The sequence below is a fragment of the Quercus lobata genome, chromosome 3 (genome assembly GCF_001633185.2).
Source record: "Quercus lobata isolate SW786 chromosome 3, ValleyOak3.0 Primary Assembly, whole genome shotgun sequence".
In the NCBI taxonomy this organism is placed as follows: Eukaryota; Viridiplantae; Streptophyta; class Magnoliopsida; order Fagales; family Fagaceae; genus Quercus; species Quercus lobata.
Window position 1 is genome coordinate 53,309,221 of NC_044906.1, and position 72,089 is coordinate 53,381,309.

General features: G+C 36.7%; 5 protein-coding genes, 1 non-coding gene and 1 pseudogene across 6 annotated transcripts in view; 6 read left to right on the plus strand and 1 right to left on the minus strand.

Annotated features, from left to right (window-relative positions):
• The first annotated feature begins 21 nt into the window (after nucleotides 1-21).
• On the plus strand, nucleotides 22-941 carry LOC115982428 (germin-like protein subfamily 1 member 7). The gene is made up of 2 exons (XM_031105025.1): nucleotides 22-136; nucleotides 406-941. Exons 1-2 carry the CDS (start codon nucleotides 22-24, stop codon nucleotides 939-941), a joined length of 651 nt encoding a protein of 216 aa, XP_030960885.1.
• Nucleotides 942-11,938: 10,997 nt separating this feature from the next.
• On the plus strand, nucleotides 11,939-13,973 carry LOC115979572 (germin-like protein subfamily 1 member 7). Its single transcript, XM_031101626.1, has 2 exons — nucleotides 11,939-12,062; nucleotides 13,438-13,973. Exons 1-2 carry the CDS (start codon nucleotides 11,939-11,941, stop codon nucleotides 13,971-13,973), a joined length of 660 nt encoding a protein of 219 aa, XP_030957486.1.
• A 5,549-nt stretch (nucleotides 13,974-19,522) lies between these two features.
• Nucleotides 19,523-20,335, minus strand: LOC115981058. Its single transcript, XM_031103247.1, has 3 exons — nucleotides 20,268-20,335; nucleotides 19,930-20,168; nucleotides 19,523-19,866 (listed from the first exon to the last, which is right to left on the minus strand). Exons 1-3 carry the CDS (start codon nucleotides 20,333-20,335, stop codon nucleotides 19,523-19,525), a joined length of 651 nt encoding a protein of 216 aa, XP_030959107.1.
• Nucleotides 20,336-23,942: 3,607 nt separating this feature from the next.
• LOC115981059 lies at nucleotides 23,943-30,265 on the plus strand (annotated as a pseudogene).
• Nucleotides 30,266-59,130: 28,865 nt separating this feature from the next.
• The window catches only part of LOC115979128 (TMV resistance protein N-like), a 17,332-nt gene continuing 4,373 nt past the window's right edge, over nucleotides 59,131-72,089 (plus strand). Inside the window, exons 1-3 of the mRNA XM_031101092.1 lie at nucleotides 59,131-59,305; nucleotides 59,673-59,766; nucleotides 62,183-62,687. Of these exons, the coding sequence (XP_030956952.1) occupies nucleotides 62,185-62,687 (503 nt within the window). The 5' untranslated portion in view covers nucleotides 59,131-59,305; nucleotides 59,673-59,766; nucleotides 62,183-62,184. The remainder of the gene's footprint in view (nucleotides 59,306-59,672; nucleotides 59,767-62,182; nucleotides 62,688-72,089) is intronic.
• LOC115983088 lies at nucleotides 59,133-59,235 on the plus strand. The gene has a single exon (XR_004089889.1). It is a non-coding gene; the product is annotated as a U6 spliceosomal RNA (small nuclear RNA).
• The window catches only part of LOC115979126 (disease resistance protein RPP2B-like), a 1,395-nt gene continuing 1,176 nt past the window's right edge, over nucleotides 71,871-72,089 (plus strand). Inside the window, exon 1 of the mRNA XM_031101091.1 lies at nucleotides 71,871-72,089. This exon is cut by the window's right edge and continues 516 nt beyond it. The gene's annotated coding sequence lies outside the window, so the exon portion shown is untranslated.

Below are 72,089 nucleotides of genomic sequence, written 5' to 3' on the forward strand. Positions count from 1 at the left end.
TAAGAAAGAACATCAAAAAATATGATGAAAGTTGTAATTGTGGCCATTTTGGCTTTGGCAACCACCCTTGTTTCAGCTTATGACCCTAGTCCATTGCAAGACTTCTGTGTTGCAATTAACAACACCGATTCCGCTGGTATGCACATGCTCTCTCCTTTTTTAATTATTATTGTGATGAACTGCAAATCTACATGCTCTCTCATTTTTAGTAGTACATAGTAATGTTATCGTCACCTACGTTCTTTCGAGATCATTATAGTGAAGTTCTACACATTAATGAAATTATTATCATCACCTACGTTATATCATCTACATTAGATTTTTTTTTTCTCCTACATGACATGCTATTGTCCATTGTTACAAAACTGTCTACTTTGTGACAATAACAAACTTTTCTTTGTGTAGTATTTGTGAATGGAAAATTTTGCAAGGACCCAGCAACTGTCACAGCCAACGATTTTTTCTTTCCTGGACTCAATATTCCTGGAAACACAGCTGCAAGTAAACTTGGATCGAGTGTCAATCTTGTGAACGTCGATAAATTACCAGGTCTCAACACTCTAGGCATATCTTTGGCTCGTCTCGACTTTGCACCATATGGCCTCAATCCTCCTCACACTCACCCTCGCAGCACTGAGCTTTTGGTAGTCATGGAGGGTACTCTCTTGGTTGGATTTGTCACATCCAACCCAAACAAACTCTTCACCAAAGTTCTAAACAAGGGAGACGTCTTTGTATTCCCAATTGGTCTTATTCACTTCCAATTCAACATAGGGCAAACCAATGCTGTTGCCTTTGCTGGTCTCAGCAGTCAAAATCCTGGGTTGATCACCATAGCAAACGCAGTTTTTGGGTCTAATCCTCCAATCAATCCTGATGTTCTTGCCAAGGCCTTCCAGTTGGACAAGAATGTAGTTGATTATCTTCAGAAACAATTCTAAGTCAACTACAATTTAAGAAAATATTTGTAATAGGAATAATTAACCACTATATAGTTTGAATAAAGTTTACATTGTTTCCCTTGATGTAATGCCATAGAAATAATTATTTTCAAATAAAATGATTTGTTATTTTTATTTTATTTTTAGTGCAAGCCATTGTGTAATAGGAAAGGCATAGCAATTAGTGCACGAATAAATCTTGATTACTCCTTGGATCCACAATGTTTGAAATTACTAGCACCTAACTATTATATATAAACAGATCTTTTTTTTTTTTTTTTTGGAAAAAATTATACAAGTGAGAAAAAAAAAAAAAACGTAAAGGGTTAAATATTGTGGACCTTTATATGTTTATATTATACTTACAATGTAAATTTACATTGTAGACACACAAAAAGTGGCAAATGTTGTACACATTTGCTGAAATTGGTAAATATTGTGTATTTTTTGCAAATGCGTACAATATTTGCTACTTTTTGTATCTTTACAATGTAAATTTATATTGTATCAGACAATGTAAAATAAGAATTTCTCAAATATTGTTAAAGATGCATGGTCCAAGAAGTCCAAACCGTTGTAGGTTCATGTGCTTGTAGAACAAACAAACTAATCGTGAGTTAGTCTAGGGCTAACCTAGAGTAGTTCTCTAGTATATAAACCCTACTTTTGATCAATTGTAAATACAAGAGTTTAATGGTGAAGATCTCAAGTTAAAATATTGCTTTTGCTCTTTCCTTTTTCTATATTGTTGTTTTTCAGTCAAATTTGATCTTGACCAAGCCGTGATATGCCAAAATACACAACCCAAAATTTTGAAATCTCACAACCTTCTTAGCAATGCCATCACTAGCCGGTAGCATGCAAGGCTGCAAGATTGCCTCTGATCACAGCCGCCAAGTTCATCACCTACAGCCACTGCCAGCAACTTTGTTCACCTTTGCAAGCGCGTTGTTCTTTGTACGTGCTAGCAAAACAAAACAAGGTGAGAACACCCGAGCATGTGTTGCATCTGAAGTAGAACTTGAATATTTGAATAACCAAATATGTGTCACCCTTGACATTCTCCTTGCGGGAATTGAACCATAGGGGGTTGCAAAACACACGGGTTGTTAAAAAAAAGAAAAAGAAAAGAAAAGCCATATGGCATCACAAGGTGCTACCATGTTAGTCCTGACCACATATCTACCATGTCAAGCTATGCTATGCGTTGATAGTTGACACATGATCCTATATATTGCCATATCAACAGCCATACGTCAGTCCAACCCACTACGTCACAATTTATATGACTATTTATGTTATTATTTAAATGTCACGTGATTAAAATTAAAATTGTATGATCTCTTCAATCACCACATAAATTGGTGGAAGATAGCTCCAAATTGATATAAAACTAAACTTTTCCCATCCAACTTTTCATGGAATGGCTGATACTTGCTGTTGGTTTGTTATATTTGGACTTGTGGGGTGTAGTGTGAGTTGCGGCGTGGGTTGTGGTGTGGTGTGATGGTTAGTCAAGCAGAGCAAGTTGTTATCACCATCAGTGTCTTTTTTGGTAAAGATGCTGAGGAACAAATTGCACTCTAGGAGAGAATCCCATATGTTAAAGCTATTCCCGATGGATGGGAGGGAGTAATGGGTATTAAATATTAATTGTGTTTGCTATGTAGATGGATTAGATTACTACTACTACTTATTTGTTTTGGTTTTTTGTATAAATTAATCATATAAAGAATACAAAGATATGGTATATTTACAACATGGAGAACTTTATATATATGGATAGCTTAATACTAAGCAATGTCAACTGAATGAAAAAATTTGTATGGTATGATGTGGACAGCTTAAATAGCATAATATGGTTATATACGTATAAAATAAAACAAAAATTTTTAGTTTATACACTTCCCTAGCATTTATACTAAATAAAGTTTTCTTTTTAATTGTTGAGTTGACTAATCTAAATAACTCATGTTTTCCTAGGAGCCCCTAATAACTAAGAAAATAATTATCTCCTTTTGAAATGGACCGATTTCATGGTTCAATTAAAGTTGAAAGCTCGGATATGTGTAAATACACAAGAGCTTGTTTAGTCCCCCAAATAAAAATTACGGCTAGATAGCTTTTACTCTAATTTATACTAAGTGTGGAAATAGAGTGAATGAGTGCAAATAATCGATATCACTACCCTAAGCCATATTCATCCATTAATAACAATAAAAGGAAAGCTTAAAGAGTAGGGAAGAGAGATGCAAACACAAGATAACACCGAGATGTGTTATCGAAGAGGAAACCAAAGAATTCGGCGAAAAACCTCTCTGCGACCCTCCAAGTCGAAATCGAACCACTGGAGAATAAAGTTGGAGTACACAAATAACAAAAGACCATCCAAGCCTAATCTACCCCATGTACTTGAACCCTCCAAGCTCCTGCTACCAATTGACTTCTCGAGCCTTGTCTTTTCTAGCTTTTCGGATCTCACAATTCAACCCGATTGCATCTGCCAATGAATGGCTCATTCCAATGCTTCCCAACAACCCCAAATTCTCACTTTACACTCAGGATGGGTGTGGTAAGCGTTTGGGCTATCAATCTCTCAAGGATATGGAGATGGAGAGGTAGGAGTTGAGGAAAACCACAAGGAAATGTGTAGATGATTGTGGGTATAATAATGTCTAACTCTCAAGTGTATTTTCTAGGGGTTTCTCTCCAAAAAGCACTCACTACAATTTGTGGGTAATGAGGGTATATAGTGTGGGTAAAGGCTTGGTAAAGCAAAACATAACTTTTTGCCAAACAAAAAGTTTCGCGAGTTCTTCGCGAGATGGCCTTTCCTGCGAGACCCTCACGAAAATCTCCAACCTGGCATGAATCTTCATCTTCCAGTCATGTGCTCTACACGTGGCTCTTTCGTGGGTAAGCTTCTCGCGAGACACTCACGAAATCTACTTGTTCATCCTTTTAAGCTTGAGTCTTCACACTCTCTCACACTCATCCTTTACAATTGAAAACCCACATACATACAAGGAAATATGATTGAAGAAATTACAATCAAATTTGGCACGAAATTAAAGCCAACTCAAAATAGTTGTAAATTACAACTTTACAATCTCCCCCTTTGGCTATTCCGTGACAAAACCCCTAAACAGACTCTAGACTTAAATGTGAGTTTAGGAACATAGGCAAAACTCACTCACACCTAATTCTAGAAGCTGTGAAGCCCTTGCTCCGTATACACCTGTATCCTGAAACACTCGCACATACAATAAACTTTCATTAAGCTCATGACAAGTAGAACATAAGGTATGTATAGGAATAAGTAAAATGCGATCAAGATACAAACAAAAATATAAGTTATGAAGAATAACTTGATCAAACATGAACAGTCATCAAGAAATTACTACAATGAACATTTATCTAGTAAATGATAATTCGGACATGCAATGCAATTAAGAGCAATGCTAAAATCAATTGCATGTCCAACAAGCATGATGCATTATAGAAACTAAAGCTAAGAAGCAATAGAAGAGCAAAGAGCATCAAAAAGGCTATAAAAACCAAGATACAAAATAGTACTAAAGACTAAGTTTTAAACTAAAGTACTTAAGAGCTTTAAATGAAAGCATTGTAAATATCCAAAAGCTATAAAAACTTAAAGTAAACTAGACTAAACAAACAATGGTTAGACTATCCAAAAGTGTATGACTGTAGGTAATCTTCCTCATTTTAAGCCCATAAATCTCCCCCTTTCAAAATGCACACCTCCTTTCATGTGATGCTCTCCCCCTTACTATATGCTATGGTCAGAAATATACAATGAGATGCTCTCCCCCTTTTTGGCAAGAATAGCTAAAGGCTTTCCTCTAGCTTGCGTTGAATCTCATCCAATCGAGTCTCAATGGTGGTTAGACGAATCTGAACCTAACTGTTGGTAGAGTATATTACATTAGCAAGACCTAAAATACGCTCATGTAAACCCTCAACCAAGATTGTCAACCTATCGGAATGAGAACTAGATGGTCTCGGCTGAGTGCTAGTAGGCTGTGGCTCAGGAGTGTGAGGAAATGCAGTCACGGGATGCCCAGGGATAGCGGGAGTAGTTGATTGTTGTTTGAAAGGAGTGGCATGATGGGAGGAGTCACTCTTTGGAGTTTTGGAGGGACTTTGCTTTGTCCTTTCAACAAAGGAGTGACTCTTGCTCATTTGGAGTGACATCATTGAAATTGGACGTTGACAAGGCAAGATAGTTCCTTCTTTTGGTGGACGGACACCTTTAAAAACCATGATCTTCATGACAAGACTACAGAAATAAAGACACATTCATGTAGCTGATCGGCCTACCATTTTTCCCCTGGTCTGAAATATGTGGGCACAAATGTCAATTTGAGCTCCTTTGATCAGATAACACAAAAATTGAGCTCTTCCAAGATTGATGAAACTGGTGTTGGACAGAGGATATAGATTGGAAAACATGATCAATGTGAGTCTTCAATTTCAGTCCAAACTTTGCAGTACCAATGGAAGTGCCTTTAGAGGAGACCTCATGATTAGCTCCTAGAATGTCAAAAATCTCTATCACTGCAGCTAGTCTGTCATCATATGGTGAAATGTCCACATTTGCCGGACGATTGATGTGAAGAATCTTCGCAAGATAATCCGGGGTGATGATAAAATCCTTTCCTCGAATCCATCACTTTAGTTCAGCTCTGGTGAACCAAGCGTTTGAGTAGAACTCTTTGACCAATTCGTCAACGGGATCCTCAAAGTTTTTGAACAGATTTGCCCAATCTTTATTCGCAAATATCTTAGGGGTGAAAGTGGATCCCAAGGTATCAAACCGAACAATTCTTTCCACCATAATAGGTGCACTCTCAAAGTTGTTAGAGAATGACTGAAAATTCAAGAGAGTTTTGAATCTTCTATTGTCAAAGTCATTGGACGAATGACGGGTCCTCTTTGATATAGGGGATGACATGAGGTCAATCACTTGTTCTTTACCACGAGAGGAACGATGATACATCTATAAAAAGAATAGCCACACACAAATAATGACAAACACAAGCAAGGAAACAAATTTGATTAGATACAAGTTAGTCCATAAAACCGAAAAAAAGTCCTAAAAAGAACATAAAAACATAAACCCTAAAGACACAAGACCATGTTTTAAGTGCTAAACATGTAACAACACTTATCTAGCATGAGTGAAGTGCAAAACATGTCAAGTGATCAAGTGTGTGCATCAAGTGTGCATGTTGTGTGCATCAAGTGTGCATGTGGTGTGCATGTGTGATGCATGAGAAAAGCATGATAAAGCATCCATGGGGCAAAGTGTGTAAAACACACAACCAATGTTTAAAACATGTTAAGAATGTAAAAACATAGAAATCCCAAAAGTTTGGTACTCATCAGAGTCTAAAACAACAACAAAATGCCATTTGGACATTTCATCAAACACATAGTGTGCATACAAACCACTAACATGTAAAATAATGCATGAACATCTTGAAATCTTGTCTAAATACATGTTAAAATGCCACTTGGGGCCAACACAAACACAATGGGACACAGCCTAATCAAGAAAATCAAAAGATTTTGCAAGAAAAAGAAGTTTTTCCCAACCCTTTCAAAAATAACCCAACCCTAGAAATCCTAGAATCTAAGGTTTAATATAAGGATTTAAAAGTATAAAGATGTTGAAACATACCTTAGATGAGTCTTAGGAGGGATTGATCTTGAGTTTTGGGTGAGTTTTTGAGAGAAAATGTGTTTTGGGTTGAGAGAGGCACGGAGGAGGCAAAATGAGTATGTTTGAAAAAACTGTCATTGTTTGGCTTTAAAAACTATAGAATCGCTCATTTTGTGGGTAAGCTTCTCACAAAGTTACTCGCGAAATGGCCACTGAAGCACATTAACAGTTTTTGTAGTTAGCTCTTACTCGCGAGCCAATCGCAAAACTCTCTGTCTGAATTTTAGTGATATCTAAATTTTTCCATCCTTATTTTCACGGGTAGGGCTTGCTCGCAACTTACTCGCGAAAATACATCTGGAAGAGTTTTTGAGCAAAAAGGAAATAGACTTTTTGGACAAAACTCTAAACTCACAAAATCATAAAAACACTTTCAAAAACATATAAAATACTTAAAAAAAATCTTTTTGGGTTTGATCATTAAGCAATTGAGTATATGTATCACATTTGAACATGTACAATCACACAAATGGAATAAGCATTCATTGAACGTTAGACTTGTGTGTTATGTGTGTGGATCAAGTATGAACTAGTCCATAGTCTAATATAAAACTTCAATGATTAATTCAATCAAGTCATACACAACTAGTACGTAGTCAAGTGACCTATCTCACTTGTAGAAATAAACATATATGACCCTTCACCAATGTGATTACATTTTGATTGAAAGCTTTTCATTTGGCTTTCATTTTTCAAACTTTTGATCAAATACAACTCATTTTTGAGAAGCGATGCCATAAACTTTTTGATGAATTTTAGACAATAGAGCCTTTGGCTTTGGCACCATACATTTTAATACATATTTGCTCCACCTTTTCCTAGTCAAACTAGTATTTGAAGCAAGACTTTTTCAACTCTTTCTCCTTTTGGAGATTGACATTTGAAGAGCTCTTTTGAAAAAGAAAAAAAAAATGAGTGTAAGGAGATATATAGGCACAAGTCTACGCATGTATCAAGATCAAGCAATACTATTGACCAATCATTCATGACAGGTTTGAAGATCTATTTACAGCAATCAAACATAGATTTCTAGATGTTGCTCACACTTAGAAAATGTGAATATATAACAAGCTAAGCTCGTAAATGCACTACGTCATTAGTATAAATGTACTAGGCCAAACTCACATGTGATATACACAACACAAGCGATCAAACTTTTTGAGATTTTTTCACTTTTTATGGGCTTTTGAATTTTTCAACACACTCAAATAAAAAAAAAGAAAAAAAAAGAAAAAAGAAAAAAAGAACCCAAGTAAGATCAACAAAAACAAGGTAAACAACAAAACCTTTTAAAAGAAACATGCTTAAGCCGGAAGCAATGACACAAGAAGATTGCATATGTCATGATGCATGAAACTATAATCCTAATATGTTGGAAGTATTAATGCATGGGCATAGTGAGTGATCATGCATGAGTACCCTTCTTCACCCACATTGTACGAGTATTTTGGGTGAGATCCCTAGGTGGAGGGGTACGATCGACATAACTCTCAAACCTCGGTGTAAAGCTAGCAAGGCATGATGAAATGTTCTTCAACATTTCCATAACATCTCCAATGAGTTGTCCCTCATTTTCTCCTTTAGCTTGAATTCCCTTTGACATTCTTCTAGAGTTGTCTTGGCCACGCAAAGAATCAGCCCTTTTGGGTGCCTAAAGCTTGAAGAAATTTGGTCTTGTGTGCCCTCTCATGCCATAATGATGACAAAAATGCTTCACTTGAGGTCCCCTTTGACTTTTGGGTAATGACTTCCCTTTTTCCTTTAGTTTTGTACCAATGGTTCTCTTTGCAACAATAGGTTCTTAACCTTGGGCTTCTCCACTTTAGATTTCTCTACATTTTTGGCCGATACGAACCTCACTTCCTTCTTGGGTTTGCTGCTTGAGCTTCCTTCACTGGTATAGCCTAAACCGGTCTTGTCATTCGAAGATTTTTGAGAAGAATGCACACTATCAAGCTTCTTGGTGGAAATGCACTCCACTTTTGCATTTCCTTGGATTATTTCAAGTTCAAGGAACTTGATTTTAGAATACGCATTCAGCAATTCTTCCTTTAGCTCTTCAACTTCACATTTAGCTTCCTTAAGTTGCATAAGTGTAGATTTATTCTCTTCTTCAATTTTCTTCATCTTTCTAACCGCATTCTTTGCAACTTTGGTATATTTGCTACATTCATCATACACTTCTTGAAGGTTCCTCTCGCCTTCGTTGAGACACACGTCCTCATCTTCCGACTCTTCAACTTCTTCACCTTTGGAATGTACACCAAGCTCATCAACCAAGTCACTCAAATCATCCCTAAAGTCAACTACAGTGATTGCCATGAAGGCTAAATAGTTTCCCTCACTATCACACTCTCATTCCGCATCGAAATTTGAGCTTTCTGAATCACTAAGGATAGTGGCAAATACTTTACCCTTTCCTCTCAAATAGTTTGGACATTCTTTCTTGAGATGTCCATGGCCATTGCATTCATAGCACACAATTCCTTAAGTGGATGGAGAATCTTTCCCATCCTTCTTCTTGAACTCCCTCTTGTCATTCTTTGAGGATGAGAACTTTCCTTTGCCAAACGACTTCCCATTGTTCTTCATCTTGAGAAATTTCCGAAAGTTCATCCTTCTCTACATCGTCTTCATCGGAGGAATCACCCAATCACTCATTTATAGTTTTGGGGGCAAGGGATTTGCTAGATTTGTGAGAAGGCAGTCCGAGCTCATATGTTTTGAGATATCCAATGAGTTCTTGAATCTTTATCTCCTCCAAATCTTTACTCTCCTCTATGGCTGTGACCTTAGTCCGGAAGATTTCGGGTAAGGATCTTAAAATCTTCCTCACCATGTTAGTATCTTCAATCTTCTCCCCAAGATTGAGCTTGACAATCACTTTCTCGTTGAGTCTCCAACAAAAGGAATCAAACGACTCATCGTCGCTCATCTTTACTTCTTCAAACCGAGTAGTGAGCATTTGAAGCTTGGTGTTGTTAACCTTCTTGGTACCTTCGTAGGTTGTCTCAAGAATGGTCCATGCCTCTTTGGCGGTCTTCACATGCGAAATCCTGTGAAACTCATCAATAGAAACACCACAGAAAATAGCGTTAATCGCTTTGCTATTGGTGTTTGCCAAAGCAAGAGCAGCCTTATCCCATTCGAATTTGGCTGTAGTGGGTCTTTCCCAACCATTTTTTTCAGAATCCCACGCTATCTCATCAATTGCACACAGAAAAGCACGCATACGTACTTTCCAAAAGCATAATTACACCCATCAAATAGAGAGGAGCATTGAGAGATTGAGATCTATCCATCTCACTTGGGGTCTAGGATCACACCAGGATAATGAAATCCGATAAATGTACTCGCTCTGATACCAATTGAAAGCTCGGATAAGTGTAAATACAAAAGAGATTGTTTAGACCCCCAAATAAAAATTATGGTTAGATAGCTTTCATTCTAATTTATACTAAGTGCGGAACAAGAGTAAATGAGGGCAAATAACCGATATCACTACCCTAAGCCATATTTATCCATTATCAACAAAAAAAGGAAAGCTTAAAGAGTAGGAAGAGAGATGCAAACACAAGATAATATTGAGACGTGTTATTGAAGAGGAAGCCGAAGAACTCGGCGAAAAACCTTTGCGTGACCCTCCAATTCGAAATCGATCCACTAGAGAATAAAGTTGAAGTACATGAATAACAAAAGACCCTCCAAGCCTAATCTACCTCAATGTACTTGAGCCTTCCAAGCTCCTGGTACCAATTGACTTCTCGGAGTTTTGTCTTTTCTAGCTTTCTGGATCCCGCAATTCAGCCCGATTGTATCTGCCAATGAATGACTCCTTCCAATGCTTTCCAGTAGTATCAAATTCTCACTTTACACTCAAGATGGGTGTGGTAAGTGTTTGGGCTATGAACCTCTCAAGGATATGGAGATAGAGAAGTAGGAGTTGAGGAAAACTACAAGGAAATGTGTAGATAATTGTGGGTATAACAATCTCTAACTCTCAAGTGTATTTTCCAGGGTTTTCTCTCTAAAAAGAACTCACTATAATTTGTGGGTAGTGAGGGTATATATAGTGTGGGTAAAGACTTGGTAAAGCAAAACATAACTTTTTTCCAAACAGAAGGTTTCGTGAGTACTTCGCAGGATGGTCTTTCCTGCGAGACACTCGCAAAAATCTCCAGCCTGGTATGACTCTTCATCTTCCAGCCATGTGCTCTACACGTGGCTCTTTTGCGGGTAAGCTTCTCGTGAGACACTCGCGAAATCCACTTGTTCATCCTTTTAAGCTTGAGTCTTCACTTTCTCTCACACTCATCCCTTACAATTGAAAACCCACATACATACAGGAAAATATGATGGAAGAAATTACAATCAAATTTGGTACAGAATTTAAGCCAACACAAAATAGTTGTAAATTACAACTTTACAAAAGCGGTACCTAATATGATTTTATTTAAAATGGATGCATTTCATGTTTTAGTTTTAAAGTTATAAACCTAAACTAGTTGCGGATCCATGCATAGCACGGAAGAATTTCATATAATTATTTTTTTGAATTCACTATGGTCAATATCTAACTTGTTTCTTTTATTTTTTATTTTTTGAAAAATGATTTTAACTTTACTTCTCTAGTTCTCATACAACAACTTCAATAAGCGTTTCGATGTAAGAGATCTTGCCATGAATTGTAACAAATATGAGTTAACTATGGTATTGAAAAAACATTTATAAAAATTACATCATAGATAAAACACTGTAGCATGGAGTGAGAACAACAAAAAGGGACCGACGAGAATAATATAAGATGGGGTCAATAAGATTAGTACAACCCAAAAATTCTTATATGGGTTACACCGTTGACTATATCTTAAACATTCCCTAATGAGGACAGAGTCAAGATATATGCATGGGTTCTTCAATTATTTCAATGTTAAATATACTATGAAAGTAAGGTTATTTTGTGGTTCGGCCCAACACGAAAACTGCACAATGGCATTGAAGTGGTCCAATTTGATTGCTTTTCAAATGTGTACAGACAAGTCCTGGTTAAAGAATGTTTCAGCAATTAAACAAGAAATTGAGAACTCTGTAAGAATTACTTACATGCTCCGTTTGTGAAAAACTTAGACAGGTTCACTGACTCCTCTCTATAAATAGGCATATCCCCATATACTTTGTTCCCATCCCTCACCCAAGCAAGAATACGCAGAGTACTATACCATAAGATAGAGATAACATAACCTCGAACACGATGAAAGGTGTTCCTTACCTCGTTACTGTTGCCATTTTGGCTTTGGCCTTTACCCTTGCTTCTGCCCATGACCCTAGTCCTTTGCAAGACTTTTGTGTCGCAATTAACAACACCGATTCTGCTGGTATGTACATGCACTCTCCTTTCTTTATTTTTATTTTGATGAACTGCAAATCTACATGCTCTCTTATTATTAGCAGTACGTAGTAGTGTTATCATCACCTACGTTTTATCCAGATCATTATAATGAAGTTCTACACATTAATAAAATTATTATCATCACCTACGTTATATCATCCACAATAGATTTTTTTTCTCCTACATGACAAGTTATTTTCCATTATTACAGAACTGTCTTCTTTTTGACAATAACAAACTTTTCTGAAAGTTCAAATAGTGTAAAAACACCCTTGAACGTTTAGACCCCCAGTTTACAAATTAACCAATTCAAGTTTTATGTCAAACAACTAGTGTACGGAAAATGAACAAAAACTATAAAACAGAATTGGAAAACAATCTAAGTCAATTTAAAATCACAACCCACAGCAGATAACAAAAGGCAAAGATAAAAGGGAAGGAAGATGCAAACACAAGACAACACGCGATGTGTTATCGAAGAGGAAACCGAAGCCCTCGGCGTAAAACCTCTCCGCCACCCTCCAAGTGGTAAGTAATCCACTAGAAAATGTAGTTGGGATACATGGACAGCAATAGACCCTCCAAGCCTAATCTACCCAGTGCACCTAAGCCCTCCAAGCTTCTTGCTCCAACGAGATTGTGCCAAACCTATTTCTTTTCTAGCTTCCCGGATTCCGCTACTTGACCATAGCATCAACCAATGTAAATTGGTTCCTTCCTAACTACTTCTCAGAACACCAAACAGCCCTCTCACAGTAATGGATATGGTGAGAAAAAGTTTTGGTAAAATGCCTCTCAATGGTTTAACAATGGAGAGGAAGAGGGTTGAGGAATTTGAAGAGACTCTTATGTAAAGATTGTAAATGAATCAATCTTGTTTTACTCTAGGGTTTCTCTCTCAAAATTCTCTCTGGAAGCTCTCATTCTTTTGTGGGTATAAGGGGTATTTATACTGGGGTGAGAAAAGAATATGAAACGTTAGGTTTTTCAAAACAGGGGTGGCTCGCGGCTTGGTCTCGCGGCTTGACTGAGTCGCGAGATCTAGCCGCGCAATAATAAAACAGCCAGTTGTCCTATTTTGTCCTGTAGTGCTCCAGCTAGTATAACACTTTAACTTCTGGCATGCTTGGCACGTGTGCTGCTTCTGGCAGCTTACAGCTGCGAGTCACCCGCGAGATCCAACCACGAGACTCTATTTTCTTGCATACTCTTGAGCATTCAACACTCTATCTCACTCACTATCCTTACAACAAACCCACCTAAATACAGGGTTACTAATTGCTGAAATACAAGCAAATTTAGCACGGAATAAAGCCAACAAGATGGTTGATTAAATTCAACCTTACATTTTCTTTGTGTAGTATTTGTGAATGGAAAATTTTGCAAGAACCCAGCAACTGTCACAGCCAATGATTTTTTCTTTCCCGAACTCAATATTCCTGGAAACATAGCTGCAAGTAAACTCGAATCAAGTGTCAATCTTGTGAACGTCGATAAATTACCAGGCCTTAACACTCTAGGCATATCTTTGGCTCGTCTTGACTTTGCACCATATGGCCTGAATCCTCCTCACATTCACCCACGTGGCACTGAACTTTTGGTAGTTATGGAGGGTACTTTATTGCTTGGATTTGTCACATCCAACCCAAACAAACTCTTTACCAAAGTTCTAAATAAGGGAGATGTCTTTGTATTCCCAATTGGTCTCATTCACTTCCAATTCAACATAGGACAAACCAATGTTGTTGCATTTGCCGGTCTCAGCAGTCAAAATCCTGGGTTGATCACCATAGCAAATGCGGTTTTTGGATCTAATCCTCCAATCAATCTTGATGTTCTCACCAAGGCCTTCCAATTGGACAAGAATGTAGTTGATTATCTTCAAAAACAATTCTAGTCAAGCCACAGTTAGTAAAAATATTTGTAATAGGAATGAAGAACCATTACAAAGTAGAGTTTGAACAAAGTATGGCATGATTCTTATATGTAATGCCTTAAAAATAATTATTATCAAATAAAATTTTCATATGATTTTTTTCTGTCATGGTGTCGAATTAAATAAAGTGCAATTAGTGCATTACTAAATCTTGAGTACACATTGGATCCACAATGATTGAAATCACAAGCACCTAATACAATAGTTATATTAAAAATAGATGGCCAACCACCGCACACCCTTGGTGCGATGGTCACTCCACAAGTATAAATGCTTGTGGGGTGTGGGGGGAAATGGCTAGAGTTCAAGTCTTCAGGAGGGAGTTTCATACACATATACACTTAGATTAGACTAGAGTAGAATTTCTATCTTGTATTAAAAAAAAAAAAAAAGATGGCCAAATTGTGGGCTCAATAACACTAATCTATGTTGAAAAAAAGTCCTCTAGGTAATTAGGGGAAGAAGTTGAGAAACATAATACTTTTTTATCTTTTTATTTTGGATAATTCAACAGTATGGGTGGAGAGATTCGAACCCTAGATGTTTCCGCTAGAAACACTAGAAGGTGAACCAATTGTGCCACAAAGCTCTTGGTGAGAAATGTAATACTTAAGCGGTTAAATATGATTATTTGTGAAATTACACAAAAGTCCCAAAGTTTATATCTTATTTCAAATTAGGTATGTTTGGAAAATTTAGACCCTTGATTGATTTTACTGCAAAATTAATCAACTTGTTAAATTAACTAGTTTTGAAGTCATATTGATTTCTAGGTTAGTTACCATAGTAGTAACATAGACCATTTGGAAAAGAATAAACAAACAAACAGCACATCATATGGTGACGCAATGGAAAATCGATGGAAAAATTATTCCAAAGGAAAAACCATGGTGAAAGTTGCGAAACCCTAAGAAGAAATCCACTAATAGAACTGAAAAACTTACAATTAATTGAAATAAACCCATGTTCCTGATTGCTACCATCATTAGTAACTTACTCATGTCACCACATGTAGCTTGAACTTGATTAGACTCTTTTATTTTGAATTCCTTCACATGAAGAATCCAGTTGGCAACTTCAAGTACCAATTTGAAGATTCTTCGGAACAAGTTGACTATGTAGGCTTTGTGGCTTCAGACTTGATATGCACTATTGCAACAACACACCGCATTTGATTGTTCTCTATTTGCTTCTAAACTCATCGTTTGAATAGGTAGAGGCCGGGGTTTTCTCTTTAAATACCTTAGGGTTTCTACCGCTACAACTTTGTGAAAAGTCTGGGTCTTTATATATGCTCTTTAATTAGGGTCATGAAAACCTACGTCTACAGTTGACTTAAAATAAAACACATCACAAAAAAAAAAAAAAAAAAAAAAAAAAAAAAAAAAAAAAACCTAAATTTGCAATTCTTGATCGACTGACTACTCTAGAGCTTTCATTCGAGCTTGTCTCAATTGATCAAAAAGATATCAAGCTTGATGTCGAGATTCCAGAAATTTCTTTTCCTACAACTGATTTTAGGTCTCTATCTTGGAAAATAAAAAAAAAAAAAAAAAAAAAAAAAAAAAAACACATCATAACTGTACAAGATTCAAAGCTTCGTTCATAGTTTGCCAACAGTCAATCTATTGATCCAAACAAGATTTAAGTTTCTAATTATGTCAATTAAAGTTCCAAACTTATAGAGTTTTTTTTTTCCTTCAATTTGAATCCCCTTGTCCATCCCTGTTATTCATTTATGTTATTCTAGATAGTAATAGAGTAGTAAAAAATTGAAAATTGTTGAAATTTATTTATTTTTTGTTTTATTTTAGTCAATTTTGATATTCTAGCAATCATATTCTCCCTTTAAACAAAATTTTCTCAATCTAAACAAAGCGTTTTCTCACTGTTCAATGATAGAAAAAATCGATCTATAACAAAGCCTTAGGTGAAACATAGAGTTTAACTTTAATCAATAGTTTTGTGCTTTTATATGTTCTGTTATTGCTCAGAATTTCAAAAATGAATTACGGAGATTGAATTTGGCCCCTTAAATTGAAACAATTAAAAACTTTTGGTCTTTAATTGATTAAATTAAAAACTTTAGATCTAAAATGAAACATGGTAAATTCTGTAAGATTAAATACCCTCATCAATTTTTATCTAGTTTTCCCTTTTTATTTTGTATATACTACACTAACTGTTTAATTGAATCGAAAGCTACTTAAAAAAAAGGTTGAAAGTTGAACAAATCATTATGAAAAAGCATTATATACTTCTCGTTTCTACCATGCATGATTATGTGATACTAATGGTCTGTTTGGATTGAGGTGGAGGAGGAGTAAATTAAAATTGGCTAAAAATTAGCGTATTATTGACCAATTCTATTCTACTTTACCTCCCTCTACTCCCCCTCTATTCCCCTCAAACCAAACAGACCCTGATGGAGAAAGTATTTCATATTGTTGCAGGGGCTATCTGTGGCAACCAAACGAGTTGTGGCTAAATTCAGGCTTTATTGATGCTTTCATATCAATCGATGGTGTAAGACTCAAGAAGCTGTATATGAAACGAACTTACCTATTGAGATAATGGAAATTTTAATATCAATTTGTTGTGGAGAGTCTGGAGACTATGGAATTGTTTATAGTCCATTTAATTATGCAACGTAGAAACAGAATATATAATTATATAGAGAACACAAAGATATGGTATATTTATGCCATGGACAATAACAAAAATAAAATAAAAAATTTGAGAGAGTTTCAACTTTTGGTTGTAGGTTTGCTCCTGATGATTCAATCATTAGATTAAAGCATCAATCGGTTTTTGGTATAGGCGATGATCAAATATCAGATTTCTTATTTAAATACAAGAGACATTTTACCAGTTGAACTAACTGAAACCTAAAAAAATAAAATATAAAAATAAATAAAACTAAATAGCTACAACGAGATACAAAGAGAGAGAGAGAAATTTAAATTCTAGACGTCTTGAACTAAAAAACTCTTGGGTACAACATAGAGAAGAATTTCATATAATTATATTTTTGAATTCACTGTGGTTAATGTCTACTTTTTTTAAAAAAAAATTTTTTGGGTATAATATATATATATATATATATATATTTTTTTTAATGGGAAACCACACAATATTTTATTCATAATTAGAAATGGAAAGTACATCATGCATGCAAGCATGCTGAATACACGTTGGGCTTTCCTCAAGCCAAACAACCAAGTCATTCACGTTAACAGCGTGCTGAGCCAGTATGTGGGCAGGGGTATTCCCTTGTCTTTTGGTATGGGAAAAGTCAAAAGTACAAAAATCTTGAGCGCACTTTAGGATTCCTGTGACAACATTCTGGACCGAAGGAACAGTTTCTTTCAGGCCGTGGATAGCATTACATATTATAAGTGAGTCACCCTAAAAAATCACGTCCTTGACTCCGACCTCCTTAGCAAACTTGACCCCTATCTCCATAGACTTAGCCTCTACTTCCAGTGGCCCCAGCGGAGTGTACAGTTTTCTACACAACGCCACTATCACGTGTCCTGCATCATCCCGTACAACCACTCCCACGCCAACTTGCTTCCACCTAGAGAAGACAGCACCATCAACGTTCACCTTATAGCGGCCTGCCAGTGGAGGGACCCACTTCACAACCTGGTTTCGTTCTGCATTAGCCATTGGTTTTTCATTCGCCAACTGAAATTCCTCAAGCAAACAGAGAGAGCTTCTTGTCACTGCTTGTCCACTACGAAGCCTGCTCCCATACCAAAAATCGTTCCTATTTTTCCATATCCCCCAGCTAATCATGACAGTCCGTTCCAAGAGTCTTGGCCGTGATTCCTCCCATTTTTGTAGTTACCATATAACATCCATGTAGTTCCACGAAGGAAGAATCTCAAATGGAAAAGATAGCTTGCAAGAAGACCATACCTCCTTCGCTCATTCACAGAACCAAGATAAGTGGCTTATGGACTCCACCTGTTTCCCACAGGCATCACATATGCTTTCTTTTGTGATATTCCTCCTCCATAAATTTTCCTTCGTAGCAAGGATGTTTCTACACGCTTTCCACGCAAAGTGCTTGACCTTGTTTGGTACGTTCATCTGCCATAGTCTCCTCCAGGTCTGTTTCATTGTTGAATGGTTTGAGCCTTCCACCATCAATTTATCCCCTTGGACCTCCTGTGCCAGTCTATATGCACTTTTTACCGTGAACCTCCCGTTTTTGTTTTCGGCCCATATCATTCTATCCCTCACCCCGGTGGTGCTCAAGGGTATACTTAGGATTGCATCGACATCCTGAGGCAGAAAACTTTGGCAGACAAGGGCTCTCTTCCATTCCTTGCTATCTTCGTCGATGAGGTCATTGACCCACTGAAATTGCTCTGGTGTTCTCTCCGACGTAATGACTTTGTAAGTGCTTGGACTTGGTATCCATTTGTCTCTCCAGATCTTAACCATTTTACCGTCACCCACCTGCCACCTCACACCACGTTGCACTAGATGTTGGGCTGCCATGATGCTCCTCTATGCATATAAAGGTTGACATCCCATACTAGCTTCGACAAAATCACAGCTTGTGAAGTATTTTGCCTTGTAGACCCTGTAGAACAGTGAGGAAGAGTTGGTTTGGAGTCGCCACCCCTGTTTTGCCAACAGAGCAAAGTTAAAAAGTCGCAAATCTGGAACACCCATGCCACCCCTCTCCTTTGGCAGGCATATTTTTTTCCCAACTCAGCCATGCAAGTTTCTTTTCATTCTTTACTTAACCCCACCAAAATTGCCTAACCATTCCAGTCAACTCCTCACATAGTGTATTAGGGAGCTTAAAGCAACTCATTGTGTAGGAAGGGACTGCTTATGCTACCGCTTTGATCAGTACCTCATTTCCAACATTTAACAGTAATTTTTCCTTCCACCCCGTTAGCTTGTTTGCCACCCTTTGCTTTAATTGTGCAAATGTGTTTCGTTTAGATTTCCCCACCAGTGAAGGCAGACCCAGATAGGATTCATGTGGCTTGATGACCTGTGCTCCAAACAGGGCCTTTACTGCTTCCTTAGTGTCATGGTCAGTGTTAGGGCTGAAACAGAGAGAGGTCTTACTTCGGTTGAGTTGTTGCCCAAACGACTCCTCATATACTTGGAGCACACGCTGAATTTCCTCTCCTTCCCTGACTGTGGCTCTTCCAAATATCAAGCTATCGTCGGCGAAAAAAAGATGGGAGATAGTGGGTCCCCTAGCTGAGGCAACCACCCCTTTGAGAGACTTGTTCTGGATAGCCTTATGCAACAGTGTCGATAGTCCTTTAGCACAAATGAGAAATAAGTAGGGTGATAAAGGGTCCCCTTGTCTCAGCCCTCGTGTCGGGACAATGTGACCGCTTGGCTGCCCGTTAATTCGCACTGCATATGTCACTGAAGAGACACATTTCATCACTAGGCTGATCCACCTTTCATGAAACCCTAGTTTTACCATGATTTGTCGAAGACATCCCCACTCCACCCGGTCATATGCCTTACTCATATCTAATTTCAGGGTCATCTCTCCGTTTTTTCCTTTTTTCTCCGTTTTTTCCTTTCTTCCTCCTGTTGATATGGTTCACTAATTCATGAGCCACCAAGACATTGTTTGTGATGAGCCTCTCAGACACAAAAGCGCTTTGATTTTCGCATATAATGTCCTGCAAGACCAGTTTAAGGCGGTTTGCCACTGCCTTTGAGGCAAGCTTGTAGGTCATGTTGCATAGGCTGATTGGCCTATAATCCGTTACATACTCCGGGTTTTTCATTTTAGGGATAAGTACAATATGCGTTTCATGGAACTTAGGAGGAGCTACACCGTTGTTAAGAAAGTCTAACACTGTTTTTATAACAATTGGACTCACATTAGACCAAAAATGCTGGTAAAAGATGGGGGGCATACCGTCTGGGCCAGGTGTCTTCAGTGGGTGCATTTGCTTCAGAGCTTTTTCCATGTCATGAGCACGAAATTCCTGTAGAAGTAAGGTATTCATCCTATCCGTCGCCTTTACCTGGATGGCTTCAATCAACTCTATACTGACTTCAACCTGGGATGACGTAAATAACTGTGTAAAATACTCCACAAAGGTTCTGCCCATAATTTCCTCATCCTCCTGCCAGACATTATTAGAACCCTTGATCCTGGAAATGGTGTTCCGTTGGTGTCTGTTAGATGCCTTGGTGTGAAAAAATGATGTGTTACGGTCACCCGACTTCAGCCAGCTGTTCCTTGATCTTTACTGCCACATGTCCTCTTCTGCCAAGAGCATCCTATTCAGCTCCATCTTTGTTTCTTGAATCTCCTCCATAACGTTAATACTGCTTTTCCTACCCTCCAAAGCCTGGAGTTTTTCCTACCTACATGGCCAAAAGTATTCCTGTTCCACACCGTTAGAGACTGCCTGCACTCCTCCAAGCATTGAGAAAACGGGTGCTAGCCCCTCATATTCATATCCCATGCCTCAGTCACTATCTCCTTGCACCCTTCATTTCTCAGCCACATTGACTTAAACCTGAATAGCTTCGTTCGTCGGTTTCTCTGCTGTCTATCATGGTGGGCCTTCAAAACTAACATACAATGATCCGCTGTGGAAGCTGCTACATGATGCAGACCCACATTTGGGAACATAACAGACCAGTTTGTGGACGCCAGAGCTCTGTCAAGTCTCTCTCTAATCCATGCACGAGCCCCCAGTCTCCTGTACCAGGTGAAATCTGGCCCAGTATAACCTATATCTCTCAGGTTGCATCGATTGACCGCTTCACGAAATTCCTCATTTGCCACCCCGGATGAATATTCCCACCTTCCTTCTCCCTCCCATGCATTATCTCATAAAAGTCCCCCATACAAATCCATGGTAAGTCACTTCTAGTGCTTAGCTCTTCTAGCAGTCTCCAAGATTCCTCATGTTTATTCGTTTCTGGGTGGCCGTAGAAACCAGTAAATCTCCACTTTTTGTTACCTTGTTCTTCAGTAACAATCGCATTGATATGTCGAGGTGAATAGGTTTGGACGTCCACTTTCATCAAACATTTCCATAGAAGTGCCAAGCCCCCATCATGCCTATCACTAGGTACTACTAGACCCTATTGCCGATCTAGTTTGCGCTTAATACGTGCCATCTCCGACACAACAAACTTGGTTTCCATAAGAAAAACCAAGGTGAGATCTTCCTCCAAAACAATTTTCTAGAGTGCTTCACTGTGCAGGGGTTCCCAAGCCCCCGACAGTTCCAACCAACAGCACTCATTGCTCCCGACGTGGCTGCCTTGCAACCAACACCGATCCAAGGTGTTTTGCCATGATTATTCCCAGAGCCATGACTTCTCCTTCAAGCTTCTATTTCTTTCCATTTTCCTCAATAGCTGAAATATTCTCCAACGGTATTCTTTCCTTCCTTTTAATTCCAACGCCTTTTGATTCCACTTCCATTGACGTATGCTCCTCTTTTTTCTCCCCATGCAACTGACCCCGAGCCCCCACGTCAATATTTTCTTTTCCTATAGAGTTATGTTCCACTCTATTATTTTTTTCCGTGGGCCCCTTCAATATTCTGTTCTTGTTACTCCTTTGAGGCCTTGGATTGTGTTGGCCCATAATTACATTGCCTTCTTTTGTTTCATGGGCCGTGGATATATTAATATTAGAAGGAGTAATATTGGACATACCTGGAGGCCCAATAGTCGAGCCCAAGTCTTCTACAAGTCCAGCCCACATTTCAACCTTCTCTTCCCGCTTTCCACTCTCTTCGTCAACCCTTGAGCTTTGCGCCGAGTTCTGCAGGCCAGCTGCAACTACCGGCACACTTTTCGCACTTGATGGCTTCTCCGAAAACACTGCCTCTCCCTTGATAGCCTCATCTATTTCACGAAGTTGCTTTTCAAAAGCTGCAGCTTGCATATTTTCTAGGATTTGACAAGTCTGGTGCATTGTTAATGGGTCCGAAAGTGCCACGTCGCCCATCACGTGCTTCCTATGTGCTTTCTCGAAACTAGTACCCCTGTGAATTGTTGCCGCTGCCGTCGCCTGGCCTGCCTGCTCCTCCACTTTGCCTGGACAGTCTTCATGTCCATGCGTTTTCCTCCCGCCCCGGTCACCGTTAGTTGCAACGACCATCTGCGGCTTCTGTAGTCGTTCCGGGATAGCGCGCAACCAAGGGCCATATTGTTTTTCTTCAGCTCTGAGAGTTTCGCTACTATGAATCCACAACATGCAATCTCGCTCATTGTGGTCTACCATTCCACACCAGTAGCAAAATATCGGCATGCGTTCGTATTTGAACTCCACCCATGTCGGCGATGGCCCACCGAGGCGAACTAACCTTCCACGACATAACGGTAAGGATATGTTCAAAGCTACTCTGATGCGCAAATGGCTTCCCATGCTAAATCCTTTGTCATCCACATCTAACTTTTCCACTGTCCGCAACGTCCCACCGATCAACAAGCCGGCATCTTTTGTCTGGCACATGGTTGGAAGACCATGGATTTGAACCCAAAAGGATGTTTTGTCAAACTCACTTTTGTCACTGCTTCCCCTTCGTTAAGTTTATGAAGAATCAATAGGTACTTATCAAAAGACCACAGACCCAGCAAAAGCACCCTATCTAGATCCTCCTTGAGGCCGAAATGGAAGAGAGCTTTGTTTTCACCCATATCATGCACCTCAAAACTTTTCTCAGTTCTCCAAACCGTCCTTAACACTCTCGCCATTGATTCCAAGTTCACCCGTCTCTTTGTGCAGAACTTTCCGGCCAGTACGTGACCTTGCTCCCTTGCTATCGATGCCAAGTTCACCTCATTTCCTTCCCTTTCTGATAGTTTTAATCAGCACATTGATTCACGATCTCCTCCATGCGTACTGGTGTTATGGTAGAAGGCAATCTATTTGAAAGTGTTCTACCGCCTAAATGGAGAGAAGTGTTTGCCCAAGCGGCAAGCCTAGGTTTCACCTCAAGGCTTTCAAGGAAAACCTAGAGAGAAAAAGACTTGAAAAAAATTTGGTATAATATTTTTAAGTTTACTTCTCATACAACAATTTCAACAAGCGTTTCGATGTAAGAAATCTTGCCATGCATGAATTGTAACAAATATGAGTTAACTTTAGTATTGACCAAACATTCTTAAGAATTACATATCATATGAGTCAAAATAAATAAATAAATAAATAAATTACATCATAGATAGAACACCATAGCATGAAGTGAGAACAACAAAAAGAGACCGACAAGAATAATATACCACATGCCTCGGTAGTCAGATGCCTTCGAAGTTATTGGTTCTAGAAAACCAATAAGATTATTTCAACCCAAGTATATATACTTAATTATATGGGTCACACCGTTGACTATATCTTAAACATTCCCTAATGAGGACAGAGTCAAGATATATGCATGGGTTATGGGTAATGGGTGCTCTAGAACCAATAAGATTATTTCAACCCAAGTATATATACTTAATTATATGGGTCACACCGTTGACTATATCTTAAACATTCCCTAATGAGGACAAAGTCAAGATATATGCATGGGTTATGGGTAATGGGTGCTTCAATTATTTCAATTTTTTTTTTTTTTTTTTTTTTTTTTTTTTGTTGAGAAACTAATTATTTCAACGTAAGGATAATTTGTGCAACACGAAAACTGCACAATGGTATTGAAGTGGTCCAATTTGATTGCTTGTCTAATGTGTACAGACTAGTAGTGGTAGAATGGTTCATCCATTACACAAAAAATTGAGAATGGTTGAAGAATTACTAATTCTTATATGCTCCATTTGTGAAAAACAAAGACCAGTTCACTGACTCCTATCTATAAATAGACAAATACCCATATGCTATATTCCCATCCCTCACCCAAGCAAGAATACGCAGAGTACTAGTTATACCATAAGATAGAGATAACATAACCTCAAAAAATGATGAAAGGTGTTCCTTACCTTGTTACTGTGGCCATTTTGGCTTTGGCATTTTCTCTTACTTCTGCTTATGACCCTAGTCCTTTGCAAGACTTTTGTGTCGCAATTAACAACACTGATTCTGCTGGTACGTACATGCTCTCTTTGGGGTTTTTTTTTTCGTTTTTTTTTTTTTTTTTTTTTTTTTTTTTTTTTTTTTTTTTTTTTGGTGTTGTTGTTGTTGTTGATAAACTGCAAATCTACTTGCCCGCTCAGTGGCGATGCCACGTACAGCTCAGGGTGTTCCCAAGAACATCCTAACCTGAAAATTTTTTTTAAAAAAATAATATTTAATCTGTATTAGGAACACCCCCAAATTTAAATAAATAAAAAAAATTATCTGTTCAACTTTCAAGCAAAAAAAGAAAATTGTGACAGAGCCAAGCCCATGGCAAGCCAAGCCCACAGCGAGCCCAACAGAGCAAACCCACCCACGGATTCTCAAAAAAAAGAAAGAAAAGAAAACCAACACAGAGAATTAGAAATCAAACCCATGGTCATGTCACTGGCAAAAAAAGTAGAGAAAACCAAACCCCAATATAGTCTAGAGTAAAAGCAAAACAAACTCCAAGATAGAGGTGTTTATCAAAAAAAAAAAAAAAAAAACCCAATACAAAGCCTCTATACCAAAACCAAACCAAAAAAACCCCAATACTTGCTCGTCGTCGCAGTAGCTCACTCGTCATCGTCATCGCCATAGCTCGCTCCTCGTCGTTGTCATCACTCACTCGCTCGCCCCTCGTCGTCGTCGTTCGTCGCTTGTCGCTCGCCCCTCATCGCAGATCGCAAATTGCTTTGCTCCGGTGCTCGGTGCTCCCTCCCTCAAGGTATTTCTCTCTCTTTTTCTCTCTGACTCTCTCTCAGTCTCTCTCTCTTTATCTCACTAAAAGTCTGAAATGAAAACTAAATTAATGAATGTTCTCTCTTTATTCTTGAAGAGTCTAAGTGTCTAACTCATCAACTCTCTCTCTCTCTCTCTCTCTGATTGGCTGGCCGAATGAATGAGCTTTATTTATATTTTGCTTTTTGCCTGTTTTTTGTGTTTTTGAATTTGGCTTTATCTTATCCGTTGGTGTTGGTCAATGTGTGTTGGTGTTGGTGTTGGTGAGATATTAATTGTCTTTTAGTATAATGTGTATTGTGATTTGTGATTGTGAAAGTTTCTGATTGGCAAGCTATTGTGATTGGGGCATCAAGCATGAGGCTTGTGCTTGTCTGTTGAGTGGAGTGGGGATAGATGGGTTGTTGGGCACATGGGGCTGGGTAAACAATAATTAAAGCAGCGTAATGTGCTGCACATTACACTGCTTTAATTATTGTGTTGCACATGGGATGTGTTACACTGCTTTATGTTCGGCTCTTTTAGTGTAATGTGCACAAGGGGCTAAACAATATAACAAATTAAAGAAGTATAATTAATGACAAACAAATTAAAGCAATATAGTTTATTGTTACACTAAACATCTATAATTAAAGCTGTATAATTAACCAATACATTATAAAAGACAAATAAATTAAATTATTATGTTAGGCTAAATAATAATTAATAATTTTATAATTAATGAAATAACAATATAACAAATTATAGTTTATAAAAGACAAACAAATTAATGAAACAACTAAACAATAATTAATAATTTTATTAATATTTCAAATGAACTTATAGTTTATTGTTTATTCTTTTGCTAGAATTATGGACAAATATTTGATAAAAAAACCACGTACCCAAGATTCATCTCCTATGCAAGATTCATCTCATGTGCAAGATTCATTTCCTATGCAAGATTCATCTTCATCTTCTAAGCGAATTCGTGTTGACTTTAACTTAGAAAATCTTTCTTCAGATCCTGGGCTACCATGAAAGATATCATCTTATCATCCTAATAATCATGATGAAATAAGAAGACATTATTTAACAAAAGGCCCTTGTCAACCTGTTCTTCATGACTACCCTATATCATATTTTTCTGAAAAGCCTCATCGATTTAGATCTGAATGGTATGTAAATAGAAAGTGGTTGGAATATAGTATAGACAAGGATGTGGCATTTTGTTTTTATTGCTACCTATTTGGGCGGCAAGATGTTGGTAAACAAGGAGGAGTTGAGACTTTTGTAACGAAGGGATTCAAAGTTCGGAATCAACTTGTGAAGTTAGATTCCCATGTTGGAGGAGTTAATAGTGCTCATAACCAAGTTGTCAAGAAGAGTGAAGATCTACTGAAGGAAAAGCAACACATTCAAAGTGTTTTGGTTAAACAATCAAATAAAGATAAACTTGATTATCGGGTTCAATTAAATGCAATAATTGATTGCATAAGATTCCTTTTATGCCGGGGATTAGCTTTTCGTGGTCATGATGAATCTCAAGGTTCAAGTGATAAAGGAAATTTTCTTGAGCTTCTACAATTTTTGGGGGATCACAATAAATCTATCAATGAAGTGTTGCAAACAGCTCTGAAAAATTACAAGCTTACCCACTCAGATATTCAAAAAGACATTGTGAATGCAATTGCACGTGAAACATCCAAAGCCATCATCAAGGATCTTGACAATGGGTTCTTTTCAATATTAGTTGATAAGTCACATGATATCTTAGTGAAAGAACAAATGTCTCTCGTTCTTCGTTATGTGAACAAAAAATGAATTATTATAGAGTGGTTCCTTGGTATTGTACATGTTGCAAGTACCACTGCTTTGTCACTTAAATGTGCTATTGAATGTTTACTTTGTGAACATAATTTGAGTTTGTCAAATCTATGTGGGCAAGGTTATGACGGCGTTAGTAATATGTAAGATGATATCAATGGTCTCAAAACTGTAATTTTGAAAGAGAATAAGTCAGCATTTTATGTCCATTGTTTTGCTCATCAACTTCAATTGACACTTGTTGCCGTTGTTAAAAATCACATTAACATTGTTAAATTTTTTTATGTGGTTAGTAATTTAGTAATTGTTGTTGGAGGCTCTTGTAAGAGATAAGATGCTCTTCGAGATGCACAATTTGCCAAAATTAAAGAAGATTTAGAGAATGGTGTACGTAGAAGTGGGCAAGGTTTGAATCACGAGACAAATCATAAACGCCTTGGTGATACACGTTGGGGATCATATTATGGGACTATTCTCAACTTGATTTGGATGTTCTCTGCTGTTATTGATGTACTTGAAATTATTGAAGAAGATGGCCTCTCCGACCAAAAAGTTGAAGCTCGATCTATTATGAGGTCAATTTTATCTTTTGAATTTGTCTTTGCTCTACACTTGATGAAAAACATTTTAGGGATCACAAATGAGTTGTCAATAGCATTGCAAAAAAAAAAAAAAAATCAGGATATAGTAAATGAAAGTTCAATATGTGTATAAAACACCCTTGAACGTTTAGACCTCCAATAATAAAATTACCAATTCAAGCTTTATGACAAACAATAAGTGTGCGGAAAATGAATACAAGTTATAAACAGAATTGGTAAGCAATCTAAGCCAATTAAAATCACATCCACAACAGAAAATAAACGGCAAAGATTAAGGGAAGAGAGATGCAAACACAAGGACAACACATGATGTGTTATCGAAGAGGAAACCGAAGCCCTCGGCGTAAAACCTCTCCGTCGTCCTCCAAGCGGTCAATAATCCACTAGAAAATGTAGTTGGAATACATGAATAGCAATAGACCCTCCAAGCCTAATCTACCCGATGTACCTAAGCCCTCCAAGTTTCTTGCTCCAACGAGGTTGCGCCGAACCTTTTTCTTTTCTAGCTTACCGGATTCCGCTATAATCCATAGCATCCGCCATCCTTGGCATCTTCCAATACTTCCCAAAGATCCAAAAACACTAAACACGCTAAATGGGCGTGGGTAGTGTTTGGATAGAAATCTCCTCTCAATAGGTATGACACTGAGAGAGGAAATGAGAAGAGACTACAAAGATTTCTCTCTAAGAATGAGTAGCTCTCTCTAATTGGGTGGGTGTTTTGAAGAAACCTCTCTTAAGGTTTTTCTTTCTGAATAGCCACTCATGTTTTGTGGGAATGAGGAGTATTTATACTGTGTAAGAATGGAATGCAAAGAGTCAGTTTTTCCAAAACAGGGTTGGCTGGCGACTTGACCTCGTGACTTGACTGAGTTGTGAGTTCAAGCCACGAGCCAACTGAATGGCCAGTTTGGATTTTTGTCCTGTAGTGCTCCAGCTGGCATGACTGTTCAGCTCCTCTGCATGCTCTGCACGTGTGCAACTTTTGGCGGCTTGCAAGTCGCGAGCCTCCCGCGAGATCCAACCGCGAGTCCCTGCTTCATTGCACAATCTTGAGCATTTCTTCACACTCTCTCACACACACTACCCTTACATGATTCCCACCTAAATACAGGGTTTCTAAGTGTTGTATTACAAGCAAATTTGTCACAGAATAAAGCCAACACGTGGTTGATTAAATTCAACCTTACAGTAAATGCTATGGATCTTGTTAAAGTGTCTAAACAACGATTGCAAGTGATGAGAGATGATTGAGATGATGAATGGAAATATTTATTGACTGAAGTGTCTTCATTTTGTACCACACATGATGTTTCTATCTTGAACATGGATGAAATATTTGTAGTTAGTGGGAGGCCGCGACGCAACACTCAACAAAATACAAATTTACATCATTATCGTATTGAGCTATTCTACACAGTTATAGATATGCAACTTCAAGAGCTCAACAATCATTTTTCTGAGGCGAATATCGATTTGCTACTTTATATGGCTTGCTTGAATCCAAGTAATTCATTTGTGGCTTTCGATAAGGAAAAGTTGATACGTCTAGCTAAGTTCTATCCCTCTGATTTTCTTGGGATAGATATTTTGGCACTTGACTCTCAACTGTAGAATTACATTTTTGATATGCACAACAACAACTTCTTTTTAGAGCTTCAAGGAGTTAGTGAACTTGCTGAAAAATTAGTGAGCACAAGGAAGCATGAGACTTATCCCTTAGTCTATTTGCTTGTGAAGTTAGCTTTGACCCTTCTAGTTGCTACTGCAATAGTAGAAAGAAGTTTTTTAGCAATGAAATATATAAAGAATGAACTGCACAATCGAATGGGAGATCAGTGGATGAATGATTGCTTGATTGTGTATATTGAAAAAGATGTAGCTTGTAGCATTGATAATGAGACTATCATGTAACGATTTCAAAATATAAAAACTCGTAGAAGACAATTGTAAACTTTATGTATTTGCGTGTTTTTTGATTGTTGTTGTTACCAATATATAAAATTTTCTTTTTATTAAATTGTGTAATTTATGCTTGTTGAGGAATAACCTGACAAAATTTCCTGGAGTCGCCACTGTGCCCGCTCATTATTTTTGAAAGCAACCTCAACATCATTTAATTAGAAATAGAATCCAAATACAAGGCCTCTAAAGCTGGGGGTGGAGAATCTTCCAACCAAACAAAATCCTCACCTAAATGCTTAGCATAGCGAGCTAAAGAATGGGCTACCCCATTTGCACTACGACAAATACTACTAAACTCCACATGTCGCAAACCTCCATTTGCTCGCTCATTATTAGCAGTACGTTGTAGTGCTATTATCACCTACATTATTTTGAGATAGTTTTAATGAAGTTCCACACATTGATGAAATTATCATCATCACCTACATTATATCATCTAAATTAGTTTTTTTTTTTTTTTCACTATATGACATGTTATTGTCCATTGTTACAAAACTGTCTTCTTTGCAACAGTAACAAAGTTTTCTTTGTGTAGTATTTGTAAATGGAAAATTTTGCGAGGACCCAGCATATGTTACAACAAACGATTTTTTCTTTCCCGGACTCAATATTCTTGGAAACACAGCTGCAAATAAACTTGGATCAAGTGTCAATCTTGTGAACGTCGATAAATTACCAGGTCTCAATACTCTTCGCATATCTTTGGCTTGTCTCGACTTTGCCCCATATGGCTTGAATCCTCCTCAGATTCACCCACGTGGCACTGAGCTTTTGGTAGTCATGGAGGGTACTTTCTTGGTTGGATTTGTAACATCCAACCCAAACAAACTCTTTACCAAAGTTCTAAACAAGGGAGATGTCTTTGTATTCCCGATTGGTCTCATTCACTTCCAATTCAACATAGGGCAAACCAATGCTATTGCATTTGCTAGTCTCAGAGTCAAAATCCTGGGTTGATCACCATAGCAAACGCGGTCTTTGGATCTAATCCTCCAATCAATACTGATGTTCTTGCTAAGGTCTTCCAGTTGGACAAGAATGTTGTTGATTATCTTCAAAAACAATTCTAGTCAAATAGCAATTGGTAAAATTATTTGTAATAGGAATGATGACCATTACAATTCTAGTAGTCGATTTGGTCCCTATTATTTTCAACACTTATAGTCAATTTAGTCTTTTCCGTTATTTCACTAACGAAATATGCCTACGTGGCAAACGGATTGTACACTTGACACACTTAAGTTTAAGTGGCAAATAAAATAATATTAAACAAATTTATATCACATTTAAATAATGCTATGTCAGCACAATTTTTTTAAAAACAAAAAACAAAAATTAATTTCTTAATTTTAAAGGAGAAAAGAAAAGAAAATTTGAACAAAAAAGAAAAATAATATTTCATAAAAAAAAAATCACAAACACAAAAAATAAAATAAAGAACAGAAGAACTTGAACCCAAAAGAACAATGAACCCAAAAAAATTAATTTCTTAAATTAAAATTAAAATTAGAATTGAAGATTTGAGGTCAAAAAGTATCAACTTTATTGGGTTTGCTAGTAACTCATAGCTTCTTGGATTGACTTTGCAAACTATTGTGATTTAAAAAATAAGAAGGAAAAAAGCAAAATTATCCGAAAAGAAATCCGAAGAAACGGTAAAAATCGAAGAGAGCACAAGCCAGATAGCTCAAGTGGGTCCACAAATTTTAGTGGAAATGGTTGATTTTCAAAAAGAAATGTTTGCAATCGATGAAAGAAGTAAGATTTTAAGCAAAACCAAAGCAAGAAAACCCAAATCAAAACAAAATACCCATAGCATGTAGCAAAGTGATGCATCTTTGGCATAACTGAGTTTATTTGCTTAACTTTGTGGACTTGTGCTTTCCCATCTCATAAATTAACAACAAAAAGGTAAGGTTTGGTCAATCTGATGGATGGAGGGATTTAAAACATTGCATCAAATGGTTTTCTTCTTCCTAGTTTATGGTTCAATTTGGCGAGCTGGCTTCTAAGGCAAAGGTTTTGTTTTGCTCTAAGTGGGAATGGGTGAATCAAAAGAGAAAAGAGACGGGGAGAGAGAGAGAGAGAGAGGTATCACCAAATAGCTCATTTAATTGTGACTGGTTTTACTGGCCAACTAAAAAGCTGGTGGGATCACGATTTAAACAATAGTGACAAACTAAATATTTTATCTACTATTAAAAAAGAAGCTGACAGAACTGTAATAATGACAAATAATAACTCGTCACAAGATGTAGTAAATACATTAATATTTGCTATAACTAAACACTTTGTTGGAGACTCCCATCAATATAAATAAATAATATTAGATGTTTTGATCAATTTAAGATGTCCACAATTGTCAGATTTTAGATGGTATAAAGATGTTTTTATTTCTAAAGTCTTAAGTAGAAATGATTGTCAATAGACTTATTGGAAAGAAAATTTTATAGCAAGTTTACCTTATTTCTTTGCACAAAAAGTTAGACTTGACATAGCTAAAAATGATGGAACTATATATTATCCTAATTTAACTTACGGAGCCATAATATCTTAAATTTAAACATGTTTATGGTTATGCAATGATTTAAGATTGAAAAGTCAAATAGAAAAAAAAATGCTAAGAAAGAACTAGGAACCTTTTGTAAGCAATATGAATTTGATCCATTAATTGCTCCATCTAGAAGAAGAAAGAAAGAGAAAACATATATTGATAGATACGAAAGATACAAAAATAAAAGTAGAAAATATTATAAAGATAAATATAAGAAAGAAGAACCTAGAAAACCTTAGAGAAAATGGAAATCGGATAGACAGAATAATCAGAAACAAATTACTTGCTACAAATGTGGTAAAATAGGACATATAAGTAAAAATTGCAGAGTTAAGGCATAGATTAATAAACTTGATTTGATAGACGATATAAAAATTAAATTAATGAATATATTTTTAAATTCAACTGACAGTGAATAAGAAGAGATAGATAATAATATTTATCAAATAGACAATAGTGAAAATTCATCAGAAATAGATAGTTCTTCGAAAGATGAAGAAGTAAAATTGTGTAATTGTAATAACCCTGATAACTGCTATTGTAAAAGGAAAATGAAAATAAGTGTTTTAACCAAGCAAGAAGATTTAATTATGGATCTTATAGATAGATTACCAAATTTACAGGAAAAGAAAGAATATTTACATAAATTAAAAGATTCCCTAATTTTGACAGAAAAAACGGAAACAGATATAAAAGAAGCTAAATTAACTTATAATTTTTCAGAAATCATTGACAGATTTAAACAGAGAAATAAACCTATAACTATACAGGACTTATAGACAGAAATAAATACATTAAAACAAGAACTAAAAGACCTAAAATCAGAAAATTTTACTATAAAAGAAATAACTGAATAGATGATAGCACAAATAATTAATCTGAATGATAGAATTGATCACAAGGATAGACTAAATGTTAATAGAGCAGACCCCTTTTTGATAGATCCCCCTTCCTCAAAAACAATTATTTACTAAAAAAACGAAGAAGAAAACTATAAAGATAATATTTTAGAAAATAATTTCTTAAATCTAATTGACAGGCTTATGTTTTAGAAATGGCATACAGAAATAACTTAGGTAATTAATAAAGAATTTTCATTGACGGTCATTGCTCTTGTTGATTCTGGAGCAGATTTAAATTGTATACAAGAAGGATTAGTACCTTCTAAATATTATAAGAAATCAACAGATAGATTAACCCAAACTAATGGAGATAGATTAAAAATTAATTATAGACTAACTGATGCTCATATCTGCAATGATAGAATATAAGTTCTTATAGGGTGTGGGGTGCAAAGGCCGAGATTCAAGTTTCCAGAAGAGAGTTTCACACACATATACACTTAGATTAGACTAAAGTAAAATTTCTATCTTGTATAAAAAATAATTATTAAAAAAAAAAAAAAACCCTTTTGTCTTAGTGAATGAATTATCCTCCAAAGTCATTCTAGGAAATCCATTTATGGCCCTTCTTTACACCTTTCTCACCTCTAATGATGGAATAAGCACTAATGTACTTGGAAAAGATATCCTCTTTAAATTCATACTAACCCCTATTCCTAATGAAATACATTTGCCGAAAGATCTTTCTATTTTCCCTAAACATGATTGACAGAAAGAAAGACGCTTATTAATTTCATAACAAGACATAATGAGACTTAACTAGCAATAGATGATACTACCCGAGAGCATTTAGAGTGATCTAAATATAGAGGTGAATACTCAAAAAGAGACAGAAAATATCCTTGATGATCTAAATGTAGCATTCAGGCTAAAGCATTTAGAGTTATTTGAAAAAAGCATGAAGGCCCTTAAGGCGTAATTGCTATCCCTTAATCTTAATACTGAGATTAACAGTCAATTTCCGGGCAAGCAATACAGCCATTCCAAGGCTAAAATTATAGACATCATATGTGGTACTGGTCATTCTAAATACAGCCCAAAAGCTATGTTTAGGACTAGATAGTCCTTTGCCAACCTACTAACAGAAATCCAACAAAGGATTTTCTCTAGTAGGACATACACAGCAACCTTTGACAGATGGTTGGATCAACTCCAATGTCTAGTCCTAGCAGAAGAAACAGTTGAATACAATGAAAGATTTCACCACTACTTCGGACTTTGCACATTAATAGTTTATGAATAGCCCTGCATCTTCCCAGGATTACTGTTCCAACTAGACAATTATTCTAACAGAGCGTTTTACATAGAAGACTGCCCTCTTTATAAAGACTATTATAAGAAAGATTGTACTTTTCATTTATCAGAATTATTTGAAGTAGGTTTTATCAGAGAGATAACTATCCACCATAACAAACAGTTAGATTCAATGCCAGACATTGTTAGAAACACCCTCTCCCAATTCCTAGAAGAAAAGACCATAAGAGTATGGAGCACTCTTCCTAAATGGCTCCCAGACAAATGGATGGAAGTAGAACTAGCCAAACATGTTCTACTGATCAATCCAATTGGCAGATACACCAGATTTTCTCATGGAGATACTTTTCTATAGTTCCATGATCTGATCCAGGTTATGGAAAGCAGATGACAGGAGACAGGTTATGGAAAACAAATGTCAATTAATTGCTAACGAGCTCTACATAGATAACCAAGAGATTGCTAGCAATAACAAAATTATCATTTTTGGCAATAACAGATGCATAATTCCCTTCTTCACAAGACTACGACCCCACACCTCAGGTGCCTGGAACCTGACAGACAGCCGTAAAACTACAAGCAGTCAGCTATTGCCCTCACTGTGAAGAATTCAAACCAACAGAACATGAATGCCAATCCATGTACATTGACATAGAAGCAGATAACTCTGACCCCCTTGACTATGACAACTATGCAGATACAGACTGACCCTTACCAACAGGCATGGCAAATAGACACTGTTCAATAGCACAAGATAGGTAAAAGAATCTTCTTGTTTTTATAATTGTAAGAAGACAGAATAAGGACAAAAGAAGATAGAAAGAAGAAAAGAAGATAGAAAGAAGAAAGAAAGGAAGAAATGACAAAGCCTGCATAGTCACTATTCATGAAAAGTTTAAACTATTCATTTAATAGCACCTTCCACCGACAGATTAACTAGGGTTCACTTTTTGCAACCAGAATTACTTTTCAAGGCATACCATGGTTCACTACTTCTATAAATAAACAGACTCTAGAAGAAAGAAGATAGGTCCTAAGTTCACTACTCACCCGAAAGGTCTAGTTCTAAGGTCTAATAACAGATTTTCTCTCTTGTATCTAAGAAAGACTTCCACCCCTTTCTCTTTTGTAATCTTTCCTCTCTACAAACTTGTAACATTTCCTCTCCCATTACAGAAATCTTGTATCTCCCATTACAGACTTGTAATCTTTCCTCCCTTTACATAATTTATAATATAGTTTCTGAATCTTGTATCTATAAAGAAGGATGGTGTTCATCCACCTATTTCAATAAAGCTTCCAAGACAGATTTCCTTTCAAGTAAGAATTTATTATTTAAATTATATTTGTAAAGTTGTGATTTTCAACTATGTTTTGTTGGCTTTAATTTTGTGTCAATTGTTGTGTTAATTATTTCTCTATATGTTTGTGGGATTTAATGTAAGGCTTAAGTGTGAGAGTTTGGTGAAGATTTGGGAAGAACAGTGAAGTTCGCGACTTGATCGTGATTGGATTGTGACTGGTTCATGAGTGGACAACCCGGGAAAGGTCATGTGAGAAGCACATGCTAGAAGCTAAATAGTCAAGTGCCCGGAGGAATTTCGCAAGTCATTTTGTGACTGGACCAACTCGTGAATGACTCACGAAACTCACTACCTAGATGTTTTTAAAGTGTGCTTTCCTCATTTCTTTACCCCGCACTATATAAACCCACATTACCCACGAAATTGTAAGGAGACTTTCAGAAAGAAAACTAATAACATGTCTCAGTGTTATCTTGTGTTTGTATCTGTAAGAGGCAAAAAAAAAAAATTTAAGCCAATTTTAAAATGCCACATCAAAATTTAGTGGCGAATTCTAAATTAATGTCATTAAATTAAATGATGACATGTGTCATCCAAATTGATATCACATTGGCATATCAAAATTTGTCACGTGTCATTTGGCCCACAAGATAAAGATAAATTTCATATTCAAAATTTATAATTATCTTTATTAAAATAAATAAATAAAATAAAGATAAATTTTCTATTCAAAATTGATAGATAATTATCTTTATTAAAATAAATTAAATTGAGGTAATTATTTATCTTTGTTGATTATTATCTTTATCAAAATATGATATAGATAAATAGAGATAATTATCTCTAAGAAGAATTTGGACTAATCAAAAGTCTACTACATACTTTCAAGCATATCAATTCAAAGTGGAGCTTATCCTCTGAAATCACTATAAATAGAGGACATCCCTTCTCATTTTCAACACCAAGTTTTCAGGAGGCCCAAGCTCTAGAGAAATTCCATCTCAAGAATCTTTGAAGAACTTGAAGCGTCTTTGAAGATCTTGAAGAACATTCAAAGGGCTTGAAGAACTTGAAGGACAACAAATCTCTAACAAGCTCAAGGCTAGAGATTCGTTGTGAAGACCGTTCAATCCATCTTCTAACCAAAGTCAAGAAGATCTCTTGTTCGAGTTCTTTGAAGTTCTATTGGAATTAAGCTAAAAATCCTCCAAAAACCTCAACAAACCCAGATCTTTGAAGCTCAACGAATCAGGCCTCTAAAGCCCTGAAGAACTTCAACCTAAGAGCCTTCACATTCGAAGACTTGAAGAACAATAAATCTCTAATAAGCTCAAAGCTAGAGATTTGTTGTGAAATCATTCAATCCATTTTCCAACCAAAGTCAAGAAGATCTCTTGTTCGAGTCAAGTTCAAAGAAGATAGAATCAAAGGGTATTCTTTTGTAAAAGAATTGAAATAGAGATTGTACTCATTATTCATCAATACAAATTTATATTTGCAAACCATATTTCTTTTCAATTGTTTAATTTTCTGCAATTGGGAAATTTTGTGTTTACAAATTTTTGGCACGCCCGATGGGACCATCTCTACATCTCATCTCTTCTTCATCAAATTGTCACATCTTTTGAAACCTTATGGCTTCAAAGAAGACTCAAATTAATAATCCTCTTTTTGGAACAAGTGAAGTTGATCCACTCGATTCTAACTCTTCATCAAGTCCTGATATTCCCTATACTGGACCCATGACAAGGGGAAGGATAAAAGCCCTTGCAAAAGTCTATGCTCAAACGACACCCATACCCCAATCCTCGTTTGTTTTCAACACTTCTGAAACCGAGAAGTCACAAACAGCCTTATCTACTCAGGGGGCAAGCAAAGATGTAGCTAGCCTTGTCAAAGAAATGTTGTCTCAACCAGCTTTGTCACCAAAACCTACATAAGAAGCTCCAATTATTGAAGAAAAGAATGAATCACTTGATGGCTCTGAATTCTCTTTTTCAGAAAATATTCCTACTTCCAAGCTTAGGGAATCCCCTCACTCTGTTGGTTCATCTGCCATGCTAGTCATGATGACTAACACAACATCTTTGGAGGAACAAGTCTCGACTATAGCCCAGACTTTAGAAGAGCTAATGAAGTCCATGAAAGTGAAGGAAGCATTGAGAGACACAGAAATAACTTTCTTGATGGATAAGATGGGGAATACATCTAGAACGAATCATGAAAATGAAAGCTTTCAATCAAAACAAACCCATAATGACAAACTCGAGAGTTCAACAAAGGATCTCAAACTCTCTGCAGATGGGTCTATCTCTTCTGACCAGCTTAAGAAGTTAATCAAGGAAGCTATCAAAGACCAAGTTAGGGGTGGAAGTCAATCATCCATATCCTATGCCAAACCATACACTCAAAGGATAGATCTCTTTAGGATGCCTCAAAACTATCAACCACCAAAGTTTCAACAGTTTGAAGGTAAAGGCAATCCAAGGTAGCATGTAGCTCATTTCGTGGAAACTTGTAACAATGCCGATAATTATGGGGATCTCATGGTCAAGCAATTTGTTCGCTCTTTGAAAGGAAATGTGTTTGATTGGTATACTGATCTAGCGCTTGGCTCTATTGATAGTTGGAATCAAATGGAAAGAGATTTCCTAAACCGTTTCTATAGTACTCAACATATTGTTAGTATGATAGAACTTACCAATTCAAAGTAGTGGAAAGAGGAGCTTGTCATTGATTACATTCAACGGTGGAGAAACCTTAGTCTTAATTGCAAGGATCAATTATCTGAGGCATCGCAATTGAGATGTGTATTCAAGGAATGAATTGGGCTATAAGCTATATCCTACAAGGAATAAAGCCTAAAACATTTGAAGAATTAGCAACACGCACCCATGACATAGAGTTTAGTATTGCTTCCAATGGTTACCAAGGCCCACCTGTTCAAGAACCTCGTAAGGTGAGAGAAAGACAAGATACTCACAAAAGGGGCAAATTCCCTCCTAAATCAGAAAACAAGCAGTATTTGATTGTAACTACTACTCCTCTCAAAGTTCCAGTTAAGCCCAAGATGAAAGAATAGGCATCTGCTCTTACTCAAGATAAGAGAAGAAGAAGACCAACATTACAAGAGATGCAAGAAAAGCAATATCCATTCCCTGATGTCGATATCTCCAATATATTGGATCATTTACTTGAGTTGAAATTGATTGAGCTACTAGAGATGAAACGTCCTAAAGAGGCTAACCAAACAAATGATCCTAAGTATTGCAAGTATCATCGCCTTGTAGGCCACCCCATAGAGCAATGCTTTGTGTTGAAAGATAAAATCATGGAGCTATCCTATCAAGGAAAAATCATGTTTGATGATGAAGTTGCGACTGTCAATTTAGCCATGGTGGCCTCAACAACCATTTCTATTGTTCTCACCATACAATTTGGTTCATTTGAACCTATTAAGGTGAAATTACCTTTCTCCTCAGTGCCAGTTCTTGAGGATTATATCTTTTCATCTCTTCCATGTTATGAAGTAAGTGGTGAAGAAGAATCTTCAGATAGTGAGGAAGAAACAGAGCGAGCTATTGTGCATAAAGCATATTGGTCTTCAATCATTTTCACTGATGATGATCATTTGTTGGGATCCAAGATTCACAATCGTCTCTTATTTGTGACTGGCTACATTCAAGAACAAAAAGTCATTCATATCCTTATTGACGGTGGATCTGCAGTCAACATTCTGCCACTCAAAATATTGAAAGAGCTTAGAATCTCCTTGGATGAACTACTTCCCAGTAAATTGTTGATTCAAGGCTTTAATCAAGATGGACAAAGAGCTATTGGGAAGATTAGGCTTTAGATGCTCATAGGTGAAATGGAATCAAATGCGCTCTTCCATGTCATTGATGCCAAGACCACTTACAAACTACTTATTGGAAGACCATGGTTGTATGAGTATGGTGTTGTGCCATCTATGTATCACCAATGCCTTAAATATTTCCAAGATGGACAAGTTAAGAAGATAGTAGCTGATGACAAGCCCTTTACTGTAGCTGAGTCACACTTTGCTAATGCAAAATTTTACTTGGAAGACAATATGAAAGAAGAAACCCAAGTCGTGGCTTCACCATCTAGCAAAGAAGAAAAGCCCCACTCCAAAGCTCCAGGATTGATTCTCCAATTGAGGAGAAGGAAACCAAGCAAACTGAGATTTCTATAGAAGAGAAGAAGCATCATACTTCAGAAGTAACTAGAGTAGCCCTTGTGCTACACTATGTTCCAGTTGCCAAAAGAAAAGAAGGCCAATCCCCATTTTTAGGAGATAAGGAGTCAATATCGAAGGATTTGCAAGGATTAAACTTGCCAGCTACTAAAATCACAAAACCAAGACCCTCAAGTCAACTGGTGAAAGGGTTTACAAGACCATCCCGAGGACCAATTGTTGAGCATGGGACTTTGCCAACCAAAAGAACCAAAGAGGGTTTTGACCCCAACGCATATAGACTCATGGCTAAAGCTAGTTATAACCATGAGAAGCCAAGTGGTTTGGGTAAGCTCATCTCTGAAGCCTTTGGAAAAGAAGAACATAAGGTGTCGAAGGCTAAAGGTTTCGGTGTAACAAGTTCTAAGGTTGGAATTGGATACACCCCACCAACTCCTGTTCATTCTCCCATCCAAAAAGCTAGTGTTTCAGTAATTTCAGCAAATTATGAGGAAGAACAATCTTTAAACCTATCAAAGAAATCATCTGTTTTTAACCACATTGGGCAAACCACTTCCCATATCTCTGTCTTTGATATGTTGGGGACACAAGAAGATAACTTTGTTGTTGGCACTCAAGGCTCTATTTTCACAAAACTGAGTCACTCAACTTCTTCTCAAGTTGGCACTCAAGGTTCAATTCTCATAAGGCTCAGTCATTCAATCCCTTATCGAATTTCAAAATATTTAAAGGCAAAGCGAGAGCATGAGAGGACAAATTTCCTCCCTAGAGGTGCTAACGACACACTTATTGTTGATCAAGATTCAAATGAGATTCGAAGCTCCACTCCATCTCGTATGAAACGTAGAACCATTTGGGAAGTGAATACTGGAGAAGCCTTGACTATAAAAAGGTGTACAATGGTGACCACAAACCAAGAAGTCAAAGATGATGTTAAGGATGCTCCACCCATATTTGAAGAAGGCATACGACTACAGTTGATGAATTGAAGGAAATCAACATTGATACAACTAAAGATGTTTTGAGAATTGGTCTTATCAATGGCAAATTCTTGAAGCATTACTATGATTGAAGTTTAAAATGCTCCTTGGCAAGAGGCTAAAATTGCCTACTTCAACACTTAAAGAGTACATGTTGTTCTCCCATTACTTTTGAAAGTGTTAAAAAAAAAACAAAAAACAAAACAAAGCAAAAAAAAAACCTCTCTGAACTACGTAATGACTTGATCCTTCTCAAAGGGTACGTAGGCCGCTTGGTATTCTATGCTAAGTTCAGTCACACGTCCAAAAATAAAAAATAAAATAAAATTTGAGCATGAAAAGTTACCAAGAAAGAAAACATTACTGTGAGTATGTCACTTGATGTTTCTAAAATGTGCTTTCTCTCTCATCTTTAAAGTCTAAGTAGTGTTGTCTTTCATATTTAAAGTCTTGGTGGTATCCCCTTACGTCTTCAAAGACCTGGTGGTACCTTCTTGCAGCTTCAAAGACTTGATGGCCTTCTCCTTCATTGCTTGGATGATGAGGAAGTAGTCAAGGCACTTGAAGAAGCTCATTCAGGGATTTGTGGTGCTCTCTAATCTGGTCCCAAGCTTCATTTTCAAATTAAGCAGATGGGTTATTATTGGCCCACTATGGTCAAGGATTGTATGGAGTATGCAAAAAGAGGCTCAGCATGTCGATTCCATGCAAACTTCATTCATTAACCTTCAAAACCCCTACACCCTATTGTAGCTTCATGGCCATTTGATGCTTGGGGATTAGATGTGGATTGGGCCACTAACACCAAAATCCTTGGATGAAAATTCATATATTGTGGTTGCAACAGATTATTTCTCCAAGTGGGCTGAAGCTGCTGTATTTCATGAAGTGAAGAAAGAAACTGTTGTAAACTTCATCAAAAGAAACATCATCTTTAGGTATGGTGTACCTCGTTATATCATCACTGATAATGAGAAGGAATTATACAACAAGTCGATGGACAAGCTTTGCAATGACTTTGGTTTTAAGCAGCATAATTCCTCCATGTATAATGCTCCAGCCAACGGTCTCATAGAAGCCTTTAACAAAACTCTACGCAATTTGCTCAAGAAAGTTGTAGGGAAGTTGAAAAGAGATTAGCATGAAAGAGTTGAGAAAGCTTTGTGGGCGTATCGTACAACATATCGAACACCTACCCAAGCCACGCCCTATTCTCTTGTTTATGGGGTAGAAACTGTTCTACCACTTGAATGCTAAATTCCTTCATTAAGGATTTCTATTCAAGAAGATCTTTCTAATGAAGAAAATGTTCGTCTACGGCTTGAAGAATTAGAAGCTTTGGATGAAAAAAGGCTGGAGGCACAACAATGCCTTGAGTGTTATCAACACTTAAAGGGTACATGATGTTTTCCCGTTACTCTTGAAAGTGTTCACCAAAAAAAAAAACTTCCTTGAACTACGTAATGACTTGATCCCCCTTAAAGGGTACGTAGGCAACTTGGTATTCTATACTAAGTTTAGTCACATGTCCAAAAAAAAAAAAAAAAAACTTTCTTGAACCACATGATGACTCGATGTCTCTCAAGTGCTACACAGGCAACTTGGTATGTCATACTAAGTGCAATCATAGTTTTGGGCAAACTTCACTATGAGGAAGTCGTTACAAGAAGACAATGCTACCATATGAAGGCAAGCATCACTGTAAAACATTGCTACCAAAGGAATGCAAAGTCACCATGAAAGCAAACAATATCATTGCGAGAATTGGCATCTTTAAAACGTGTTGTCTCTCTCAAGTCTAAGTAGTTCTACCTTTCACGTTTAAAGTCTTGGTGGTACGTATCTCCTTGCATCTTCAAAAACTTGGTGGCATCTCTTTGCATCTCTAAATTCTCTGCTGAGTTGGATCACCTCAAATCCTCGAAGTGTTGGTGTCATCTTCTCGTATATTTAAACTTTGAGTGGTGTCACCTTGTATCTCTAAAGTCTGGTACTCGTCATTTTATACCTTTAAAAAGTATCATAGCAAGAAGCCAATGCACATCCATTGTAAAGAGGCCAAAGTACATCCTTAGATTGTTGCATCGACAGTTGCTCCATTGCAAAGATGCCAATGCACATCCTTGCATGGACAAACTCCATCTTCAAGATCCTTTTCATTTTCAAGATAGTCTTCGTCTTCAAGATTGTCTTCATCTTCAAGGTCTTCTTCATCTTCAAGGCAATCTTCATCTTCAAGATAGTTTTCATCCTCAAGATTTTCTTCATCTTCATGATTATCTTCATCCTCAAGATTGTCTTCATCTTCAAGGCAATCTTCGTCTTCAAGGTCTTCTTCATCTTCAAGGCAATCTTCATCTTCAAGTTAGTCTTCATCCTCAAGATTGTCTTCATCTTAACGATTGTCTTCTTCCTCAAGATTGTCTTCATCTCCAAGATTGTCTTTGCCTTCAAGGTGTCTTCAAGGCAGTCTTCTTCTTCAAGATTGTCTTCATCTTCAAGATCTTCCAAAAACAATCTTCATCTTCAAGGCAGTCTTCGTCTTCAAGGATGTCTACATCTTCAAGATTGTCTTCATCTTAAAAAATTGTTTTCATCTTCAAGATTGTCTTCGTCTTCAAGGATGTCTTCATCTTCAAGATTGTCTTCATCTCTAATGCAATCTTTGTCTTCAAGATTGTCTTCATCCTTAAGATAGTTTTCATCTTCAAGGAAGTCTTCGTCCTCAAGATAGTCTTCATCCTCAAGATTGTTTTCATCTTCAAAATTTTCTTTTTCTTCAAGGTGTCCTCAAGGCAATCTTCGTCTTCAAGGTCTTCTTCATCTTCAAGGAAATCTTCATCTTCAAGATAGTCTTCATTCTCAAGATTGTCTTCATCTTCATGATTGTCTTCTTCCTCAAGATTGTCTTTGTCTTCAAGGCAGTCTTCGTCTTCAAGATTGTCTTCATCTTCAAGATCTTCCAAAAATAATCTTCATCTTCAAGGAAGTCTTCATCTTCAAGGCAGTCTTCGTCTTCAAGGATGTTTACATCTGCAAGATTGTCTTTGTCTTCAAAGATTGTTTCATCTTCTAGATTGTCTTCGTCTTCAAAGATTGTTTTCATCTTCAAGATTGTCTTCATATTCAAGGATGTCTTCATATTCAAGGAAACCTTTGTCTTCAAGATTGTCTTCATCTCTAATGCAATCTTCGTCTTCACGGAAGTCTTCGTATCCAAGATAGACTTCGTCTTCAAGATTGTCTTCAAGGTAGTCTTCATCCTTAAAGCAATCTTCATATTCAAGGTTGTCTCTATCCTCAAGATAGTCTTTGTCTTCAAGGAAGTCTTTGTATCCAAGATAGACTTCGTCTTCAAGATTGTCTTCATCTTCAAGATTGTCTTCAAGGTAGTCTTCATCCTCAAAGCAGTCTTCATCTTCAAGATTGTCTCCATCCTCAAAATTGTCTTCGTCTTCAAGATTGTCTTCATCTCCAATGCAATCTTCGTCTTCAAGATTGTCTTTGAGATCGTTGTATTGGTAGCTACTTGGCTTGAGAAACAAAATAAACTCTTGCAAGTTCTTTGTAGTGCCACTAAGTCATCAGATTACCTATCCTAAACGGAAGTGGAACAATACCCAAAAAAAAAAAAAAAAAGACATTCACAAGTGAAAAGCTTTGATCAAGAATTTACCTCCACGGAGTTGCACAATAGCCTCCTTGTGAAGCTCGATAGATTTGTGTAATTGAAATTTCAAGAAGCTTGATGGAATTGTGAAGTTGAAATCTTTTGAAGCCTAACTTGTGAAATCTTCTGAAGCCTAACTTGCGAAACTTATTGCAAAAATCTTCAAGGACAGTGATCTTCGAATGACCAAATGCTGCGTAAGATAGTCAAAAGAATAATTATCAAGAAAATCAAGTCATGTTACACATAAAAGTAAGGGTTTCAAATTGATGTTCAAAAAGAGAACAGCTTCATAAAACAAGTTTCATTAATTCTACTTGTTGGATATTGTGACAAAAAATGAGATAACACATGATTCGCCTAGAAATATTCATGTGAGTGGATCCATGGTCTCATAAAAGATAAAAATAGAAGACTTGCACGCATGGAATGATGGACATATAAATATCGCAAGAAAAAAAAAATAAATAAATAAAAAGGGCTTCAATCCTCAAATAGCATGTACAAATCGAAGAAGAAAAGGTAGCAGTGACAAAAAAAGAATAGAAAAAAAAAAAAAAAAATCAATGAACAACACTTAGATAGTATTTATGAAATCTTGCTCCAACTCAAGAATAAGATGCCACCAGTTCTTTGCTCTTCTAAAGAATAAAAGAAGTCAGTGTCATGATTAAAGATCAAGCAGATAAAGGAATGAAAGATTTAATGGCCGAACAACGTCGTTAAGCTATAGCAAATAACCTCTTTGCTTTGAAGATGGTTGTTCGGCCATTAAATCTTTATATAGGTGTATGAAGGAAGAATTTAAATTGGAGAAGAAGTCTTGAGTTGCGATAAGGATAAAGCTTCAGGAGTACTAAATAGCTCAACTAGTTTTGCCTACTGCTATTTCGAGTTTAAGTGGGACTCTTCAAAAGATGAGAGTTTAATACTTATTCAGTTGATTTGATAAGGAAGTCCAACAAAAGTCCTACTCGGATTGAGGTTATCCAAAAGAATACAATCCAATGTCCATTGTTGATATTCACGTGGAGTCATATTGGTATAGAAAGGTTTGATGGTTATTGGAAGTATTTATCTACTCAAAGACCAATTTGGCTAGGAAAAGAAGTCAAAATGAAGGAGAATTCTGGTATTTGTTGGAAGGTACGAAGAATCATCATTGCAATTAAACAAGCAAGTTGGGACTTATCCAAAGGATAGAGTTTCAGTCCTTATATGGTTGGGACGTTGATTATCGATATCAAGCAGTCTCAGGTTATTTGTTTAATTCCTACTAGGAGTCTAACTAAGACCACTTTGACTAGAAAACAAATTTATCCAGTCGAAGACTAATTTGGCTAGGAAAAGAAGTCAAAATGAAGGACGATTCTAGTGTCTGATGGAACATGAAGGATCATCACTGCAAAGGATAGAATTTCAGTCCTTATAAGGTTACTACTTTGACTAGGAAACAAATTTCCTTCTTAAAGTTATCTTCGCAAGACAAATTGATTAGGAGCAAAGCTCCTCATAGTGGTAGACTCCTGCACATGTTCAAGCTCTTGGAGAAATACCTGCTTGCAAGTTTCTAAATAAATGAAAGGTGCTGAAACTAATTGCATCAAAGCATGAAGTTGTTGAGACTTGATCACTTTCCACATTCAAAATTGTAAATATGACCAAGTCCTGAGGGGGCATTTATAAGAGGCAAAATTATTTTTTAAGCCAATTATAAAATGCCACATCAAAATTTAGTGGCAAATTCTAAATTAATGTCATTAAATTAATTAAATTAAATGATGACATGTGTCATCCAAATTGACATCACATTGACATATCAAAATTTGTCACGTGTCATTTGGCCTACAAGATAAAGATAAATTTCCTATTCGAAATTTATAATTATCTTTATTAAAATAAATAAATAAAATAAAGATAAATTTTCTATTCAAAATTGATAGATAATTATCTTTATTAAAATAAATTAAATAGAGATAATTATTTATCTTTGTTGATTATTATATTTATCAAAATATGATATAGATAAATAGAGATAATTATCTCTAAGAATAATTTGGGCCCGTCAAAAGTCTTGAAAGTTCAAATAGTGTATAAAACACCCTTGAACGTTTAGACCCCCAATTACAAAATAACCAATTCAAACTTTATGACAAACACTAAGTGTGCGGAAAATGAACACAAGCTATAAACAGAATTGGTAAACAATCTAAGCCAATTAAAATCACATTCACAGCAGAAAATAAAAGGCAAAGATTAAGGGAAGAGAGATGCAAACACAAGGACAACACACGATGTATTATCGAAGAGGAAACCGAAGCCCTCGACGTAAAACCTCTCCGCCGCCCTCCAAGCGGTTAATAATCCACTAGAAAATGTAGTTGGGATACATGAACAGCAATAGACCCTCCAAGCCTAATCTACCCGATGTACCTAAGCCCTCCAAGCTTCTTGCTCCAACGAGGTTGCGCCGAACCTTTTTCTTTTCTAGCTTACCAGATTCCGCTATAATCCATAGCATCTGCCATCCTTGGCATCTTCCAATGCTTCCCAAAACTCCAAAAACACTCAACACTCTAAATGGGTGTGGGTAGTATTTGGATAGAAATCCCCTCTTAATAGGTATGACAAGGAGAGAGGAAATAAGAAGAGACTACAAAAATTTCTCTCTAAGAATGAGTAGCTCTCTCTAATTGGGTGAGTGTTTTTAAGAAACCTCTCTTAGGGTTTTTCTTTCTGAATGGCCACACATATTTTGTGGGAATGAGAGGTATTTATACTGGTGTGAGAATGGAATGCAAAGAGTCAGTTTTTCCAAAACAAGGTTGGCTGGCGACTTGACCTCGCGACTTGACTGAGTCGCGAGTTCAAGCCACGAGCTAACTGAATAGCCAGTCTGGATTTTTGTCCTGTAGTGCTCCAGCTAGCATAACTATTCAGCTCCCCTACATGCTTTGCGCGTGTGCAACTTTTGGCGGCTTGCAAGTCACGAGCCTCCCGCGAGATCCAGCCGCGAGTTCCTGCTTCACTGCACAGTCTTGAGCATTTCTTCACACTCTCTCACACACTACTCTTACATGATTCCCACCTAAATACAGGGTTTCTAAGTGCTGTATTACAAGCAAATTTGTCATGGAATAAAGCCAACACATGGTTGATTAAATTCAACCTTACAATCTCCCTCTTTGGCTATTCCGTGACAAAACACCCTAAAACAGACTCTAGACTTAGACGTGAGTTTGAGAACAATGGCAAAACTCATTCACACCTAAATCTAGAAGCTGTGAAGCACTTGAATCATATGAACATGAATCTCCTGAAACACAACAATACACCATGATCATTGTATGCAGAAAAGCATGAAATGCATATGAAGCAGACATAATGTGATCAAGCAAAGATGGAGTTAAGAAAAAAACCATGGCTTGATCAAACAATTAATCACCACAAGGTAGTGACCACAATGCTCATTCACACTTGGAATGAACACTTGGACAAATAAACTCAATGCAAGTCACTTGCATGCCTAATACTCAACCAATGCACAATACACTAAGTATGTGCATCTAGGAACAATCCTACAAGGGCATAAGAGTGATAGTACTTAAAAAGAAAATGCATGATATTTAGTTAGAAGTACTGATTTAACAAAGCATAAAGGCTGCATAAAGCATGGTACAAACCATAAAGCCTACAGATAATGAAAACAAACCCTAAAAGCTTACAAAAGCAACATGGGGACAAACCACAAAATACTGAATATAAAATTAAACAATATAAACTAAAAGTGCTTAAAGTTTCTCCCCTTCAAAGTGATGAGAGGCTGTGATGCACTTGGAACATATATACTTGTAACCTGAAACACTTGCACAAAACACATTAGACCCTTAAGATAAAGCAAGTAATAAAAGGACAAGTATAATGTAACAAGTAAATTGCGATCAAGTAAACATGATGTGAAACATGTGAGCAACTTGATCATGCACCAAAACAGTCATATAGAAATGACTACAATGATCACATAGCAAAACAATTGATCATCCGAACATGCATTCAAAGAAGCACAATAGCATAAGGAAGTATGCATGTCCAATACACAAACATGAAGCGATGAGAACAACAAAGCATAACTCAAAGCACCATAAAGCCAACAAGAAAACAAACAGAACAAAGTTTTCTAATTAACACAATATCTTCTCCCCCTTGGTATATGCAACTCCACTATGGAAAATCTCTCCCCCTACAAATGTGCACGAGAAATAGAATTTCTCCCCCTAAGGATGTACACAAGAGTCATAGAGAAATGACAAAAATACTCTGGTATACTCTCTAAAGTATACTCTCCCCCTTTTTGTCAGGAATAGACAAAGGGTCAAGAAGAATTGAGGACAAGAGACGAAGGAACGAACAATGCTAATGATGCATGAGGGGTGCGAGATGAATGAGAAAATGAAGCTCAATCCTAAGACAAAACAAAGTGCTACAAAGCATAAGGTAAACATGACATGCTAGGATGAAGAAACAAGGTATAAACCAATGCATGACAAGGGTAGTAAAGGTGTGTGCAAGAGGTGGCTATGTGCAATGCATGACCAATGTATGAAAAATGCACATGTGGGGCAAGTTGTGTTAAAAATACAATCAATGAACCAAACATGTTCCTAATGAGGAAACATGAGAAACCCTAAAGTTTGGTACTCATTGGAGTCCAAACAAGCGAGAAAATACCTAAGAGGCATTTTATCAAACACCTAGTATGCACACTATGAACAATAATGTGAAATAATGCATGAACATCATGAAATCCACCCTTAATACATGTTCTTTTTGTCACAAGGGGCCAACATTCAATGCAAATCAGCAAAAAAAAACCAATCCCATGAAGAAATTTGACAAAAATTAAGTTTTCCCAACCCCTATGATAAAAATCCCAACCAAGAGCACAAAACTCTTCAAAACATAATCTGAGAATAAAAATTAATGAAAAGAATTTATAATTACCTTAGAAATGTTAATGAAATGAAAAACCATTCAAATTGGTTGGGTTTTGATGTAAAAATATTGAAAGAGGGGTTTTAGAGAGGATGGGAGAGGTTTAAAACAAGTTTCCCACAAAAAGCCCTTTAAAAAGCTATTTCTGGGCGTTTCGCGACTGGACGAGTCGCAAGGTTCAGTCGCGAAAATTTTCGCGAGTCGCGAGCAAGCCACGAGTGAGTCGCCAAAGGTTCTGGATGAACTCGCGACTGGGGTTTCGTGACTGGCAAGTCGCCAGCTGAGTCGCGAAAAACTCTGACACCTGTTTTTCAACACATAACATGTTTAAACAATGAAAAACAAAGTAAGCACTGAACAAAAACATAAAGAGTGATAAAAATCACTTCTAAAAACATATAAAATGATCAAAATTTTTTTTGGATTAATCCATATAAGATTGAACACACACACATCACATTTAGACAAGTACAATCTAACAAATGAATAAGACATTCATTGAACATTAGGCATGTGTGTTATGTGTGTGTATCAAATGTGGAATAGTCCTTAGTCTAGAATGAAACTTCAATGATCAATTCAATCAAGTCATACACAACTAGTACTAAGTCAAGTGATCTATCTCAATTATAGAAATAAACATGATGGGGTAAGAAATCGCCAAACATTGGGCCTGACGGCCTCGGACTCATGGGCCGGTATTAAACATGGGTCGAGGACTTAGCATCACTTAAAATATTTGTATACACGTTTGGGATCCGAGGAAACCCTAGGAAGATCAAGATATTCACATAAAAGAGAATTCTAGAAAATCCGCCCTACAAGGGAATACTTGTCCATCACGCCTAGGATTGTTAGAAGTAGAGTCCCATATGGAAAGAGCTTGGACTCCAAGAAGGAAAAGTCGATTCTCCACTACTATAAAAAGCCCTGATGACCTCGCGAAGAAAGGTACACATAATTTACCCTCTCTAGCACTCTAGAGTTGTGAGAAAAATTCTAACTTGACCTTCGGAGAACATTGGGCCGGCACTACACCGGTGCTCTCCAAAGGGTTTTCTTTTGATTGTTTTTGTTGTGCAGGTTCGCTTTGAGTCGCGAGTGCGGTGTGACCTATTGGTGATATTTTCGGCATCATCAAAACATATATGACCTCCCACAAGAAAATGATTACATACGATAAAACTTTTCATTTGGCTTCTTTACAATTCATAACATTTGATCAATTTGAATCAAAACATCTCATTTTGAGATCGATGCCTGAAATTTGTGATATTTCAATTTGATGAACAAGCCTTTGGCTTTTTGGGCATCATACATTTTCATATAAGTCGCTTTCCCTTTTTCCTAGTCGAATATTAGTATGTGCGACGGCTTTTGCAGCTCATTATCTCTTTTCATTTTGAGATTTACATTTATAGAGCTCTTTAAGCAATAAAAATAAAAGAGTGGGAAGAGATATAAGCATAAGTCTACACATGTATCAAAACCAACATGACTATTATCTAATCATTCATGACAAGCTTGAAGATCGATTTACAACAATCACACAAAGATGTCAAGATTTTTCCCACAAAGATATAAGTGCAAAAATAACAAGCTAAGCTCGTAAATGCACAAAGTCATTTGTACAAAAGTACAAGGCCAAACTCACATGTGATATGTGCTCAAACATATACGATCAAACTTTTTGAATTTTTTACTTTTTATGTGGTTTTGGATTTTTTACTCACACAAAACTAAAATATAAAAGTAAGATCAAAAACAAAACAATGCATACAAATAAATGCAAGATGCATAAAATGCATGAAGATATGACATTTAATGCATGAAGGGTCCTACAAAGATCGAAAGAATTAGATCAAGGACCAAAAGAGCAAAAGCTCAACCTTAGGAACCCTTCCTCATCCAAACAGAACGATTGTTTGGAATGAGTGTCTCGAGAGAAGTGAGACGAGAATTGGAAGAATGAGAACCGGAGATGCACATAGTCAAAGAGTTAAGAGCATTAAACATTTTCTTTAACAACATGCTATTTTCACTCAAAACCGGTTTACTCTTTTTAGCACAATTTCCAAAAAACTCAAGTTTTTCTTTTCTTTTGATTCTTTTAAAAGTATGAAACTTAGAGCATTGAGGTCTTAGATGATCAAAGGCACCACAATGGTGACACACAATGTGTTTAGGTCCACTAGGCCTTTTGGCAAGGGATCTAACAATATGGTTTTGCTTCCTCTTCAACTTATGACATTGAGGTCTTATATGACCAATCACACCACAATGGTGGCAAGTTGGAAAAAACTTAGATCCATCCAAAGCCTTAGGTTGAGACCTAAACAGAGGCTTTGACTTAACAGCCTTTCTTTCCACTTTTTGATTTCTTTTGTGTGGAGGAACGTACACCGATTTGTCCTTAGAGGTAGAACACACAATAGGCACAAGATCGGGTACCACAACATGATTGCAACAAATATTATCATCCCTTTTATCAATGGATTTAGCAATCAAACACTTGGCATACATCTTAAGAGATTCATTTTCACATTTTAACTCATCAACAAGTTTGTTAGACAAAACAAGTTTAACATCCAAATCCATATTCAAACATTCAAACTCTTTTAGCTTTTCAAGAGAATCTTCAGCAAGTTTTTTATATTTCTCAACCAATTTGTTGGATTCATTGAGCTTAGCAATCAAATCATCCTTTTCACAAAATAACTTGCTCATTGTGGAATATCAACAACATCAAATGATTCATAAGGTTTGTCATTATTTGAAACTTCTTAGCATTTTTCTTCAAGAGTTTGTCATTTGGAATATCAACAACATCAAATGATTCATGCAACATAGCATCACAATCATGAGGGTCTACACTCACAGAGGCATTTTCACAAACACGTGACATGCTACATTTATCATCAACCAAATCGAACAAAGAGGCATACAAAGCACAATCCACGGCAAATAAACACAAGGGGTCAAGGATCACACTTAGGTATTTAAACCACAACAAGTGTACCTGCTCTAATACCAATAGAAAGTTCAAATAGTGTATAAAACACATTTGAATGTTTAGACCCCCAATTACAAAATAACCAATTCAAGCTTTATGACAAACACTAAATGTGTGGAAAATGAACACAAACTGTAAACAGAATTGGTAAACAATCTAAGCCAATTAAAATCACATCCACAGCAGAAAATAAAAGGCAAAGATTAAGGGAAGAGAGATACAAACACAAGGACAACACACGATGTGTTATCGAAGAGGAAATCGAAGCCCTCGGCGTAAAACCTCTCCGCCGCCCTCCAAGCGGTCAATAATCCACTAGAAAATGTAGTTGAGATACATGAACAGCAATAGACCCTCCAAGCCTAATCTACCCAATGTACTTAAGCCCTCCAAGCTTCTTGTTCTAACGAGGTTGCGCCGAACCTTTTTCTTTTCTAGGTTACTAGATTCCGCTATAATCCATAGCATCCGCCATCCTTGGCATCTTCCAATGCTTCCCAAAGTTTCAAAAACACTCAACACTCTAAATATGTGTGGGTAGTGTGTGGATAGAAATCTCCTCTCAATAAGTATGACAATGAGAGAGGGAATGAGAAGAGACTATAAAAATTTCTCTCTAAGAATGAGTAGCTCTCTCTAATTAGGTGGGTGTTTTTAAGAAACCTCTCATAGGGTTTTTCTTTCTGAATGGCCACACATATTTTATGGGAATGAGGGGTATTTATACTGGTGTGAGAATGGAATGCGAAGAGTCAATTTTTCCAAAACAGGGTTGGCTGGCGACTTAACCTCGCGACCTAACTGAGTTGTGAGTTTAAGCCGTGAGCTAACTAAATGGCCAGTTTGGATTTTTGTCCTGTAGTGCTCCAGCTGGCATGACTATTCAGCTCCCCTGCATGCTCTGCGCGTGTGCAACCTTTGGCGGCTTGCAAGCCGCGAGCCTCCTGCGAGATCCAGCCGCAAGTCCCTACTTCACTGCACAGTCCTGAGCATTTCTTCACACTCTCTCACACACTACCCTTACATGATTCCCACCTAAATACAGGGTTTCTAAGTGCTGTATTACAAGCAAATTTGTCACGGAATAAAGCCAACACATGGTTGATTAAATTCAACCTTACAAGTCTACTACATACTTTCAAGCATATCAATTCAAAGTAGAGCTTATCCTCTAAAATCACTATAAATAGAGGACATCCCCTCTCATTTTCGACACCAAGTTTTCGAGAGGTCCAAGCTAGAAATTCTGTCTCAAGAATCTTTGAAGAACTTGAAGCGTCTTTGAAGATCTTGAAGAACATTCAAAGGGCTTGAAGAACTTGAAGGACAACAGATCTCTAACAAGCTCAAGGCTAGAAATTTATTGTGAAGACCGTTCAATCCATCTTCCAACCAAAGTCAAGAAGATCTCTTGTTCGAGTTCTTTGAAGTTCTATTGGAATTAAGCTAAAAAACCTTCATAAACCTCAACAAACCCAAATCTTTGAAGCTCAACAGATCAAGTCTCTAAAGCCCTGAAGAACTTCAACCTAAGAGCCTTCACATTCGAAGACTTGAAGAACAATAAATCTCTAATAAGCTCAAAGCTAGAGATTTGTTGTGAAGATCGTTCAATCCATCTTCCAACCAAAGTTTAGAGGATCTCTTGTTCGAGTCAAGTTCAAAGAAAATAGAATTAGAGGGTATTCTTTTGTAAAAGAATTGAAATAAAGATTGTACTCATTATTCATCAATACAAATTTATATTTGTAAACCATATTTCTTTTCAATTGTTTGATTTTCTGCAATCGGAAAATTTTGTGTTTACAATATCTCTCTTCCTTTACTCTTTTTGCTTTACATTTATTGTTTATTGTTTTTTTTTTTTTTTTTGAAAAATAATTACAACATGCTGCTAACCCCGCAGCTCGAACCCTTTCCCCCCTAGACCCCCAAGCACTTTATACATGGGAAGGTGTCAATTTAGCTACAAGGCCTTTGGCGTTTATTGTATTTTTTTTTTTTTTTTTTTTTTTTTTTTTTTTTTTTTTGAGAAAGAGACCATTGTATTATTAATGAAGGCTAGTGGAATCAGCCTCTAGTACAGATAAAAGGTCTGGTGGTACATCTTCCATCCAGACTGACATATGTGATAAATATTGCGATTTTCTTGCTAAAGAGTGCGCTAAATTATTGCCCTGTCTACGTACAAGAGATATTTTAAACTCAGACAAGTGTGTACTCAGACAAGAGATATTTTAAAAGTTGAAACGTAGCAATTAATGTTGCTACGCTCACATTGAGCCATGTCAACAACCATGTCATTACCATCTTTTTTCTTAAATTTCTCCTATAATTTTAAAATAATTTTCCTAAATTTTAAAGTACTAAAAAAATGAAAATAATTCTCAATCTTTTCTCCACTATAAAGCCCAAACTTTATAGCTTTAATTCCACAATAAAGCTCAAGCCCAAGCCCAAGCCCCAGCTTGTGTCACGGTTTCAAATGCCCTTCTGTCTCCTCACCTTTCGGTTTACTATGTTTCACGATTTCTATCTCCCCACCTTTTAAACGGCAACCCTTCAGCTTTTGCTAACGCCAACCTATAATAGCAGTCTCTCTGTCTTCCCTCCTTTGTCTCTTTCTCTCCTCACAATATATTAATATTGACAAAAGGTGGATGATTCAATTCAGGTATTTGTGCTCTATTCTTGTGACTGCCCCGCATAATAATTCAATGTAAGGATTAGATTATTTTGATTGATTTTTTTTTTCTTTAAAAAATTTGTTATTGCCTCTTCATGCTATGATATTGATGATTGTTATGTTGATTTTTCTTTGTATTTGATTTTTTAAAGGATGTTGAATTTTTGATTTCTGTGTTTTTTAATTAGAGCTCTACCTCTTTTGTATTGTGGGTCAGTGTGATTCTGATTTCTTCGTGTAGTGCTGTTGTGTGGATATCTCAACAATTTGGTTTGGTTAACATATGGGATAACTCTTGCTAGGGATACGCCAACTGGGTGTTTTAATTGGAGTTCTAACTCTTTTGTGTTGTGGGTCATATATGGGTTTATGTAGTCATGTAGATATTGTTTAATGAGAGAGGCTAAATATTTCATGTAGACTTATTTCCCATATGATATGAGGGCTTGCCCCAAATTAATATAAAGCGAATCAGAGTGGTCCAAAATTTCCCATATTCGATGTTTTGGTAATGACGCTATTAAATTTCGTCCCCAGCTATGCAGATTGGTCCAAGACAGATCCCAGCCGTAAGTTTTCTCATATTGAATCAACCAAACAATTATCAAAGATTGCCAAATTCCCTTTCAATTTTTTTTTTCTCTCTCTCTTAAATTTCCAGTTATACTTTAAGAAGCAACAATAAAATGGAATGTTCTGTTCTCTTCAGCTACAAATGATCAAAATTCAAGAGCTGCATGTGATGACAAACCAAATAAGAAAAGCTCCAGATTTGTTTGCATAATGGTAATACAAAAACAATGTGGTTAGTCCATCTTCTACTCTCTTTTGATTATGCAAAAACAATGTGGCATTTATTGTATTTGATTATGCACTACAGCGTAGTTTTAGTTTATAACGTTTTATTTACTCTTATTCTACACTTAGATAAGTACAGTAAAAGCAATTTAACCGTAAGTTTAAAATCGGGGGTCTAAACAAATTATAGTATTTTACACTATCGAGCTTTCAATTTTTAAATATCCACATATTGTTATGTCTTCTGCTTAAACTATGTTTCCATTGATGTATCTATATTGCTATATCATCTGTATTACTATATATATATATAATATATTTATTTATTGTTTTCATATATAGTACCCTTGTACTATTATTCCATTTTATGTACTATCTTTTTTTGGTGAACCCATTTTATGTCACCGAACTATTATTTCCATTGTCATATTATTTCTATTTGCTATTTTGTTTTTAGTACGTTCCATTACTATATTCATAATTGCACTTCTATATTCCTATCCTCCTAACTCCCAACTCTTACTTCTTTGGGCAAAACTTAGATATAGTATCTTAGGTTCCCTACTTAAAATTTTGGCATCTGTCTAATTTAATAACCCAAACAAATGGCGTTAAAACTAAAAATCCTTTCTTTTTTTTCTTTTTTCCTTCTTCCTTTTTTTTCCTGTACTGCAATTGCAAGAGAACCCACGGCTTCAAATCTCCAGTTGCCTCATTTTCTATTGGGTTTCAAACCAAAAAAGGACCCTTCTCCCTTACTTTCTCAATAACCAAACAGGAAATATCAAAAAATAAAAGCCAGATCTACTGGGTTTCAAACCAAAAAACAGACCCTTTTCAGCTATACCCGAAACTTCCACACTCTTAACATCAACAAAGCCATCGTCACAGCCTCTTTCATTATTTTGTCCAGATAGAGGGAGAGAAAGAAAGAAAGAATCATAGATCAAAAAAGAAGAAAGAAAACAGGGAAAAAATTGGCCTTTGCCATTTTTAAAAAAATAATCCAGCATTTTGCTCTCTTTCCCAAACTAATTAAGGAAATGCCCCTCTTTTGAAACTCGATTTTCTCAAAATCGAGTTAAGCCCTATAGTGGCGTTTTTAAGGAGCCTATAGTGGCGTTTTAAGGACCTATAGTGGCGTTTTGTAACTCGATCTCCATGAAGTCGAGTTATAGGTAAAAAAAAGAAAAAAAATTGCATGTAACTCTACTTCATGGAGATCGAGTTACAAAATGTCACTATAGGTCCTTAAAATGTCACTATAGGCTCTTTAAAACGCCACTATAGAGTTCCAGAATTTTTTTTTTTTTTTTTATAAGTCGATTTTGAGATAATCAAGTTTCAAAAGAGGGACATTTCCCTAATTAGTTTGGGAAAGGGGGCAAAATGTTGGATTTTTTTTTTTTTTTTTTTTTGAAAGGGGTATTTGCCCATTTCTCCAAGGAAAACAGGTACACATACATACAGAGAGAGAGAGAGAAGAGAGGAGAGAGAGAGAGAGAGAGAGAAGAGAGAGAGAGAGAGAGAGAGAGAATCATAGATCAAAAAAGAAGAAACAATCATAGATCAGAAAAGAAGAAAGGAAACAAATACACATACATACACACACACCAAGAGAGAGAGAGAGAGAGAAAGAAAGAATCATAGATTAGAAAAGAAGAAAGACTCATAGATCAGAAAAGAAGAAAGGAAACAGAAACACATACATACATACACACACCGAGAGAGAGAGAGAGAGAGAGAGAGAGAGAGAGAGAGAGAGAGAGAGAATCATAGATCAAAAAAGAAGAAAGGAAACAGATACACATACATATACACACACCGAGAGAGAGAGAGAGAGAGAGATGAGATATTCTTTTCTTTTTTTTTTTTTTTCTTTTTTTGGGTTTTGGGTTTGGAAGAGAAGGGTCATGGGTGGTTTGGAAGAGAAGCCGTTTGCAATACAGGAAAAAGAAGGAAGAAGGAAATAAAAATAAAAGAAATTTTAGTTTTAACGTCGTTTACTTGGTATGTTAAATTGAACAGATGTCAAAATATTAAGTAGGGAATCTTAGGTACTATACCTAAGTTTTGCACTACTTTTATATCTTACTGCACTTCTATATGTCATAAATATTCCTATTTACGATATTGTCTTATATAGCTATTGTTTTACTTTTGGAGCAAGTAACGCCGTTTACTTGGTATGTTAAATTGGACAAATGTCAAAATATTAAGTAGGAAATCTTAGGTATTATACCTAAGTTTTGCACTACTTTTATATCTTACTGCACTTCTATATGTCATAAATATTCCTATTTACGATATTGTCTTATATAGCTATTGTTTTACTTTTGGAGCAAGAATGAAATGATGATTTTTGCAGCCATATTTGAGGGAGAAGATTCGAAGTTCTGGATTCTCAAATAGATACTTGAAGGAAAATCTGTGATTTGTATTAAACTTCTCTTAATCGCAGATAGAATTGACTTGTGAAGTTGAAGGAATATGTTTGACTTTTGATTGCATTGTTTCTTTAATGTAAAGCAGTGGAATGATATAATTTACTAGTATCCAGTTGCAGTTGTTAATTAAAACTAATGAGATGCGATTAGAATAATAACTGTTAATGTGAACTTTCTTTGTGTTCTACACATGTTTTGCCCAGCAAAATTTACGAGGTGGACTCTTACTCAGAAGTGTCCATGTGGACTGAACTAGCATAAGTTAATAGGGTATTAGACGGGCCATTGAGCTAGCAAGGGAGGAATGATGTCTGGTCATCGTTTTTGAAGGTGACTCCAAAGCTTCCATGGAGGTTTTTACTTTTTATCAACCCATTTGAAACGAATATTATACCTCCAATAATGATTTGAAATTTCTTAATCTGGATCTCTTCCAAAATTAATTTTGAGGCACTTCCATATTGCCCTATGGTAATCATGAATTTTATGTATTCTTATCCATGGGAAATAGATAAATCATGGGGAGTGTTGGCGGGGGATGAAATTAAATATATAAGGCATCACAAAAGATGTTGGTTAAATCCCATATGAACTTTTATAATATATTAAAAAAAAAAAATCTTTCATGGTAAGAGTGTTTTTTTAATTAAGTGAAAAAAATGGTGCTACACAATAAGTCTAGGGACAATTTTTACCATAATTTATTAATTTTAAAAAAAAATTATATGTTAATGTAAAAATAATTGTTCACCACTCATGATAGATTACTTTAATAAATTACGAAAAAAATTGTGATAAACTTTGTGTCTGTGATTATTGATAATTCGATATAAAACTTAAAATCCCCAAATAATATACTTGCTGGTTTTGTGTTTTTAATGAAATTGTTGTAGTAGTGGCTAGTAGTCAACAAAAAGACAGTACATTACCCAATGTTTATTTTGTTTTTTGAAAAAAGTCTTAGCACCGTAGAATAGTTACTACAATGCCACGCTAACACGTGTGTAAAACCAAAAGCCAACTAAATTGGGCCTTCTGGTTGAGAACCAACTAATCCCACATCGTTCAGTTACAAGAAGCTATCTATGTTTATAAGCAAGAGCGAGAATACAAGGCTTGTCCCTTCGGGGACATCCGATAAAATTGGAACGATACAGAGAAGATTAGCATGGCCCCTGCGCAAGGATGACACGCATAAATCGAGAAATGGTCCAAAATTTTTTCGTTCCCCAAAATTTCCCAAACTCCATGTGTGGATTCTTCCATGGCTTCCACTGTCTTCTTCGTTCTGGTAAGCTGAAATTTTTAGCTCACACTTCTTTTGGATTCTCGTTATGTCATTTTGTAGGGTTTCTTTTGTAGAATTATTGAAACCCTTCTGAAATTTGATCCAGATTTTAATATTCTGAAATTGGGTTTGATATTTTTGGAAAATTTAAATTTTGAGTCTTTCATAGTTTTCATACTTTAAAATTAAAGCTTTTTATTTTTATTATTTTTTTGAACTGATGAAGCTTGTGAGGCATTCCAAATTTTGGATTTGCAATAGTTTTTTGTGGTTGGCTTGGATATTAGCACAATAATATATATTCCAGAATTTCATTGAATTACATTTGTTGAGTTAGAGCTTCTTTTGATTATTGTAATGATGTTTGTAGCACAAAGAAGTTGCACAGGGATTGCTGCTAGGACCTCCATCAGCATCATGTGGGACTTGTGAATTGCTCTTAGACTAGAATAGAACTTCATCAGGTGAATTTCAATCATTTTGAAACTATAATCTCCTTTTTATGAAGTTTGATTGTACAACAGCACACAATTCTTTTCATTTAAAATAGGGGTAAAAATGCAGTGTTACAAATCAAAACTTTGTTCAAATACTTTGCTTAATCAAATCATGACCCAAATAGAAACTCCAATTTGCACCTTTGGCCTTAGTCCAGAGAAAGGGCATATGGTGATAATATCAATAGCAGCCCATAAAACGTATGATCAGTTCTTTGGTTCTCATTGAAGCTAACCAAATTGATTGGAGTTACACTTGAGTCTGCCATGAATGTTATGTGCGATTACAGCCATTTACATAGCTTATCATTGTAAAATTCAAAATGGTTGTCGTTCCTCAGCTTGGATCCACACCGTGAAAATTTTCAAAATACAAGTCATTGTGGTAGTGGTGGTCAGGATTCCAGAGGTAGCATTTGAGAGGATCTCTCAGTTACAGCTCTGCCTTCAGGAACGTGTTTGGAGTGTATGAATTTTGCCGTCCCTATGACAGAACATTGATGCTGTGGAGATTGCATTGACTTGGCTCTTCATTTAGTAGAATCACTCATTGGAGTTTAACGAAATGCTGCCCCACCTGAAATCTGCTGTTCACACCAGCAGGTTGCCTGCCATTGAATTTGCAAATTTTTGTATTAAATGACCACCTAAGTAATTTAAACACTTTGTGAAAGGATCACCTCCAATCCAAAATCCTACAATTCCCTTTAATTTTTAGATAGAAGAGAGAAATGTGGCATTTAAAAAATCCAATGATCTTAAAAATCACATGTAAACCGCATGAGATCAAATAAATGCCACGTGTCATAAATTTGACTAAAAATTGGAGGGAATTGGAGGATTTAGATAGGAGGGGATCTTTCCTCACAGACCTTTGTTCGTTATCTAAACATTTGATTTGGAATTTCTTGTTTGATGGTGTTTTATGCCTTAGATAGTCATTATAAGCTCTAGATGAATTTTGTGCTACTTGTGGTACAAGTGGTTTTAGTGTGTGAACTCCATTTGGACATAGATATAAGTTTATAGTTTATATTTTAAACTAACTCTATAGGCTAGAAATTTGTTAGGTATGAGTGCTAGTCTTGATTATTACGCTTTAAGAATTTTCTTCTCTTTTTTATATTTTTGGATAAGTCCTGCTTTAAGAATTTGCTTTAATCGATTGATTGTCTGGCCATGGTGGTGCAAACATTTTAAGATGCTGATGCAGAGTAACATCGACAAAGCTGAGGAATCAATTGGGTAAATTTTGTCAACAATTTTAAAGGATAGAAAAGGAACAAGCGAATAGATAGATGAAATTAATGTTCAGCTACACAATACTATGTGTTTAGTTTGATGAAAATTTTGAAGTAGATTTTCTTGTCAAGGTTCATGATGTTGACTATACTCATGAAAAAAAAGGAGCCTCTCAATTTGCTTTGGAATGAAGAGAGTCCATTTCATGGGAAATATGTAGTAGTTAACAAATCTAAAGCCAAATGAAGCTTCACGTCATTTTGAAATCAGTAGATCAGTTATCATTCCTTATTTGGTGGAATGACATTTTAAATTATGTGGCGCTCATGTACACTCTTAGATTCACTAAATCAGAACCATGATTGAGGCAAATAAAGAGGATCCTGATATGCTGATGAAGGGGCGATGTGCCTAATTTCCTTAGTTACTTAAGACGCTGATTTTTTTTTTTTTTTTGAGAGGAAGAAAAATTATGATAGTTCATCTTCTTCTTTCTCTACGAAATTATTGAATGAGAAGAACATGAACCAAAACTCTTCAGAAAGTCTTCCTACAAAGTAGAGCCATATTTATACATGCAGTTGACTTGACTAACAGATAACCAGACACATAACCCATCTCCACCATCTTTATTTGCGGTTGAAATTGAGTTATCAACAAAACATACCCAGCTGAGTTAAGAGATTTAATTATATATTGAGTTTTAGAAAATATACCAAAAGGCTAGATTTCAAGGGCGTTCATGGATGGCGTTACTGGCTTCGTCACAGCAAGTAGCAGAGACGAGTGATGTATGTTTGGCGGGAGTGAGTTTATTTGCTTAACTTTGTGAACCTCCTGTTCGACTGGGTGTTCTCATAAATTAACCAAAAAAAAAAAGGAAGGTAAAGTTGTTTGACCAATCTGATTAACGGAGGGATTAAAAACATTGCATCAAATGGTTTCTTCTTCCCTAGTTTATTTTCCTTTTTTTTTTCTTCAGTAGTATTTGATTTCCCTTTTTTTCTGGTATGCAGATCTATATATATATATATATATATATATATATATAAATAGTGATTCAATATTTGGTAGTAGTGTATTTGTTCTCAGCAAAAAATAAAAAATAAAAGTAGTTCCGTATTTGCAATGGCTTTAATAGGAATGGAAACTGCCTCATCATCTTTCCCAAGTTCTTCTACTTCATCTTCTATTGAGCGATGGAAGTATGATGTTTTCCTCAGCTTTAGAGGTGAGGACACCCGAAACAATTTTATGGATCATCTATTTATTGCTTTGAAAGAGAAAGGCATTAACACTTTTAGAGATGATGAAAAACTTGAGAAAGGAAAATCCCTCTCATTGGAGCTGTTGAAAGCAATAAAAGAATCAAGATTTGCTATCGTCATTCTCTCAAAAGAATACACATCTTCTACTTGGTGCTTAGATGAACTTGCAAATATCATTACTTGCAAGAAAGATATGGAAATGACAGTTTTACCTGTATTTTACTATGTTGATCCATCTGATGTACGAAAACAATTGGGAACTTTTGCACTAGCATTTGTTAAACATGAAGAAAAGGAGAAGAAAACAAGGGTGGATAAATGGAGAGATGCTTTGAGACAAGTGGGCAACCTCGCCGGATGGCATTTAAAGGATGCTAGGTAATTTATCTCAACATATTTGTTTCATTTAAATATTCAAATGACCCACTTTCTATATATCACTTTATTTGGAACCTTAAGCAAATCTATATACATGTTTCATTATACTTCTTTCAATTTTTTCCTAAGTGGACCAATGTCCATGTTTTTGTTTCAGTCAACAAAATTGAATTTTAAATATGAATAGTATTTTTTGTCTAACTTATTGGTGGTTCAAACTCAATGCATATCCTACTTTTTTAATTGCAGACCTGAGTCACAAGATATCCAAGAAATAGTAGAACAGATATCGCTCAACTTGAAATATGATGCATTCCCATACATTACCAAGGACCTAGTAGGAATATACTCTCGACTAGTGGAATTGGAGTCATGCTTAGCTCTAGGTTCAAAAGATGTCCGCTTTATAGGGATTTGGGCGATGGGAGGGATGTGAAAGTTCAAAAACGTGTATAAATACCTTTGAACGTTTAGACCCCCAAATTACAACTTAACCAATTCAAGCAATATGTCAAACAATTAGTGTGCGGAAACTTAACATATGCTATAATATGAAATTGGTTAAAAACTATCTAAGGCAAAACAAAATACAATCCACAGCAGATAATAAAAAGGCAAAGATAGAGAGGAAGGAAGATGCAAACATAAAGACAACACGCGATGTGTTATCGAAGAGGAAACCGAAGCCCTCGGCGTAAAACCTCTCCGCCGCCCTCCAAGCGGTAAACAATCCACTATAAAATACAGTTGGGATACATGGACAGCAATAGACCCTCCAAGCCTAATCTACCCAGTGCACCTAAGCCCTCCAAGCTTCTTGCTCCAACGAGGTTGCGCCGAACTTTTTTCTTTTCTAGCTTCCCGGATTCCGCTACTAGACCATAGCATCAACCAATGAAGATTGGTTCCTTCCTAACTGCTTCCCAGAAATCCAAACAGCTCTCTCACAGTAATGATAATGGTGAGAATCAGGTTTGGTATAATGCCTCTCAAGGATTTGACAATGGAGAGGAAGAGAGTTGAGGAATTTGAAGAGACTCTAATGTATAAATTATGGGTGAATCAATCTTGTTTTTCTTTAGGGTTTCTCTCTCAAAATTCTCTCTGGAAGCTCTCTTACAATCGTGGGTAAAAGGGGTATTTATACTGGAGTGGGAGAGGAATGTGAAACGTCAGGTTTTACAAAACAGGGGTGGCTCGCGGCTTGACCTCACGGCTTGACTAAGTCGCGAGATCCAGTCGCGAGATAACCGTATGGTCAGTTGTCCTGTTTTGTCCTGTAGTGCTCCAGTTTGCATGACTGTTCACCTTCCAGCATGCTTGGCACGTGTGCTGCGTCTGGCGGCTTGCAGCCGCGAGTCACTCGCGAGTCCCAGCCGCGAGTCTCTGTTTTCTTGCACACTCTTGAGCAATCTTCACTCTATCTCACTCACTACTCTTATATCAAACCCACCTAAATACAGGGTTACTAAATGCTAAATTACAAGCAAATTTGGCACGGAATAAAGCCAATTAGATGGTTGAATAAATTCAACCATACAATCTCCCCCTTTGGCTATTCCATGACAAAACCCTAAAACAGACTCTAGACTTAACATGTGAGTTGGGAACAGTTGAACAAAACTCACTCACACCTAACTCTAGAAGCTATGAGGCACTTGAATCATATGAACATAATACTCCTGAAACACAACAATACACCATGATCATTGTAAGCAGAAAATCATAAAATGCATATGAAACAGGCAATATGTGATCAAGCAAAGATGGAGTTAAGAAACAAACCATGGCTTGATCAACCAAGTGAACACCACAAGGTAGTGATCACAGTGCTCATTCACACTTGGAATGAACACAAGGACATACAAGTTAACAAGCACAAGGCAAGACACTTGTATGTTCAACACTCAACCAATGCATAGTACTCAAGGTATATGCATCTAGGAACAATCCTACAAGGGCACAAGAGTGACAGTACATAAATCAAAATGCAAGACATTTAGATTAAAGTACTGATTTCAACATAGCATAAAGGCTGCATTTAAGCAAGGTACATACCATAAAACCTACAAACTATGCATAAAACATTAATCCTAAAAGCTTACAAAAGCACATGGGTACAAACACAAAACTTCCTGAATAACATCATCAAAATATATTAAAGTTTAAACCAAGAGTATAAGTTATGAGTTAGAAACAACTATACACCAAAAACACAGTGTATCAAACCCATAAAAACATTAAATACCCAAAACATAAGCATATATAAACAAAGTCTCTGATTTTGACAACTTTGACAACTCCCCCTCAACACATTACTCCCCCTTTTTGACCGGAATGACCAAAGGGTCATTGATCATGCTGTGTGGTGAAGCTATCAAGTTTTGCAGACAAAACATCAATTTGGTCCTGCATGGCTCTCATCCTCTCAGAGCGCTCAGTCTAGACTTCTCTGATCCCATCAAGTCATTCCAGAATGATTTGGAAAGCATCTGGAGGTGTATCTGAAGAAGTTGATGCTCTAGACCTTTTGCCACTCCTCCTGAGTGTTGAGGTTGATGCATGCCCTTCTGCCTCTGCTTTAGTTTTCATTGGGACACCCTCTCCTTCATCACCTTCATCTTCTTCTCCTGGAAGCCTAACACTTATCCTTTTGCAGGTAAGCTTGTTAATTGCAGAGGGTGTGGACATGGGACTGATGTCTTGAGGGATTGGAACACCTTTCCTTCTAAAAATCCTCATTAGCAAACTGGGAAAGATCAATTTTGGCCTAGACGTTGTTCTGGTCTCATCCACAATGGTGTCATATATGTGGGAACTTATGTCAATGAAATTCTTTTCTTTGAGATCCATCAGAAAAATTGCTCTAGCACAGTTGATTGTAGTCAACTTCTTTATGGGATAGAGGTTAAACATCATGATTATTGTTAGACACCTCATGTCCACTGGGAAGGCAGTGGTATTCAAACATTTTCCTTTTCTCTGCCCACCTATCCTTTGTTGAACTGTTTCAATAGAAACACTCCTATCCTTATAATTGATAAATTCCTGATCTTCTAATCCATCAAGCCCTAGCACATCATCAATGACATGTGCATCCAAAATGAATTCTTTACCTCTAACCCAGCAACTTAACTCATTCTCCTTTATCACAGCATTTGAATAAAATTCCCTAATCAGGGGTTCACACACTACAGGGAAATCACTCAGAAGCTTTTCCCATCCTCTTCCTTCAAAACAGCTGGGGATAAAGGATTGTCTTCAGTCCTCCAAATCTACAAATCTTTCTTGAATAATTCCTGCTTTCAAGAAGATATCCTTGTATCTCTCAAAGTGATGAACTGACCTAAACAGTTTAGAATCTATTTTCAATCTTTTGTCAGCCTTCTTTGCAGGAGTTTTCTTCTTCGGAGGTGAGGGAGCCATCTGTGAACAATCAGAAGAGGCCACAACAGCATAGAACAATATATGTGTAGAACTAGTCAGTACCATGTAATCAAAGAGATTTCAGCCACACAAAAGAACTTGAACACTTAAACAAGAAGCTACTTAAATCAACCACATGGATAAACAAGCCTAAACTAGAAAACACAAGAACAACAGGGAGAATGCAGGGAAAAATTCAGCAGATATAGGAATTATCCTAAAGGCAGATATATGTCATCGAGACATATAATGGAAAAATGATATGACTCATAATCAGCATTTTGAAACTAACAGATGCTCCCAACAGAATAACACAATATAATATGCACATTCAACACAGTAAAACTCACATCCTCAAACGGAACATTTTGAAACAACACAACAGCTCAAGATCAGAGAAACTAAAAGACACACTTAGCTAAGCACAAGATGAAGACCAAAAGGGAAACAACCAAGATCAAAACAAACTTTAGCAACAGCATCAGCAAGCGAAGCATGAACATAGAGCAATAGCCGAATCACAAACCCATCTCTAAAACATAAACATATGAGTTCAAAACTGAAAACCCATACCTGAGACTTGAAGAATTTGAGCAGAAAATATGCAACAATGGAGATTGGAAATGGGTGCACGGAGAGTTTGGGAAGGAGATAGTTTAGGGAGAAGGTGAACAGTCACAAAAGTTCGAGGGAAAATTGAAAAAGATTTAAAAACTGCTCCTATTTCTGCCAAACACGCGTTTTTCGCGACTAGATTAAGTCGCCAGTTCAAGCCGCCAAAACACTCAAGGACAAAAATTTGAAAAAAATTTCTAAGTGTTTTTCGCGACTAGAAGGTCTACCTGCGAGTGAGTCGCGAGCTGAGCCGCGAAAATCTCTGAGTAACCCTCGCGATTGGACCTTCCACTCGCGAACAAGTCGCCAAAAATGACCCGCGAAGACGCGACTGAGACTCGCGACTTGACATACCCGCGACTGAGCCGCCAAAACAGGGCAAAACTGGATTTTTGAAATTTTCAGATTTTTCAAACAAAATACTTTCCAAAAACACCTAAAACACTCAAAAATCTTTTTGTGTTTGAATTAACAAAGATTGAGCATGTGAAAACACATTTCATCAAGTACAATCACACAAATGAATATGGCATTTATTGAACATAAACTTGTGTGTTGTGTGTGGATATCAACAATGAGATAGTCCTTAGTCTAATGTGAAGTTTCAATGATCAATTCAATCAAGACATACACAATTAGCACTAAATCATGTGACCTATCTCAATTATAGAAATATGTATATATGACCTCCCACAAAACTTGATAACATAATTTGGAGCTTTATATTTAACTCCACTTTTAATCATAACATTTGATCTTTTTGATCTTTTGAGGCAATCACCTCTCATTGTGAGAGTGATATTTGACATTTCACTTTAATGGACAAGCCTTTAGCTTTTTGAATAAACATTTTCTTTAATATAAAGTCGCTTACCCTTTTTCCTAGTCGAATACTAGAATGTGTGACAGGCTTTTACAGCTCAATATCTCTTTTCATTTGGAGATTTACATTTGGTGAGCTCTTTTTAGCAAAACAAAAATAAATAGTGGGAAGATATATAGACACAAGTCTATGCATGTCTCAAGATCAACATAACCATTCACTAATCATTCATGACAAGTTTGAAGATCTATTTATAACAATCACATAGATTTCAAGATTTTTCCCACAGTGATATGAGTGCATGAAAACAAGCAATGCTAAAAAATGCACAAAGCCATTAGCACAAAGGTACAAGGCAAAACAAGTTTTGAGACAAAAACTCAACAAAGTCAATCAAGCTTTTTGATTTTCTAATTTTTATGTGATTTTTGGATTTTTTTTGACACAAGAAACAAAAAGATTGATAAGACAAAATTAAAAATATACACAAGTAGACAAGCAAACAACCAACAGCAAAAACAGCAAGCAAGCAAACAAACAAACATCGTCACAAAGCATAGGAAGTATTAATGCATGGACATGTTGTAATGCTTATGCATGAGTACTCTTTTTCACCCACACGTCACTTGCGTTTGGGGTGATTTCCTTATAGGATTGGGTACGGGAGTTAGGGCTTTCAAACCTTCGTGAGAAACTTTCCAAATAGTTGGTGAATGCACCAATCATCTTCATCACGTTCATCATTCCGGGATCACCATTCTGATCTTTAGATTGATCACCTGCCCAATTTCTTCTATCATTTCTAGGTCCTCCTGACCTTTGAGGAGTTGCATTATTCTTTGCTCTCAGCTTTTGGCAATTTGGTCGAGTATGTCCTTGAAGTCCGCAATAATGACACACATAAGTTGCTCTAGGACCTCTTTGTGGTCGTGGACGTGACTTGGCACGAGATTCAGACCTGCCCACAGATTGACTACGGGGATTCAGCATCCGTTGGTTCACCACATTCTTCTTCTCCTCCATCTTGAGCTTCTCATCAGTAAGGTCAGCTACAACTGGATCTTTGGCCTTTACAAACTTCACTTCTTTAGTGACATTTACAGATGAACTACTTCCTCCGGTATATCCCAATCCGGATTTGTCTGAAAAGCTCTTTTGAGATGAGATAACATCATCTAGCTTCTTGGTGGTGACCCTCTCTATTTTAGCATTTGCTTGCACAACCTCATTCTCAAGAAATCTCACTTTTGTGTAAGTTTCGGACAACTCACCATTCAGTGTTTCTATCTCACATTTGGCCTCCCTATATCGGATTAGGAGACTTTTGTAGTCCTCCTCTGCCTTCTTCATTTTTCTCACAGCAACCTTGGCCACCCTTGTGTACTCACCCGACTTCTCCAAGAGTGAGTTATAATTCTCTTGAAGATTTGCTGTGCTTTCATCATCTTCAGCATCTGATTCTTCAACAATTCCTAGTGATTCATCATCACTATGTTCTCCAAGGTCTTGTACAAGCAGATTCAACTCATCTGAAGACTCAACATGAGCAATGGTCATAAAAGCCAAATAGTTCCCCTCTCCATCACAGCTCTCTTCAGATTCTGAGTCAGACGAATCCGAGTCACTCAAAGTCATGGCATACACTTTACCTTTCGATTTCAAATAATTTGGACATTCCTTCTTAAAGTGTCCATGCCCGTTACATTCGAAGCAAGTGACACCTTGTGTAGGTTGGGATTCTTTTCCATCTTTCTTTTTGAATTCCCTTTTCTCCCTTCCAGAACTTTGGAATTTTCTTTTATCATCAAATCTCCCATTATTTTTGAATTTCAAGAACTTTCTGAAATTTTTGACAAGGTATGCAACATCTTTGTCAACCACATCTTCTCCCGATGAGTCTTGATCTTCCACCTTCTCATTAATGGTCTTTAGAGCAAGAGATTTACTCTTCCGTTGATTGGGCAGCGACATCTCATAAGTCTGCAGAGAACCAACCAGCTCCTGTACTTTGATGTCATCAAGATCCTTGCTCTCTTCAATCGCTGTCACTTTAGCACGAAAACTTTCCGGCAATGATCGAAGGATCTTCCTTACAATTTTTGAATCCTCCGTTTTCTCCCCCAAGTTGAACTTACTGACAACCACCTCATTTAGCTTCCCATAGAAAGAGTCAAAAGACTCATCCTCACTCATTTTGAGCTCCTCAAACCGAGTGGTCAGCATTTGCAACTTGGTGTCTTTCACTTTCTTCGTGCCTTCATAGGTGGTTTCCAAAATCTCTCATGCTTCTTTGGCAACGGTAATGTGAGAAATCCTGTGAAATTCATCTGGAGACACACCACAGAAAATAGCATTTAGTGTTTTACTGTTAGCATTAGATGCAGCAAGTGCTGCCTTATCCCAAGTGGATTTGGCTGCCTCAGGTCTGGTCTAACCAATCTCAACAGTATCCCAAACAGATTCATCAATAGAACACAGAAAAACTCTCATGCGAACCTTCCAAAAAGCATAATTGCTACCATCAAAATATGGAGGTGCATTTAGGGATTGAGACCGATCCATCTCAAAAGGGAGTCAAGGATCACACAATGGTAATGAAACCAATAACCGTGTACCCGCTCTGATACCAATTGAAAGTTCAAAAACGTGTATAAATACCTTTGAACGTTTAGACCCTCAAATTACAACTTAACCAATTCAAGCAATATGTCAAACAACTAATGTACGGAAACTTAACATATGCTATAATATGAAATTGGTTAAAAACTATCTAAGCCAAAACAAAATACAATCCACAGCAGATAATAAAAAGGCAAAGATAGAAAGGAAGGAAGATGCAAACACAAAGACAACACGCGATGTGTTATCGAAGAGGAAACTGAAGCCCTCGACGTAAAACCTCTCCGCCGCCCTCCAAGCGGTAAACAATCCACTAGAAAATACAGTTGGGATACATGGACAGCAATAGACCCTCCAAGCCTAATCTACCCAGTGCACCTAAGCCCTCCAAGCTTCTTGCTCCAACGAGGTTGCGCCGAACCTTTTTCTTTTCTAACTTCCCGGATTCCGCTACTAGACCATAGCATCAACCAATGAAGATTGGTTCCTTCCTAACTGCTTCCCAGAAATCCAAACAGCTCTCTCACAGTAATGATAATGGTGAGAATCAGGTTTGGTATAATGCCTCTCAAGAATTTGACAATGGAGAGGAAGAGAGTTGAGGAATTTGAAGAGACTCTAATGTATAGATTGTGGGTGAATCAATCTTGTTTTTCTTTAGGGTTTCTCTCTCAAAATTCTCTCTGGAAACTCTCTTACAATCGTGGGTAAAAGGGGTATTTATACTAGAGTGGGAGAGGAATGTGAAACGTCAGGTTTTACAAAACAGGGGTGGCTCGCGGCTTGACCTCGCGGCTTGACTAAGTCACGAGATCCAGTCGCGAGATAACCGTATGGCCAGTTGTCCTGTTTTGTCCTGTAGTGCTCCAGCTTGCATGACTGTTCACCTTCCAGCATGCTTGGCACGTGTGCTGCGTCTGGCGGCTTGCAGCCGCGAGTCACCCGTGAGTCCCAGCCGCGAGTCTCTGTTTTCTTGCACACTCTTGAGCAATCTTCACTCTATCTCACTCACTACCCTTACATCAAACCCACCTAAATACAGGGTTACTAAATGCTGAATTACAAGCAAATTTGGTACGGAATAAAGCCAATTAGATGGTTGAATAAATTCAACCTTACAGGATGGGTAAGACAACTCTTGCTAGAGTTGTTTATCATATGGTTTCTAAAGAATTTGAAGCTCGTGGTTTTATTGAGGATGTTAGGGAAAAGTTTGAAAACTATGGTCTTGTTCCACTACAACAGAAAATTATTGATGAAGTTTTGAAGGAAAAGAACTTGAAAATAGAAGAGGAGTATGATGGAGTTCTCAAGATCAAGAATAGGTTATGTCGTAAAAGGATTCTTCTTGTTCTTGATGATGTAGATAAAATGAAACAGTTAAAAATGTTAGCTGGGGAGCATGATTGGTTTGGTTCTGGTAGTAGAATTATCCTAACAACAACAGATGCGCATTTGTTGAAGGCACATCAAGTAGATAAAATATATGAAATTAAAGGATTGAATGATGAAAATGCTCTTCAACTTTTTTCCTCAAAAGCTTTTAAAAAAAAGCATGTCCTGGATGATTATAGAGAACTGTCTAACCATTTTTTGAATTATGCTGCTGGCCTTCCTTTAGCTCTTGAGGTTTTGGGTTCCTTTTTGTTTGGAAAAAGTATTGTTGAATGGAAAATTGCGTTAGAAAGACTCCAAGAATTTCCAGATGAAGCAATTCTCCAAGTACTTGAAATAAGTTTTAATGGACTCCAAAAATCACAAAAGGAAATATTCTTGCATATTGCATGTTTTTTTAATAATCTGAAGAAAGATTATGTATTGAAAATACTAGATATTCTTGGCCTTTACCCTATTATTGGATTGAAGGAACTCATTGATAAGTCTCTCTTGAAAATTGTGGATAATGATATAGTGTGGAT

Coding starts and splice junctions, on each gene's coding strand:
- LOC115982428 (XM_031105025.1), top strand. CDS start 22: ATGATGAAAGTTGTAATTGTGGCCATTTTGGCTTTGGCAACCACCCTT. Junction 137..405: donor TAACAACACCGATTCCGCTG/GTATGCACATGC, acceptor TTCTTTGTGTAG/TATTTGTGAATGGAAAATTT.
- LOC115979572 (XM_031101626.1), top strand. CDS start 11,939: ATGAAAGGTGTTCCTTACCTCGTTACTGTTGCCATTTTGGCTTTGGCC. Junction 12,063..13,437: donor TAACAACACCGATTCTGCTG/GTATGTACATGC, acceptor TTCTTTGTGTAG/TATTTGTGAATGGAAAATTT.
- LOC115981058 (XM_031103247.1), bottom strand. CDS start 20,335: ATGGAGGAGATTCAAGAAACAAAGATGGAGCTGAATAGGATGCTCTTG. Junction 20,169..20,267: donor GCAGAAGAGGACATGTGGCA/GTAAAGATCAAG, acceptor CACCATTTCCAG/GATCAAGGGTTCTAATAATG. Junction 19,867..19,929: donor GAAGACACCTGGCCCAGACG/GTATGCCCCCCA, acceptor TTATAAAAACAG/TGTTAGACTTTCTTAACAAC.